We start from the raw sequence: 60,948 nt of genomic DNA, 5'->3' as shown, positions 1-60,948 counted from the left end.
TCGTTATGAGACATTTGAGGTCCACCGAAATTGTTTGGATGCCAGTCCATTATATCTTAATGAATTAATCCGTGGTTAAAATTTCAAAATTTGTTGATTCATAGCCATGTTAACTATAAAAGTTTAAAACAAGCTACGTTTACCAACAATGCTAGTTCAACTTGAATTAGTGTAATTTTTATAGCATGACAATATTATAATAAATGTTAATATTAATCTTGTTTGTCCTAGATTGAATCATTTTTTCTATTACTTTTTAGGTACAGACACAAAAAACAAACAAAATAAATACATTCATCGCTCAGAATCTAAAATATAACAAATTAATACAATATTTTCTAAAACTTTTAAAATGTGTGATCTTCAATTTTAGGCCACTTAATTGTATACTTAGCCGAGCCCCAAAAGTCCTGAGATTGGATCTGGTATATTGTATATGCCAGTGTCATACACTTTACAGAAATACAGTCATACAGAATACAAAATATAGTCACAAATAGTCGAGTTATCATAATCTATACGCTATAACAATAAACATTCAACAAACTAAATACAAACTAAACATGTGTTGGTAGTAAAGGAATTGTTATGTAATAACATAAAAACAATAAATATTATAAAGCCAAGAAGAAATTTAATTGAAAAAAAATCAATAAAACTTTAAAAAAAAAAAAAAGGGTAACAATAGTATATAATAGAAGTAAAACAATTAACAATTATTATAATTTAAATACTTCTAGTTTCTACATAAAAATTATTTTTACCCACAGCAAGTTGAATGACATATTATAAGAAAAAAGTACCTATATTAAAGAAAGTATAACAACTCATCCAATCCAATGTTGGGTGAACGTCTGAGACTTTGCCCAGTGAGGAATGCCAACTTGTGAGCCAATTGACATGGAGCAGGAACTCGAACCGTACCCTAGGAATGATTTAAACAAAATGCATAAGTATAAGCACTAAAAAAATAGCACACCAAAAGGTATACTAACCGACCAATTGTAGTACATATGAGTCAACTTGAATGTAAGTCTTTGCATTATATCAGGAGGAAGTCCAAGTGTATCTTCAATAACTTGATAATGTGTAGGAGTTACAGTACCCTGTCTTACATGTTGTGAAACCAAAAAGAAATCGTACCTGTAATTAATAATGTTTAAGCATTATATTTTTTTTGAGTATTTTCTACTACTACTGCTTTACTGTATGAAAAATAAAAGTAATATAAAAAATAACTATAAAATACCAATACAATTAAATCAAGTTACTTTGATCCCATTTTAATAAAATGTACACATTTAGGTTAAATGTATGGCTTACTTAGTTGGGTCTGTAACAACGCTATCAATAATTGTTCCGGGTCGAGGATTTTCAGGCCCTCTATTACCAGAAGCAAAAAATCTTGCACTAATTCGTTTTGTGACTATAACAAATGCAAATGGAACAGAACTTGTGCCATAAAATTGTTCACAAGCAGTCTATAAAAAAAATAAAAAAATTACCACAATATACAATTTAAAATAATTTAAACAAGCCTACCTGCATAAGTCTAACTTCTGTCTTCTGGACATGCGATATTTGGCCTTCTCCAACACCATCTCTATATACAATTATGGAAGTAGGTAATGTACCATTTTTAGTCCTATACTTGGCCAATGCCTCTGAAAAATAATAAAATCAATTGTTCATAACTATTTTGCTTGTATACCTACGGCCAAGGACATATAAAATACCTAGGTACACATAATGATGAATAATAATAATAATTTCATTTCTACAATTATAAAACAATAATAAAGAGGATAACCTAGTTAAATGACTTCCAAATATTAAAAAAAAACCCCCAAATTATATCAAATTTTAGTATTTTATGGTTAAATAATTATTTGATTATTTAACACTTATTCCTCATTCTTTCAAATAGAGGAACTGATGATATTTATTCTTCGTCCTATACAGTTTAGTAGTGTTAACTTCAGGAACTAACAATAATAATAATACCTTGCGTTAGAAAATTAACTTTTATTAGGATATTTAATTTTATAACAGATCACGACGACGCAACTCAGTCCAGTACAAGTCACCGCCTGAGCCGCTCTACACCAACTGGTTTACCCTCACTAGGTAACGATATTAGAAGCATTGAGATAACAGTAGTACCGCTCCTAGTGAGAGTTTACAGTAGTAGTTGATTGGTGAATCCTACTCACCCAAGTAATACTGTTTTTGAGGGAAGGTAGTATTTTAAGTTCACGGCTCACAGGTGAAATTGAGTTAATGTTAAACCAGGAGTTCGGTATTATTTTTAATATTTAATCAACTATAAATGAGATCTAAAAGTTAGATAAGTGGTACATTGTTTCTGCATTGCTAATGAAATGTTACTAAAATTGGTTGTAGTACTTTAGTAGGTAGCTTTAAACGGATTTGTCGATGAAGCCTACTGGTAAATTATTACAGTTGTGACTGAGAAATGGAATATAATTTTAACTTAATATAATATTATAGTAAGTTATTAGCTTAATAGTATTATGTGTACTAAAAAATCAGGAATATCAATATAAAAATTTGGTAAAATATATAAAAGTTAACTAATAAAATCCACAATAATTTGACGAACTAACAAATACTTACTGCTTATGCCTGTAGCAAAATGAACAGATAGTTCCTCTCCACTTTCATGTGGTTCAACACAACTGAAGTAACTAGTATGAGCATCATTCATGGTTGATACTAAAGCTCCAAATGATATGTTTTTCCGCTGGCTGTCATGACACACATCAAAACCAACTATCATCATCCCCTAAAAAAGAAATTGAATAAAAGTAATTACAATTTAATTTGTATATTCTATTTTATTCAAGTTACTTTTTTAGGAATAGTAACTAGCCAAGGGGCACCTCCAAGTTTACAATTTATTTGTATAGCAATTTTCGTACAAACAGACAAATTGTTCTTTTGCACATTTTTTAACAGTACTACTTGGGATGGTACTGAAAATAAATATTCATTATAAATACATTTAATTTTATAAAATCAATATTATCTTATATATTAGAAATATACCTGCTCTATCAATACATAGTTTTCTTTTAATCATACTATAAATATCACCACGTGCTGACGGAATAACACATAAAATCAATGACGGATTCGATTCATTAATTACTTTTTCCAGATTGATCAAAAATGTATTTGATTTCCCATCAACCATAGGGAATCTAAAGATTATATTTGTGAGCTTTCAAAAAATAAATAAATTAAAAAAATATTTACATAACAGGCCTGGGTAGTACAAATGTCATTCCTTGTGCTGCTTTTGAAAGACTTTGAGCAAATGCTTCTACTTCACGGCAACAGTCTTTAGGAGCTAATATGGTCCAATTCTTTACAGTGGCAGAGGTGAACATTGGTAAAGAGCGTAAATGCTTTGTCCAATCAGCTTCTTCGCCGCCATTATAGCCTTTAGAACGACTTTGAATTGGCTCTGGTTGTAATGTACGACCAGTAAGTTCAACCAATTTGTTACTTAATGTCAGATTCCATCTTTTCAATTCAGTTACAGACTTAAATAAAAATGAACTCAAAATTAAAAAAATTAAAAAAACTAGCTATGAAAATAATTAATTACATCCGGTGTAGAAAGAAGTCTATTTGCAAAGTTTGTTAATCTTTCCATGCGTTCTTTGGGATTCACACGGGTATGTATGGCCATATCTTTCATAAGTGTAAAATTATTTCTATAATTTAAAACAAGATAATGCACATCAATTAAAAAAAGTTTTGAATTAAAATACCAATTTATCTACCTCATGGCATCAGTTATACCAGTCATAATGCATAGTTCTGGAACAAGATACACTAACGTATCTTCAGCTCCAAATCGTCTTACAGATTTTTTATTTTTCGAAATCAACATTGGTTGTCTACCACCACGAATTGTTATGTTCCATTTCTAATACAGTAATCAATATTATATTAATTTAGGTCTACAATAGTTATAATAAATCATTATAGTTATATACTTCTTTGTAATATTGGATGTAAGTCATTTTAGACCCATCTTTTTTACTAAATTCAGAATTAGGGTCAGAATTTTCATCTATATCGTCAATTCTGTAAGTTTCATTATTGTATTTTGTCATAACTGTGGTACCAACGACACCACTTTTAAAGTTTATCTAAATAATAAAATATATTTATCATTTAATTATTCATTTAAGGTATTATAAACTGAAATCCTCCAAAATCATAACAAACACACCATCCAATCTTTGTTTCTATTTCTATCAGCAGCGCACTGATTTAAAAAGTCCAATACGGTCTCTTGACGCATTACTTTTGTTGAAATTTCTGCACACAGTAAAATGTTATCTTCATACCTGCCAATAGTTGTTTCATAACCTGGCCAAAGTTGAAGCTTATGTTGAGCCATATCAATCTAAAACCAATTATAAGGGGTCGAATAAACAACAAATAAAATACTTATGGAATTACAAATTTACTTTGGCATCTGGATCATAAAAGTTTCTTCCAATCAATGTCAATTTAAGATGTCGAAGACAATTACGCAAAAGTAAGTTAAAAACTTGAATGTTGGCATAATCACCGGTTTCTATTACATTTGTGAATTTCACTGTAATTATTACAATTTGATCATCCTGGCGACGTGAAGATGTAAGTTCAAAAGTCTAAACCAAAATATTACAATTGACTTCTAACTTTCTAATTAATTGATAATCACTAAACGTTTAATGAACCAATTGATGATAGTGAGCTAGCGGTCCTTAAACTTTATTTAGTGGTCATCATTTATATACATTTTCAATGCAGCTCTTGGCAAAATAATTCTTGATTATCCTTGGTTATTGTTGTGATAGCATTATTACAATAATAACCAATAAAATAAAAACATTTGATTAATCATTAACCTTTTCACTGCTTCACTATTTATGCTCTGCAACCTGTGTATGCAACGTACAATGAAATATGTTTTTTTTAATTTTATTTTGAGGTTTCTATGATCTAATTATTTAAATTTAAAATAATGTGATTCAGGGTTTTTTTTTTACAGTTATTGGAAAATTATAATATAAAATACAGGAATTATAATAATACGTCTGGAGCAGTGAAAGGGTTTACTTTATACAACAACTTACAGGTGGATCAAATCGAGTGCCAGAAAATAACATGGTTCCATCAAACAAATATCCTCCTAAAAGTTCTCGATGCTGAGCTAATAATCCTCTTTTAGTACTAATTCTATCCTCTTCAGGATTGAAGTCAACTCGATATTGATACAAACACCAATTTGTATATGAGGTAATGGGAAAATAATTTGCCAACAATTTTACTGGCTGTCCAGAAGTTCCTGAAATACATAATATTGTACATATTATTATACACATTGTTTATATTATATTATTATGTACATAATAAGTACATAATCACAATGTAAATAAGTACTATTAATGTTTTCAATTTTACTTTAAAACATTTTATTAAAATCAATTTGGTGCAATCGTCAATTTTACCATAGTACTTATATAATAATGAAAGTAATTTTAGTGAATTATTCCATTTAATCAAATAACAAATAATAAGTATTATTGGTTTATGTATACTATACATCTACCCTAAGGCTCAGATTTCAATGCATTTGCATTTTGTTTATGGAATGCTTGACATGATGCTTCCCAACTATAACTACATAGTACATAAACCACATTTGTTAGGTTATTTTTATTAGATTTATTAGTTTATTACCTTGTATAGCATTTTAAACATATTTAGTAAATTTTTTCAGGTTATTTTTAGATGATCACAAGAAATGATAAAGATAAAGTTAAACCATAAAAATACTGAAAAATAAATAAACCTAAATAATAAAAAAAAAAGATTAAGTCAAATATTAGAAATAAGAAAGAGTTAATTTTTGGTCAATAAAAACTTATTGGAAGTCAAACATAGGTAATTTTAATTTCTAATTATTAGAGAAACACTTATTGTACAGTGTAATAAATTTAAATGTCTATTTCACAGTAAATATTTTCATTTGTTTTTTTCAGTTATAAAATTTTGACAAAATGGACATGTTAAAAACATCTATAGGTACTTATAATTTTTTTTACATTTTTAATATTTATTAATATCAACATCAAATTTATTAAAAATATTCAAAGTGAATTAATTAATCTAAAAATTATTATTAGAGCATTGAAATTTGAGTCCTGATCATTTAATATAATTTAAATAATTCAAAATTTATTTTTTCAAAGCCCTTATACACAAGCCAGATAGTATTTTAAAATATTTTTTTCTATAAATTATAATATGTAGGACGTAGGTATACTATGTAATATAATATAAATTGTATATATTACGAAGACTGACCAGAAAGTAACGTTACAATGTCAATGAGATCAATGTTGTGAAAATGTGGCTTAGAGGGCAGAACAAAAGGTATATTAGCACATACTAAAAGCTGGTACCGAGCCTTCAAAAATGTAGTGAGAATTTTCAGGATAATAATCACATATTTTGGCATATCATATACAGCAAATTTAATTGAAATATATGCATTTTTCGAATTTTTAGAGTGTTATTGTAACTTTACATTCTAGACAATTCTCTTATAAATGTATAATATATTTTCTAGATATTACAAAAAATAAAATACACATTTTATTAAAATATTTAACCTTACCTTGTTTTCCAATAACGCCTAATGAAGATTGAGGTCTTGGTGTTCTAAAATGTTCATCAATCTGTCTTCGCCCTCGTATTGCTCCGCGTCCTAACGGTACTAGTGCATCTTCTAAGGAAGTTTTTATAAAAATAAAATAGTATAGGTAGGTACTTAACTAAAAGAAAAAATATTTTTTTTATGAATTTATCTATAATAATAGCACTAACTAGGTATGTTATGTATAATAATAACAACTTAGCTAAGGTTTTATCATAACTAACAATATTGTCAATATGAACTTGAATTTATAAGACATGAGTTGGTTATGTCATTTAGATATTATTAATTTAACCTTTTCACTGCTAAGTTTTTTTCTCTAAATTACCATTCTCTGGTGAATTAATTTCAATTTTTACTGTTTTTCATGTTCTTAAATTTTAAATTAAGTTGTATTAAATCATATTATGTTAAAAAATAAATATATTTATTGGCTTGGATTTTAAGTTTTAAATTTATACAACCAGGGTACCCAATAGAGCCACAGCACTACATACTATAATTTTAGAAGTGGTGTCATTTTGGTACCTAATGGCTAATCAGTAGAAATAAGAATGATTTAAAATGTGTATCATTCTTACAAAAATTAATATAGAAACTTTTTTTACTGTTAAATGCATTATATTTGTCAGTATTTTTTTGATATAAATTTATTGAATGCTGATGAGTGATGACCTACGTATTTATTTTATTTTATGGTGAAAGGAACATAATATTAGGTACGCCTGTAGCTAGGAATAGTACCTATATTTTCATTTGATAGAATAGTGGGTATGTCCATATAGCAGTTATAGGTTGAAATAGACTATATAAAAGATTACATTACATTACCTGCAGCCAAATTTTTAAAACTTTCAGTAATTGTTTGCACCTTGAAAAAAAATTGCGTATAAATGTATGTAAAGAACATGAAATTTCAAAGAGATTCTTACTCCTGTAACGTCCGTAAAATCACCAGTCCCAGATCTCGGTCCTAGTGGCCTAGGGGCTTTTTGCTGGGATATGCCATTAGGTGGTGGCATTGAACGAGGTGGCCATGGAATTGTACCCGTAACTGGTGTTTGCTGTGAAGAAGGTATTGGATGTGATATGGTTGGTCTAGGTCCTCTCATTCCTTGAGGAGGTAAATTCGATAAACATGATACACCTGGTTGAATGGTTGAGAATTGAGGACGTCCACGTGCTTTTCCTCTTGATGGTCTTATGGGTTCCATTTGGAATAATTCTACTAAAATCAAGTTTTAATCATCCCTATATTATGGTAATTACAATAATAATAAGAAACACAACATATTTGTTGAATATAATTTAATATTGTATAAAAAGTAACATCATAGTGTGCAATAATAACAACATTGCTGTTATTCGCAAAGTGCGAATCACGTCATAAATATTACAATAACAAGGTCAATAGGTCACTTGTATATAATATAAAGCCGACTATATTAGCATATCTACTGTACCTAGTCAAAAAGTATTTGTTACTTTAGTGGACAATGGTCCATTACAAAATTTTATGAACTGTGAGAGGGCGTTTGAAATGTGGGAAAAACTTATTAGTATTTACGAACAAAAGTCAGAAGCAAGTTTACATTTGTTTCAACAAAAGTTTTTTTGTTATTCAATTGAATCGACTGATTATGTCGACTCATATTTCCAAAATAGATCATTTGGCAATGAAACTTAAGGTAGCAGGGGGTCCAGTAATATGGTTATGACGTACTTAAGTATTAATGACTTTATCTGATAGGTATGAATCATTTTTACAGTGCTTGGAACTCTATTCCAGCAGGTGATAAAAAAAATTAATAATTTAATGAGTAGATTATTAATTAAAGAACCAAGAGTACCGATAACAAAAAAGTACCTATGACAGTGATGGAAAATTAAAACTCTATAGCATTTACGGCAAATAATCCAAAGAAGAATTGGAAATTTGGAAATAAAAATAAAACTACCAGGAAACCAGGTAATTATTATTTTTGTTATTTACCAGGGCATTGGAAAAACCAATGCGGGAAATATTGAAAAATCAAAAAGTTAAAAAAACACACGGGGGAAGCAGGTAAAAGTGATGATGGCAATACATTTATAACTGGAACAGTGTTAATACAAACGATATTGAGGAAAGTTGGTTACTGTTACTTGACTTAGGAGCATCCGATCATATGTGCGGTAAAATAAATTGGTTTTATAATTATTACGTAGGTATTGTTTGACGAAACAATTCAAGTATGAATATGAATATGACAATTCAATTTTGTTAGTAGAAGGAAAAGGCCGGTAATATAAAAATATTATCATTTGCAAACAATAAATGGAATAATAATAATTTATTAGACATACTTTATGTGCCGGAATTAATGTATAATAAATTTATGTTCGTGTACAGCGTTCGATAAAGAATTACCTAACACCATCAGATAAAAATAAATGCGTGTTTTCAAGAAACGGAAATATAGTCTGTACAGGTAAGAGACATGGAAAACTATTTAAACTTAAGTTCAAAATGTGGCGCTGTTCGTACACTCAACTGCGGAAACGCTCTGAGTGAACGTATCGACTGGTATTGCAAGCCCCCGGTTGGGTGACCACCCGGGTTTTTTGCAATAAATCCTTGTCACACATACAAAACGTGTTCCAACCACAACTGTGCTCCTCCACCCTACAAACAAAAACAGTTAATGACCATAGTTGCCGTGCTTAACTCAATAAAGAAAAAAAATGTGGGTAAGTGGATGTCGCTCTGCTGTACAGTAGGTTACAAGTGGGTCACTGTAATGGATGGTGTTAAATTTGAATTCAATGATATAATATCATTGTATAAGAAAAACGATTCTGAGCGAAAACGGTCAGTCAGCCTATGATATTACTAAGTATATTTGATGATATTACTGTGAATAAAGTAATAATTTATATATAACATATTTACGTTGAGCCTTGTTTTCAATTTTCAATTCTCAGCTATAAAAGTTGAATATTTTATAAATTTTTAACTACAAAATAATTATTAAATTATACAAAATTTGAACTTTAAATGCTTATAAAAAAATTGTGCCTATGTATTTTTAATATTTTTCAACTGCTATTAGAACGATATATGAGGAGCCTTATATTCAATTTTCACGCTATTTTACCCAACAAATAAAATTGTATTAATATTTACAGAAAAAAAAACTAAAAAAATTGAAAACTGACAATGTCCGTAAACAGTTCAAAATAAGTCAAATTATTTGGAAAATGTTATGGTGTATAGAAAATGCTAATATAAACGTTCAGTCAAAATTTCATGTATCTACGGTCATTTATTTTAGAGTTACACCAAAAACCAAAATCGATTTTCTCGAAAACAGATTTTGCGTAAAAATTCCCGTTTTTCTTTAATTTTTCTTTTGTTTTTCACGTCGCTTTTGAAAACTACTGGGAAATTTTTACGTTTGACCCCCCAAAAGTACTAACTAGATTTACTTTCCTATCAGAAAAGTTACTGTTGAACAAAATCCAAGCACTTTTACTCTCCTAAAAGGTGATGATAGACACAAAAATAAATTTTAAAAAAAACACACATCATTGAAAAATCAATACATTTATCGCTTAGAATCTAAAATAAAAGTTCAAAGTCATAACACTGAATAATTATAGAAGAACCACAAGCGAATTTTGTTATCTGCAAGGACACATTAAGATTATGGCATGATAGGCTGTCATCAAAATATAATGTATGTTAATAATATACTTATATATATTATAAAAACATAATATAAAATTAACAGATAACTAAATCGCTTTTTCTATGATTCGTGCGTAATCGGTAAACACCAGGTAACAAACATTTAAGTCTAGTACAACGAACACAACGGTTGTAGGAGAGGTAAGGAGTTGTATGGAAAGGGAATCTATTGGTTGGTCAAAATATTTTTTATTATTTAAAGACGATTATTCACATTATAGAAAAGTACATTTTATAAAACATAAAAGCGGAGTAAAGAATTTAATCAAAATGGTAATACATAAAATAAAAACTGATAAAGATTTTAGGTAAGATCAAAGTAATACGAACTGTAGGTTAGTTGATGTACCTACTTTTTATTATATAAACATACCTATTTTAAGTAACAGTAGATACAATTTTCAAAAACACAATTTAAATATGTATACCAATGTATACCTATATAATTCTAAATTTTAATTCAGAAAAATAATATGATTTAATTTTTAAATACTTTTTTATAATATTTTTTTTTAAACTTTTTTATAATTCCTAAAATTCTAATGTCCATCATGTTATTTAAGTAAGTAATTAGTGGGGCTAGGATTTATATGCATTTGCATGTTTTTTTCCTTAAGTCCAAATTGATTGGTTGCCGGATTTGTCCATGATTTGGCTTATTCTCATTTAAATAGAACAAATTTTTTTCTGCATATTTTTGCATATTTTGAACATAGTGCATATAATTGCATATTCATGGATTTTTGAGAATTTGATTTTTTTTTACTCAAATTTTTAAATTATTATAAGTTATTGTGAATTTTAAATGGTGTTTATTTCACGAAACCGATAGTTTTGGTTTATCCGTTGAATTGTCGTAAGTATATAGTATAAATACTACCTATCTAATCTTATTTTGATCGGATGACTGATAGAATTACTTACACATTGTTATACAGTGAGACAGCACAACATTATTTCATTAGTATGTCGTGTGTTGCGTAAATGTGCGGACATTTATACTTAATAATTTAAGTTTTATAAAATGCCAAAAGTTCAAAGTGAAAGTGCCAAGTTACGTCATTTTGTTGAAGAATTTTCCAGTGACGTTTTAAAACAGATGGTAAAATAGTAAATTAAAAACTCGTTTTTGCATATTTTTGCATTTTTCGGTAAGTAAAATGCATATTTTACAATTTTTTATTGCATATAAATCCTAGCCCTAGTAATTAGGTAACAATTTGTTGCAAAAACAGATGAATCTACTTTAGAAGATCCTATACTATAAGTTATAACTACATCTGCTCTTAAAATACCACACGAAAACTACGAATATAATAACTTTACCAATATTTGTCAAAGTATTAACAACACTGATGATTATTATTTATTGCTAAGTAAAAATATGGAAAAAATTGCATAAAAACACTTGAATCTACTTTAAAACATCCTACTACAACTACCTACAACTGTTCTTAAAATACCACACAAAAACTACAAAAAAAATAACGTTACCAATATTTTTCAAAATATATATTAACAACATTGATGATTGTGTTAAAGTGTTTAGTAAAAATATAAACACGATTTGGCAAAATGTATTGTTGTAGACAATTTTATTATTTAATAGCGACAAATAATTGTCCAGATTTATGTACAGTTTGTTTGCTTTTTTGACAATACCGGTGACGGTGGGAAATGCAGAAAGAAGTTTTTTAAAACTTAAAATAATTAAAAACTACCTTCGGAGTACGATGTATTGTAAAATATTAATTTTTCAACTATTTATAGAAGTTTAATGTTGGGTTGCATGAAAAATGTATTAAGTTAATGGATCAATAAAATTTAATGGACTAATCATTATGGGCCACTAAATCATGTTTAAGTGACAACTAGCACACTATTGATTTAATAATTGTTTAGTGATTGTTCATGCAGTCCGACATTAGTGCGTATTATGTAAATAAAAGTTAAAACTATAGGTACCTGAATGTTTTAGCGTCTTGTTAAAAATACACAAATGCACTTTTGTAAAATAGGTAGGTACACTATGCAGAATGCCAGAATGACTAATGAAAAAACATAAAACGTTCCTTCCGCTCCTTCGTCATGTACCGTTGAACCAAATTGTTAAGTATGGCTGACAACCATAGATCATACAAAATTATTAATATAGTATACTAATCAATGTCACTCATATCTCCTTATAGGTACATGGACGAGGGGGGGGGGGAGGTGTTAAAAATTTCACTCCCGGGACCAAATTTGGATGTTACGCCACTGACTTCACCCCTTTAAGTTAGGTCACAAAGACACAAAGTCGAAATTTCGATATCAGATCACTAACACACAGTTCACAGCAGTGTTATAATATGTTGAGGGCGCTGCGTACGTACCTATAGGTATATATATATATACACGCCAATACCTAGTACCCGCAGACAGATAAATACCTATATTTTATTCTATAGAGGACAATTAATAACTGACACTCGCTGTCTACTGTTTAGAATTTTAATGCCGGGTTGCACAAAAAATTTATTAAGTTTATGGATCAATAAAGTTTAATGGACTAATCATTATGGGCCACTAAATCATGTTTAAGGTACAACTAGCACATTATTGATTCAATAAATGTTTAGTGATTGTTCATGCAGTCCGACATTAGTGCGTATTATGTAAATAAAAGTTAAAACTATACCTGAATGTTTTAGCGTCTTGTTAAAAATACACAAATGCACTTTTGTAAAATAGGTAGGTACACTATGCAGAATGCCAGAATGACAAATGAAAATAATAAAATGTTCCTTCCGCTCCTCCGTCATGTACCGTTGAACCAAAAAGTATGGCTGACAACCATAGATCATATAAAAATATTAATATAATATACCTACTCATCGATGTCACTTTCGACATCGTGATCGAATATACGGGGTTCCTTCCTATGGTCTTTGTGTTAAGGATTTTCTTGGTAAGGTATACAAAATTTCATATATTTGTACTTAGACTTAAATAAGTTGTTCAATTATGTCAGTTGACGACATGTTATTTTCCAATATTTAATACTGTTAAATTAATGAAACGGTCTAGATTCGTTTGCTGTGACATTAGTACATTACAGTGACCCCTTCGGCCTTTTTAGACAATAATAATAACTGTATAGCAAAGTACCCACTTGGCACTTGCCAGCCTATTTTTTTGATAAAAATGGTTTATTAAATATAAACATGAAATTATAATTAAGATTTTAAATGTATTAATATTTTTAAATTGTTGTTTATTTTTTTTTTTGTCTTTTTTACCGATTACCTCTATGACTATATTCTGTATAATTAATATCATAAAATAGTTACGGCTTGTATGAAATTTTGTGTTTATATTAATTATTATAATTTTAAATAACGTTTTAAAATGTTTTAAGCCGCTTGGTGGCGGAATCCACTAAACTAAATGTTTAAATACAACTTACTATAATAGGTAGTTTATTAACTTTATTTAGTCCAGGACAGAATCCCACTCGAGTCAGCGAGTCAGTAAACTCTGGATAATTACATACTATATCCCCCCTCCATAAGACAAATTTTTAGATCATTAAACTATTAGAATTTTATAAAAATAAAAATATGAACATTCAGTGAAATTTTCATGTATTTACAGTTATTCGTTATTGAATTACAACAAAATAAATACCTAATTAACAAAATCGCTACATGAGAAATCAAGTGAATATCCAATCTTGTAAAAATATAAACTTCAAACGCTCGTAAAAATTTAATTCGACTTTCTTGAAGACATTTTTTATTTTGATAAAGGTAGACAAACTTATGAGGAATCTTGTATTACATTTTCAAATCTTAGATTTAAATAGAAACATTTTTATGAATTTCTAGCTCAAAATAATGTGCACATTCTCTTTTACGTATTTTGTCAATATTTGAACTTTAAATGCTTATAAAATAAAATTGTGACTATGGATTTTTAATATTTTTCAAATGTCATTGTAACAATATATTAGGAGCCTTGTATTACATTTTCCAGATATATTATTCAACAAATAAAATTTTAATGACATTTATAGAAATAAAAACTAAAAAAATTTACAACTGAAAATGTTAGTAAACAGTTTAAAACAAATCAACATTTTTTAAAAATTTTTTCGTGTATAGAATATTTTAATATAAACAACCAGTGAAAATTTCATATATCTACAGTCATCTGTTTTAGAGTTACACCAAAAACTAATATCATTTTTGTCAAAAAACGATTTTGCGTAAAAATTCCTGGTTTTCTTTAAATTTTTTTTCGGTTTCGAAAATCACTGAGAATTTCCTCCCCAATGCACCAACAATATTCACTTTCCCATCGAACAAGATATTGAAGTTGAAAATCGTAGCATTATTTCGACTACTTATCGTGTAGGTACACCCAAAATAAACACACATCATTTTAAAACCAATACATTTATCGCTCCGCTCAGAATCTAAAATTGTGTAATTATTATTTTGAAACGTATTAATTAAAATGTAACTTATTAGGTTTTAATAAGTAACTAAATCTACTTGGATAGTAGTGACTATTGACTAGCACGTTGTAAAACAGCATATGTAAATGAATCTGGTCGTCGAGTAGACCGTACGTAGTACGTTTAGAAAAGGTGGCTGTCGGTGTTCTCCGCCATTTAATGACGCCCACCTTGCAACGACGGCCACGTAAGATAACCACAGCGCTGATACGAGTATTGTTTGTTATTTTCTCTTTCGTTTTGATAACGACAATTAATTGCAGTGATAAGTGGCGGCTTGCTGGTTTATTATATTGTATTAAATTAAGTCATGCGAGTACTATAAAGTACCTATTTAGTTTAACCGTGGTGATATTATTATAATTATTTATTATTCAAATTGTATTGTTCTTTTGTTCTTGTCAAACTCGCGAATTCACTCACGATCGTTAGACCGCCCGGTTTTGATTGTCACGGTCTCACGAAATTGTTCGTTTGTCGCGAGTCTAACCGGTGGTCGTCGTCGGTGCCTGCCTGCATCTGTTAGAGTAACCTTTCACGATCTCTCGTCTCTCACAGGTAATAAAATGATTCGTGAGCGCTTTTTTGAAAACTACTAAACTTCAGGGATCCAGTGTTAGTTGAAATTGTGTTTTGTACGCCGTTCCTCGGTCGACACGTAAGTATACTGTTGTTATGTGGCTCTATTGGATACTCCACATGGGTGCCCATTCTTTCTTGACGTGTAGTACCTATTAATGCTAATTTTTTCATCTAGAAGCCACAAGTCACATCATGTCGGACACGGATTCCATCAAAACCGATAAATCGCAATCAGATCTGCAGCAGAAGTATGATAAATTGGCCATGGAGTTTGCCAAAGTAAATATATTAATGTGTTTGACACTAAAACTAAAAATTAATTAGTGTGTTTGATAGAGGTTATGTAGCAGTGGCGTGCAGTGGTATTGAAGCTTGGTAAGCGCCAAGAAAAAAAACCATACAATTATTATTTAAAAAGAAAACTTAAAACTAACCACCGGGAATAAAAAGAATTAACAATTATTAAAACTCAAATAACTATTTGTATATATTGAATAGGTAATATTCTGTGATGGAAGCTTGTGCCTTGTGTCCGTGTTCAATAATATTAACATTATTAAATTGATTAATTGTACTTAAAAAAAAAAAATTTTGGATTATCGAAAAATCTGTTTCTAAAAGTATTTATAATTGATCAATGCAGCGTCCAATTATTGCATAAAACCGTGGTCAACACGTCTAACCGCACCCGACTATGACTACTCCAATAATACAAGCTGGATAATCGAAATCCTGAATACTTTTGTCAATATATTGCTTACCTAATTAACAAAATAATTTTATTTCATGATTTCTTTTTTATAATTTTTAATATAATATAATACATATAATGGAATATATTATATCTAAAATAAACTACCTATATTATAACATGAAATATTGCCAATTGACATTATGTATAAATTTAATAAGTTAAATTTCCTTCCTTTTTAAGTGGGCAGCGGCGCTTACCTAGCTTGACCTGGCTGCACACCATTTTTATGTTGCTATGTTTTCGTTTTTTTTTTGGACTAGACTGTTTTATCAGTGTTCTATGTACATTGCTGCTAATTTATATACCTATTAACGACTATAGCGGAGAACCCACAGTGGAAAATTATACATTATTATTATGGTGAAATATTATTTTTTAAGAAATATATTTTGGTTGTATATAATATTAGAGTTATTGTTTATAAGCAATAGGTTTGTAATAAATAATAATTGATGCTAAAAACATTAGATATTAATTAAATTACGTATTTACCATCAATAAATTATCATTTTATGTACCTAAAATTATATATTTGTAGGCCAGAATGCAATTGAATGTATTGAAAAAAGCTTATACTGCAAAAACTTCAAAATTGGATCAAAGGAGTATTGAATCTCTGGACCAAGTATGCAATTTGTTTTAAATACATTTTAATATAATGGTAATTTATTTATCAATTTTTCTTATTATAATTAGTTTGAAAGCTGTAAATATGATACAATGTCAACAAGTAGTTCGGAAATTCAAGAGAATTTTAACAAAACAAGTCAAGGAAATTCTAAAGTAAGTTATTTTTAATATTTATTATAAATGTTATTACATTATTATAATCGTTGTAATTTTGTACTACATTTTTTGAGTAAAGGAGCATTCACAATTTACTGTGTTATAATGTTATACAGTGTAATTTATTCAACTTAAAGATATACCTATTAAATATAAACAGTTTGATACGACACAGTACCTTGTAAAAGCATTTTTATTCATAAGTACTACATTCACAGTATTTTATATTATTACCATCTTACATTGAACAATCATCAATTAGGAATGATTAATTTTAATAGGCCTTAAACCACTTGCTTATCATTGGTTAATTGTGATCAATTTTTGGTTCCTAAAATGGTATGAATGTTTTAATAATACCTGTAGAAATTTCTAGATAAAAGTTTTTTTTTTTTTATATAAATGGCGTTTATTGAAAATTTACAATCTGTACATTACATTATACAATAAGTAAATATGATATGGCAAAATAAATAATATAAAGAGAATAAAGGCTTTGAGTAACGTGTAGGAAGACTCGCAGTCGAGTCACCTTTTACAATGAAATAAAATTTATATGAGTACTATAAATGTATTTTACAGGTTAAGAAGATCTCTGCACCAGTTGCGATTGAGACGTCGTGGAGGGTTGTCGGGAAGAGTTTTTGAGGCCAATTGAGTGATGAGGTGGTTGCGGTTCTTAAGAAGTTTCCCGTGAAACCTTTTGTAAAAATTGGTGGCTGTATCATGGATGGTTTTGATTTGAAGGTCGTCGTAAAGTAATTTGTTCGTAACGTACCAGGGAGCTTTGGCAATGATACGGAGACAAATTGATTGAAAAGCTTGAATCGTTTGAGTATTGGATTTTTTCGCTGGGCCCCAGAGTACGATGCCGTATGTCCAGATGGGACGGAGGAGACATTTGTAAATGAGAATTTTGTTTTGAATGCTGATGTTGGATCTTAGTAAGGGTCTGAGTAGGTGAAGTCTGCTGTTTAATTTTTTGCGTTTGTCCTTGAGATGAGGACCCCAAGTAAGTCTTCTGTCGAGTGTAAGACCGAGATATTTAACTTGGGTGCAATGCGGAATAGTAGAGTTGTTCAAGATGATCGGAGGGCAGTCTTGTGGTCTAAGAGAAAAAGTAATATGTGATGATTTGGTTTCATTGATTTTGATCCCCCATTTGTTGAACCAAGACATAACAGTGCTTAGGTGGGTTTGGATTTGTTGACTGGCAATGTCAGGGTCAGCATTTGAGGCAAGTATGGCTGTGTCGTCTGCGTAAGTTCCGATGAGAGTGTGTTGATTAACTGGAATATCTGCAGTATAGAAAATGTAAAGAAATGGGGCAATATCGCTGCCTTGAGGGACGCCTGCTAGAACACTATGGCAGGTTGATAGTTTGGTGTTAATTCTGACTTTGAACGATCTGTTTGCAAGGTAAGATTTTAGAAGTAGATAGTAAGGGGCTGGAAATATTTTTTTAAGTTTGAACAGTAATCCTTGATGCCAGACAGTGTCGAAAGCCTTCGCAACGTCTAGAAAAACTCCCGAACAGTATTTTTTAGTTTCAAGTGCCGAGGAGATGTAATCGGTTACGCGGTGTAGTTGATGGGTGGTTGAATGACTGGAACGGAATCCGAACTGAATGTCAGGCAGGATATTTTCATTTTGTGCTATTGGCATTAGCCTTTTTAGAATTATTTTTTCAAACATTTTGCCAAATGACGGCAGGAGACTGATTGGTCTGTACGAGGTAGGGTTGTTAGAAGGTTTTCCTGGTTTCAATATTGTTATAATAATGGAATGCTTCCAAGTGGAAGGGAAATATGAGAGGCGAAGTAGGGCGTTGAATATGTAAGTCAGCCACATAATTGATTTAGGTGGGAGGTTTTTGATAATTTTATTTGAGATTTTATCATGACCGGGTGACTTGTTGTTTTTCAGGTTTTTAATGATGTTGGAGACTTCAGCCGGAGTTGTATGTTTAGCTGGTAGGGCCATTGGTAGCGCAGAGAGTAGAGATGTTTTAACTAAGTCGATGTGATTTAGACTGGGGAGTGAGGAGTGTGGCTTGAAAGAGTCAGCGAGGTGAGTGGCTAATAATTCAGCTTTATCTTGATCGTCGACTGCTAGCGAGTTGTCTTCTCGGAGTAGTGGTGGGAGAGTTTCCTTGTGTCGAAGTAGAGATTTGGTTTTTTTCCAAAGTGTGCCCTTATTTGGGGACAGAGAAGCAAGGTGAGATTTATAAAGTTCATTTTTGTGGGTCTGGAGGATAGACTTAAGTTTATTAGAAAGGGAATTGTATTTTTGCCTGTCCGCCGGATAGTGAGAGTTTTGCCAGCGGTTTCGAGCTCTGCGTTTTTCAGTTATGAGTTGTCTAATTTCAGGTGTGATAAGATGACCTACCAAATTATTATATTAACAAAAAATAAAATAATACCAGTAGGTATTTTACATTAATTACAATCCATTTAGATGGATCATATTTGTGTATGGAATATTTAATGTATTATGTTATAAAAAAAATATAGATTATCATTTGGAAGGTTATAAAGTTACATCAGTAGGTTATTCACATTATTTATAATATATTATATATAATATAATCACATTATTTATGCTTCTATTAAATTCTTAATGCTGTAAAAATAAAAATAAATTGTGGTTTTGTATTTAACATTTAAATATTATTTGCATTATACCTACATTTATTTTTGCGATTTATATTTATAATTGCTTAATTTAAAGGTAAAAGAAGCAGATGATTTTAAATCCAAAGATGTACAGTTCTTGAGACAAGATATCAACTCAATGCACCAATATATACAACGTGTATTAGATTCCACAAATTCAAATCAACTTGATTACAACGTTTGTACATTTTTTATCTAACTTAATCTAATCTAATTTAATAGTATCTGTAACCATATTTTTATATTTATGTATAGCTCATTATGTCAGAAATTGAGCACTGTAAAGGCATACAAAATAGTTGTCCGAATAATTTTTGTGAAGTACTTAATGAAGAATTAACGACATTAAAATGTTCTGTTACTGCTTGCTTGTACAACATATTATATAATAAACTCGAGTGTAGAACTAAAATAAGCACTGAAGACTCTCGCCTCATTTATCCTAATCATTGTAAGTATATTTACAGTTAAAAGTATTATAAGAATAATTAGAAAAAATTAAATTAAATATATCTAATTTTTATTTTGTTTAAAAAAATTATTAATACAGTGGCAAAGCTAACTATGAGACAAAGAGATATTTTCTGTACATGTTATTGCATTTATACATTATTTAAAATGTATATCCAGCGCAACGGTAGTGGCGCGAAGCTAAGTAAAAAAAAAAAAGCGAAGCGGTCACTACTGTAGTACATAACACGAGCCAAAGTTTGCCCATTGAATGTGTGTAAATTTGCCCGTTTTCTTTAGCCAGGGCTACAGACCTAATGAATGAACGGATTGGTCTGTTTGTAGTATCAATAGATCGGGCATGATTTGTAGATTATACCTTTGTCAATTTTGAAAAAATTGGTTGAATAGCGCCGAATATATTAGCAAAAAAGTCAAGTATTTTTGAAGCAAAAAGATATTGTGCTCGACAAAATATTGACTTATGTACTAGCCAGGCACGACAGAGCTATAAACTTGGGCACACTTTGTCTTGTTACATTGATTTCAACTGTTCTTCAATTTTATTATTTTTAAATAGTTTAGGACCTCCAAGTATTAGGAAAATTGTTTCATGTATATACAAAATGCAAAGTGCACAAAAAAATATTATAAAAATTAATAATGCTATTTATAGTTAAAACATAAATATTTTAACTGAAATGGAAAAAAAATCAAAAAATCAAGGAAAATGTTATTATTTAGGTACTTTTAAATTTAGCAATGAAGATGAGATACTTGAAACGTATTCTCAGTCATTCGATTGTTATAATAAAAGAATATTAGATTTATCTATAAATATTTGCATATCATGTCACAAAATGTGTTACAGACAGTATGTAACATGTCTTAATAAAATTAAAAAAAATCCTATTAATGAATATTGGAATAATCTTGTTGAATATGTTCAAGTAAATAATTTGCCAAATGAATATGTGTGTAACTACTGTTCGAAAATATTTCGAACAAATTGTTTACCTCCGACTTGTATACTTAATAGTTTACATTCTCGAAATACACCCCATGTACTTTCTAATTTAAATGACTATGATACAATTTTAATACAACGAGCTAAAGTGTTTCAAGTTGTTATGAAAATGGCTCCTGTATCTGGTAGAAAACAGACTAAAAGCTCAATGATAGAGAAATCTGTAGGAAGGGCTTTTCACTTACCTTTACCTATCGAAGAAACGATTAAAAAGTTGAAAGTATATTAAATAAAAACATAATAATAAAATAAATGAATAAAAACATAAAACATTACATATTAGATGCCAGTACATAAAAATATGTTATAAAAACCTACTGATATCCCAACAAAAACACTTCGTCGAACTCCGTGTATAAAATAGCTAAGTAAAAAAAAACTAGTCATCTATAAGACTTCAGCATTATAAAGATGTGATATCATTAATAAATGCTGAGTTAACTTAAATTTAAAAAAACTAGTAATTTATAAGACTTAAACATTATAAAGATGTGATATCAAGAATAAATGCTAAGTAAATTAAATTTTAAATTAATTGATTCTATCTCATCATTTATTTACTTTGCTAGAATTTATATTTTTCGACAAATAAACATGTCTGTTCATAACTGGACTATTTAACAAATTTCCATGACAAATGTTACTAAATTTGTTTTAGAAAAAAGTCTTAATTATTAATCTATAAAGAAATTAAATTCTAGCAAAGTAAATAAATGATTGAGATAGAATCAATTAATTTAAAATTTAATTTACTTAGCATTTATTAATGATATCACATCTTTATAATGCTGGAGTCTAATAGATGACTAGTTTTTTTTTACTTAGCAATTTTTTACATGGAGTTCGACGAAGTGTTTTTGTTGGGATACAATATACCCGTTATATATTATATATGATTTACACTAATGTTACTTTATTAATAATATTATATATTTATATGTATAATACAAATAAACAGATTATCAGTCTGGCTGAATTGTGACAAGCCATAACCAAGAAAGATGTTGCTAGCTGAGACAATACATGTAGTCTCATACTATTAGCCATAGGGTATGTGGTGTGTGTGACGAGTGCCTGAAAATGGGGGTACTTGTGCAAGGATGTAAAAGATATATGTATAACAAACATTTAATTATGATAAGTACGTTTATATTTATAGAAGATTGACTTTCTTCATGGAACCTGTATAATGTTATATGCACTCTCCTAACTCCTTATCAGTAAAAATGTGAACAATATATAATGTATATAGTATATAGTATAATATAATACGTATAATTTATTGTATGTATTATTGTTTTTAATTATTACAAAAATTTTAACACTTATAAAAAAATAAAATGTTGATGTGTCCACCCTAATCCTAAACTCAAGCTTTGCCATAGTATTGATATCAAAAAAACAATTTTTTGTTCCGTTCACATAATATATTATATACTAATTTCTATTTTTGTAATTTGTATACATTTTGTATTTCTAGATTGTTTGGACAATAACTATAAATCTGACGAAGACAGATTACAAAAAGTTTTTGTTGCATTGGTTCTCCATTTTTTTCTTTCTTTTATTATAAATCTAAATGATGTCTTAGAAGATTTGCTCAAAAATATTAACCCAAAAGATGTTTGTATTTACATTTATTTTTGATTGTCGGAGATAATAGTATTATTATATAGTTTTGAACTATTATAATATTGATCATAATATAAAAATTTTTAATTTGTTTAAATACATTTTTCAGGCTTTCCGTGTCTTACAAAAAAGTATTAAACCATTGACAAATAAATTACATAGTAATTCTCTGGTATTGGAAAAAATTCTAATTTACAGTGCTGATTTAAAAACATTTAAGTAAGCATAAATTATTGATACATTATTACTCTTAGTGTTTCATAAAATTTTGAATTTTGTCAATATTAAAACTGATGACATTGTGTTGTTATCGACTATAATATAAATAAAATAAAATGTGACACATTGTGCTGAATATTTTCCCATGTTTTTGAGATTGGAAGGCAAATGTGATCAGAATAAATATTAATTAAAATATATACATCAATGCTAATACTATCATACAAATAATAAATAAAATATTATTGTAAATAAAATGTAAATACAATTCAAACTATGAATTGGCCTTAGCTGCCGATATTATTCGAATCAATAAAAAAAAAATAATAATAATAAGTATATACTCATTTGTACATAAATTTGTTAATGATTAATTTTTTAGTACACGGATTCAACATAAGTGGTCCACTAACAACTAAAATTACTAAATTACATCTAATAATAGACTAAAATAATAAATCAATGTGCAATACTGCAATGTAATAATTGTATCATATTTTTTTAGATTTGATTCTCAACACATTGTTATGGAAAATATTTTGCATTTCATTTCAAATAAATATATTGAATGTGTTAATTCTATTAAAGAATTCATAAAATCAGGTAATGTTTGAATTTTTATTTTAAGTTTACATTAACAATTTTTTGTATTGTTCCTATGATTAATTGTATATTAATTGTTTATGTTTTTTATAGATAATACTGTTAACATAGATTGTTCAGCTTTGCGTCAAAACATAATATCGTTTATGGCACTAAAGTTTCCTATTGGAGGTATTTAAAAATTTATAAAATATATAACTTGATATTATATGTGGTTTTAATTTAATTTATTTAATTTACAGAGTTGGTGAACTCTGGTGAATATTTGGATTCTACCAATATAACCAAGAAATTGGATGGTGCTTATGATACGGTACATACTGTAAGTAAAACAATATTACTAATATGTAGATAAATCAAATATAAAATGTTCTTTCCATTATATACATTTTCTTCAATGTACAATTTAATTATTATTTTTACTCTCAAATTTCTATTCAGTCTGTGTATATTTTATAGCTGTTACGGGCCATAAATATATTGGAGTTTGAATATTTATATAAATATAGCCAAGTGGATATGCACTGGCATATGAGAAATCCACTGTTACACATAAAACATTCAAAACAAGTAACAGTTACAATTAGATTTAGTTTTTAAGTTGTTTTTAAGTTTTTATTGTTTTCACAATCATCAAACTATTTTCAGGCTAAAGAGGAATTAAATTCAGCATCAATTTCTCAAAATAGCTACAAAAGTATTATTCACGTTTATAACGAAAAATTAAATGAAGAGATGAACAGGTCATTATCATTAGAACAAGAAAAAATCCATTGGGAAAATGAGTATAAACTTTTATGTAAAAAAAAGGAAAGTGTAAGTATACTTAACAATTTGTTAGAAAGTAAAATAAAATAAAATTTTGATTATATTGTACTAATTTCCTAAATCTTGTGATAGATACCGTATAAAGACAAATATTCTGCAAGTTCGGGGGTATTTGCAGTGGAAAATGAAGTAAGTAATACAGTTATAATAATATATGTAAATATGTAATTATATACTTAAGAGTAATTTTTCAACCTGTAACTAAAGTTATATATTATTATATATGTAACCTATTTTTGGAGGCTTTTCATAGTTAAGCCTCACGTTTTCTGAAAACTACGTCAATCATTTAAATTTAAACAAATTCAAAAAATAGATGTTTATGTTTTTTATGTATTTTTCTTATATCTACAGCCGATGAGATGTGCGACCTGTTGGCTATTGTTAAATTTTTTATCGATTGGTATAAATAATGACAAAATGATCATTAATTTGATATAGATTTTGAATATCATTAAAAGAAATTTTGATATTATTACTTTTGATTTCTTAGAAGATTTTTAAATGTTTTATATATATTTGAAGTCAATTTATATCCCTGATACCGTAAGACACACTGATGATCACTTACTATGCACCCATATACACAACATACACTTAGAAAAATGCCTAAATTTAACTCCTTATATGATCCTCTTAACTTTTAAGCTATTTATACCATGAACTTATTCTTACCATATACGGTATATTGGTGTTGAGAAGTAAATAATAATCTATGATTTAGTATTCTATTAAACAATATATGTGATGTCTTAACAAAAATTAGTTCAACCTATCAATCCTAATTTTAATTACTAACAGCGATATAATTATGTATAAATATGGCTGAAATTGAGTCCATCTAGATCCATTTTTGGTGTGAAATGATTTATCATTGAATTTTAAATTTAACTTATTTATTAATGTGACAAGGTACACATTCGAGGTATCGGATCATTGAGTTTTAGGATTTTAACACCGGCCCAGTTAATAACCCATTTTTCAGTAAGACATAATAATATTTATTATTTATTATTATTATTATTCATAGTTCATTGTTCAGGGTTCAGGATATTCTAATATTTTCAGCCGGGCCTACTAGCAATTATCCTGGTTTTGTAAATACTTTTTTATTTAAGTACATTGGTGATTTTATATTAATAATAATTATCATAAGTTGTAAAAGTATAGTAAATATTTCAGTGTTTTGGTCATAGACCATGGCTTAAATATACAAGGTACTATATTGCTATATTGCACATAGCCTATATTGTTATCAAACAAAATTAAAAGGACAGCGTAAGGGTATATAGTACAGTCCATATCTTTGTATATATCAAGGACGGGCAACTCAATGCTACTTGAGGGCCAATATTGAATCTACGAAAATCCAGCTGGCCAGAGAACATAGAAAGCAAAAAAAAAAACCTAATGTAAACTATACCTCTATAAATAATATAATTTTATTTGCATTTAATAGTTTAATATTAGATAAGAATAAATATCTACGTTTTACGATAAACATATCAATTTTAATAATTTTATAAATATATTAAAATAAAATACAGAAAAATCTTAACATTTTATATTTTTCAAACTAAATTAAAATGTAACACGGGCCAGTGAAGAATGGTACGCGGGCCGCCAGTGGTCCATCCTTAGTATATCATAGTATAGCCAGTATTGATTGTCCTCTTATGCTGCCATTTCAATTCCTTAATATGATAAAATATTGCAATAACCTTGTATATTTAAGCCATGTCATAGACCTTATACCTAATTAGTCCAGGGTTGTGGTAGAAAATATCACATTTATTGATGATATGAAACTTTTAGTATTTACTCATTATGATATATTTTAATCAATTATATATCGTTGGTTCGCAGTTGGGAAAATGCGAGTCGGGTTTTCAGTTTAATGATGGAGTAATGGAGAGAGAAAAAGAACTCAAATGTTATTTTGAAAAGAAAATTAACAATTTGATTTCCACGAATAAAGAATTATCCAGCCAAAGCAATGCTTACGCTATGGAGGTTAGCTCACGTATATTATTATTCTGTTTTGTATCCCAATCATTCTTTGTTGACTAAAATTTGATGTATTTTTGATATATTTCAAATTATATAGATCACCGCATTGAAAACGCGACTGGACCATAGCATATTTGTGCGTAACGATCTGGAAATAAAGCTACATGAGGCATCGGAACACATTGATGATCTGAAAGAGGAATTTCACTTAACATCTACCAATTATGAGTCACAACTCAGAGCAATGACCGAACATTTGGCTAGTTTAAACGAGACGGTTGTGTTAGAGCGGCGGCATATAGACGATCTTAACAGTCAATTGAAAATGAAAGCAGTGAGTTAAATTCAAAATCGTTGATATAATTACTAGGGTTTTGGGGCTTTACATACTTGCAAAATTATAATGAATATATATACGAAAAATTTGATTTGATGCCAATTTGTTTCATAATTCTGGATTTAAAATATAATTTTTTTGTAACTTTTAGATTCTGAGCGATGTATGTATTAATTTTAGAATGTGTTTTTTTTGTGTTTGTCATAACCATTTGGCGAAGTAAAAATGCTTTAATCTTTTACAGTAGCAATGCGAATTTAGTTGGTACTTTGGGGACGTCTGAAGTAAATGGCATACGAATAACCTTAGATACCTACTTGAAATTTTCACCAAATGTCTATGGTTTTTTTTTATACAAGTATTTGAAATTTTAATTTTGACAAAATGCATCAAAATGTATAAAATGTTCTTAAGCTATTACCTATTTATACCATAAATAGTGGTATTGACTCAAAAGTTATGAACAATAATATAATTTGATAGAATATACATTATTAATAATATAATAATTAAATCTTAATAAATATAATTGATGCAATGTTTTTGCAAAAATTAAATCAACCTACTGTTATACTAATAGTAAAGTAAGTCAAGTACTTAAACAACAACATCAAAAAACAGATCTTGAAATATACTTGATATAGGCTAAGAAACCATCTCTGATCAAAATTGTTTTTTTGTTTTCAATGATATTATATCACATTGCATTCAAATTTAACACATACATTACAGTGACCCACTCAATACCTACTGTACAGCAGACTGACATCCACTTGCAAACCTTTTTAATAACTATTTTAATAAAAAAGTTGATCTAAATGAAAAACAATTTTTTTTGGTAAGACTGTAAAATTAGACCTCTGCTAGCCTATTAATCGATTGAAATTGAAAACACGGGTAGACATTTTTGGATATATTCAACTTGTAAATGAGAAAAAGAAGATAAAATCAAACCAAAATCTTGATGATTTTGAGAAAAACTATTGTTTACTTGTAGGCTTGAGTTCTAAATATTTTAACGAGTAGACTTAAATGTTTAATCAACAAATGTACACAATTTTGTAAAACTTCATTCAAATAAATAAAACATTTTTTTTTCTAGGGTAAAAAGAAGTCTTCCAAGTGAACATAACATCATCAGTATTAAATATATATATATTAACCATTTTATTTTATAAAATAATATAATATAATAATTTATTGATAGTTTTCTATGTTATTAATTATTCTCTTATAATAGTAATTTGTACAAATGATTATTTGAATCGTATTTATCATAATCTTACCTATCAACGTTAACATATTGTGATATATCAGTAATTTATAATCTTTAATAGTGCTGTATCCTATTGAATAATTTCCATATTTATTTATTATTGTCAAGTATAATTATTATATTATATAAACTATGTAAACATATTTATATTAAGTTTCATGTGTATTGAGTGGATACAAAATGTATCAAATAACCTATGTATAATATTATATGTCATATACTGTACCTATATAATATATAAGTATAACTATTATAGTTAATAATATTTCCATATTTATCTATGAATCAACATTATTCAGCTCCTTTTCGATTTATATACATTTTTTAAAAAAAATAATTCTTAAATACCTACCTATTTAAATATATAATAAATATCTACCTTAAGTATATGTTCTAATGTCTTTATTATAATGTATTCAAACTTAAAGATGCTGTGTGTGTATGACTCACTATAATATTCAAAGCTGGACAAGTTACTAAGTAGACAATTTTTTTAAACTAGTTTCAGTTGTCATCCTAAAAAAAGTTAACTTTTTTATTTAAATGTTATTCAAAAATATAAATGGAATTAGTAATTAAGTTAAGTTACACATTCTTATGGAAATATTAATTAAGTTTACTTAAGAAGCCCGGTGCTGGTTTTTCTAATTTTCCACAATTTTATAAAGTTCAAAAATTAAATTTTAGTTGCCCCTTTAGTTATAATACTCTTCCACTGATCTACTAATTAATTACCTAATTAAGGGGGGGGGGGAGGTTGATAGGGTGTATTATAAAAAAATGACTTCACAGGAATAATTCTCAGGTCTTGTAGAATTGTCGGATCTTGATAACTTTTTTTTTTATCTGAAAAAAAGTGACTTCCTATAAACCGCATCAATTTCCATTTTTCTTATTTTATTTTAATATAATAATGGTATAATATAGTTTGTAAAAAAACACTTAAAATTGTATTATTTTTGAGAACATATTTTAAAGTTTGAGATTAAAATATCAAAAAACAGAGTTTGATGCGACCTTTAAAATATTACCCTCTATTGGTTAAAAAAAAATATCAAATTTGGTTGATTGATTCTACAGAACAGGATCATTATTCCTGTAGAGCGTATTTTTGTGTACAATATTACATCGGCACCGGGCGCCTCAAGGTTGAAAGTTACTTTTGGAACTAATACTCAAGAATCAGGATACAAATAAAAAAAACTATTCATGTATTTCTTTTGAAGAATTTTCAAATTTATGTCTTTTTTGGTTAGTACAATGTGTTGGATCAAATCTATCAAATATAAAACATGATAAGTTATATTTACATAATTACTTATTATTATTATTATGCTGTAAAAAAAACTAAATAAACTTAAAAATATAGAAATATATTAATACATAAATTATATTTTTTTCTCAGACTTGCCTCATCATGCCTTGGAAAACTAAAATAAATTATGCAATATGCATATACTCACATTTATAGTGATTTATGCCCTAAATGGATTTAGTCATTACAACTTCATTCATTTATAGGTATATTGCAATTTAGATGGGTATTGATTACTATTTGGAGGTCGACAAAATGTTTAAGCGATTTATAGTTTTAATGAGTATTTATTGTGTATAAATGTATAATTATAGTGAAAGAGAATTTAAATTTTTTAGAAGTAGCAATCACAACTGTCATTGCTATAATAGCCCTAAAGGTACTCAAAAAATAATGGTGCAAATAGCAAAGACTGCTAACTAATTACTATTTACCAATAATATTAAATTACATACATTTTGGTAACTGCTACCTTATTGCATCAACTGTTATATTTGAAGAAAAAGAAAAATTAAAAAATTAAAAACAGAAAGTAAAGAATATAAAATTTTTTAGTTAAAATTTCCACAAAATGAGATAAAATAGAAAAATAAAAATTATTCACAAACAATTTTTGTTATTCTGTTATAGGTAGGTAATTCATTAAATACATTGAAACAAAATGTATGTCTCAATGCCTGAATGCTCTTAAATACTAAATTGTTATTTTTTATAGCGCCATGCCAGGATTGGCTTAACTGCCTAAACCGCATGGAATTGAAAGTTTCCATGTTCTTCTGCTATCCTGCTGTGCCGTAAGGTTGTACCTATATTTTAGTTACTTAGTGGATAGTATTTTGAACAACTATCTTTTTCATATATATTAATAGTTATTAAAATGCCTAAAGTTATCTTAATCATAACGTATTATAGGAAGAATAGAAGTAAAATGAGTTTCTTGAAATAATTAAGTAGGTATAGAAATATTCAACTATTACCTATTATTTATCTAAAACGTCTTCGCTGAGAATTGTTTTTCATCAAATACATTTTAAGTTTAACACGTCATCCAATGACCAATAATACCTGTACCAATATCCTGCACTACTGCAGTGACCTACATTCAATGACTGAAGTACCTACGTCCATCAAGAACGTTATAAGAGGACGCTACACAGATATTTGTTGTCTCCGTCTTACAATAGTGCATAACATAGCAAATCTAGGCTCAATCAACCTATTATGAAACTTGATGGTAAGAATAACATTATCTGTGTTAGGTGGTTTTTTTTACAATAATTCAGTTTTTAAATGAGTTATGAGCATTCTTAATTTACGTTATATTATAAACGCATAACTTACTAAAAAATTGAACTATCGTAAAAAACTCACATATGAACACAGATAATGTACTTACCATCAAGTTTCATAATAGGTCGATTTACTCTAATTTTTAAACTAGATAATTTAATTAATTGTCTGTATTTGTTTACCTAATAATGGTCCACAACTAAATTAAAATAATCACATCATCATTATTAGAATATAACTAATTACCTACACATTATATAATATCAAATATTATTCAATTCTGCAGATATTCTATGAATGAATAAAAATATAATAATAAGTACCTACCTATAATAACAGTAGGTGCCTACCTAAGTATTAATAAATAATGCATCTTCATATCATAATAATGCTATCATTATACTATCATTATGTTAGAACACGGCTTAGTAGGTATCTTTTTTAAATATCTATATTCTATAGTATCTTTAATCGTGGGTTGGAATCAAAAAAGGTATTTTTAGCAAGAACAACAGTTCTGGTTGAATAAAAATAAAAACACGGCCGAATAGTTATATCTTGTTAGTCGTTTGTATTTTAGTAAACAACGACCGTCCTGTTGAAATATTTGTATTATGAACGCGAAAAACACTGCAAGTGAAACAATAATAATTATAAAAAAAAAAACTATTAAGTATCTCCATTACTACCTATATTATTTTCATAATATTACAAAATTATATTATTTTACTTATATTTAAATGTTGTATCCGTTTTCATCACTATAAAACGCGATTTCTATGACTCACAAATTGTTCTGCGGTTAACAATTATTAATAATTAACATAACATAGGTACACACACACACACACACATTATTGATACCTACTGTAAATAGTAGACTACATGACAAATTATATTTATTTATGAAAACTGAAAGGGGAAAAAAATATTTGATGAACCCTATATACACCCATCTATTTTCACTAAAACGTTATAGTTAATTAATGAGCTGGTTAGATAGATCGAGTTGGCTTTGAGGAGTTTAGTTGCCTTATGAAGACGCCTCGTCGTCGTCGCCCGACAGCATATGATGAGCGTACCTCTGCAGACTGCCCTCGATGTATTCCGATTTGGTTTTGAACCCGGGAAACAGCAAAATCGCCAAAACTTAAAAATACAAACACAAACGGTTATCTGTTACTATGCCTACATAATTATATATTATTTAATTTAAATTAATAATTTATCACAGGTATAATATGGACGTATGGTATCGGTGTGCCTACGGATTTGTCTTACGGAAAGTCAAGTTTTAAAAATATGAAATTTATTTAGAAAATGTATACTATAGAATTAACAGGTTTTAGAAAATACATGTTATAGAATAGAATAGTATTAGAAAACGAATGTTATAGAACAGCAGTCGTCACTAGGAAAGAGCTGATATGTGCTATGAAGATAAATTTTCAGATAGCATAACAAAATTTATCGGTTGTTAGGTATAACCACCATCTTAATGTTCATAGACTTATTACAACTACAATAATACAAGTCGGATACAACAGGGTCATCACAAAACTGAAGTCGAATCATTGGTATTTTATACAGAAATACAAATGTCCTTCGTATAATATAACATTGTGTACGATGCAGGGCCGTGTTAAGCTTTTTGGCACCCAGGGGTACTCATTTTTAAGCACCCCAGTCCCCCTCTCATCTTTATATCATCCTCTTATTGACTACCTCGCACGTTATTTAGTATTTCGAGTATGCGAAGGAGTATAGGATGACTTTTTTTGGAGACTCCAAAAGATTATCATCTATATTTTTAATTGTCTGATGATCCTGATCCCTGATGTTGTGTTGACATAAGACAATTAGAATTGGCTAATTTGGTCAATTTTAAATGTGCATTACAATACCTTAACATAAATTTAGTCGGTAATAAGTTTATTAAGCTATCATATAGTTATAATGTCATAATGATGACAACTTTATCTAAATTTAATTTAGTTTTATTCAATAAAATTGCATTACATAAACAAATTATAACAATTTATTTCTCGCTTTCCCTTTAGAAAATTTACTAACTATTATGGTTGGAGGGCCACAACTCAGCAGTCACTCATCGGAAAACCTGTGCGAGTATAAATAACGAGTATAAGAATTTGTGACCAGTTCACCAGTTTATTATATCATTATTTTTAGTACCTTAGTACCTACATAAAATTGAATTCGATTAATTTTTATTTTATTATCGGTACGACAAAAATATATTTCTAAATATATAACTAAAGAAGTAATCATCGTAATTTTTTCATTAAAACTTTTATTAAATAGAAATTGAGGAGTCACGAACAGGCAACTGGCAACAGCGGTTTCTCAAGCTCGAGGCGCCCCTTGATTTTACTAAGCTGTGGCGCCCGGGGGAAAATGACCCCCCCTTAACACGGCCCTGGTACGATATAACTGTGTCAGAGAGTTTTTCCTGTAAAACGTGTTTCATGTAAAAAATCAGACTTTTCATTTTTTGTAGGGGGTGCCGGGGCCGTTGCCATGTAGGCGAGTGCATTGATAGCTTGGTGCCCACATACACACCCACACTAATTATCATTGACGACTAACACAAAAGCCTAAATATTGCCCCTTATTAAAGAGACACGAGCAGGCCCCTTAATTCAAAAACGCGTGCATTGTAATTTTTACGAAAAACACGTAGGTATGCGACAATGCGCAAACGATATAAACGACATTTCCTGTCATTTAAATATTAAAAAAATTATTTAAATATTGTCATTAAATAAAGGTATGAATACAAACAAACTTTACACGTTTTTCATTTTAAAAATGTTTCATAGTAAACCCTATTAAAGTGAGTAGCTGCGTTATCCATCAAAAACACCTCAATTAATTTGTAAAAATTTAACATTAGGGGTCTACGAAAATTAAAAAATAGGCACGTGGTCTGCATGGAAAACATTTTTGGGAACATCTAGTATATATTATTATAAGAAGTATGTTACTAGATATTTTTCTCTGTACGGAAAGTTGAGGAATTATAAATATGTTTTTGGGTATAGTGCAGTGGAAAAATATCTAGTAGCATGCTACATTTTGTTAAGAATTATTGAAAATTGATTACAAAAAAAAATTGTACCTACTTCCCCAGCCCAAAAACATATTATGTTATATTACACTTAAAACCATGTTAAAAAATAAAGAAAATTTGTAAATGTATAGTTGACAATCTCAATGTGAACTTTTTTTTTTTAGAGTGGTTGCCAGTCCTAATTTTAAATATTAAAAAAATATATTTAGAAAATGTATTAGGTATTATTTATTATTAAACTTAAAATATTATTATTATAAAATATTTATTGATTTGTTAAAAATCTATTTTAATTTTAGTGTATTGTAATTGTATTTGTATTCGTTTTATGAAATATATTTGAATATAAACTATAGGTTATTATATAATATTAAAATTGTATAAATAACTAATAAGACATTTCTAAAACTCACAATTTTAAAGCTTGACTTCTACTATACCTACACAGTGGCCCCATATATGATTTTTTAACATGCACAGTTCAATTATTAAAAATATAATTTATGGTTATCAGATATTGAACATTGAAAAAAAGGTCACGGGGGGGAATATATTCCCTCTCATCCCCCCCCCCCCCAACTGTTTGACCACCAACCACTGTACCTACATTCTACAATATTACGTCTTATAAGTTATAGCACGCACAGAAATATTATCATGGTGACATATAAATATTATATTATATCAAATACACAACATACACCATTGTGTATCTATCTACCTAGGTGTATACCTATTAGTTTATACGGTATTACTGTATCAGGTACGAGTTATTTATGCGTCGATAAAAAAGATCGAATATAAATAATAACTATCAGCGAATATAGGTATATCGTAAATGTATAGTAATGTTGAAACTCCAAACCATATTATAATATCTAATAATCAGATTCAGTTATACATATTATTATGATTTCCAATTCAGCATACATTTATTTGGTATCGGGTCATTTTTTTACGTTACGTGTCATAGAATAATTATGTATTAGAAAATAATGTGTTGTAATAGGTATATATTTTACACTTTGGCATTTACCTATATTATAGTTTAACATAAAAGAGTCAATAGGCCTATACAAATATTGTAAAACTTTATTACTGGTGTGGTTTCTGAGTCGACAGATAAATACTTAAAAAATGCTGGCGTTGGTGTACGCGACGAAGGATTTTGAAATGGTGTTTATAAATTTGTACATTTTAATTTTGGATATAAGTTATAACAATAAATTAGGGTCCTATACACTGAACAATATGTATACAATTAACTTATCATCAAACCTATCATAATTGGTCTGTTGTCAAACACAGGTATAGGTACCACACATGGATTAATTTGTTTTTATTTAAAGAGATTTTAACTGAAACTATTTGGAGAGAGGATTGATTTATTTGTCGATATTTTAACAGTACCTATTTAAAATGGTGTTTATAATATATATTTTCTGAGCTTAAAGTATTTTAAAATACAAATATTTTTATAAAGTTTGTGTTTCCAAGACACATGTTTTTTTAAAGTTATAGATATTCTAAAAAATGCACAAAAAATATTCAAATTGATATTGTATACGGTCATAATACTGATTCAATCATCTGATGAAGATATTTTTATGAATCTTATGATTTTTAAGGTTTGTTAGTAACTAGGTACTTGCATTTACGATTCATTCACTTTACATATAAAATATGATATACTTCGTATTTCCAGATTATTTAAAAATGTCTTATTCCATAGGTATAAAATCCCGATAAACTTAAAACTGGTAAGTACCAACGCGGGATATTCTGGTACGGTCTCAGTAGGTACCTACTCTATTGGTAACCGCTAGTACACTGCACTTAAATGAAACTATACCGAATACATACAATAAATATAGTGGAAACTTTTGAAAGTCGATGAGGCAGTGAGTTTATAATAAATATTCTAGTGAAAAAAATAATAAAAATACTACAAAACAGGAATTTAATAAAATACAGTATTAAAAAATGTTCGTGGAAAAAAACAACTAATTCGATTAAACCTGTAAGTTTTAATATTATTTTATCATAGTATATGTTTATTTATATTTACTAAGGTAAATTAACATTAGGTATTTCATAGCATAAATTATTCAAATGAAACTACGCTTCATAACCACACAGTAGGTATACAATACAATAAAATTGAGATAATTATTGTTAACACCAGAAACTACGAATCAAATATTGTCATCTATCGTGCACAGGTTAGTTAAAAATAATTATTTATTTTAAAATATATTGAAAGCTGATTTTATTATTACAATATATTTTAATAGTGTTTACAGAAGATACAGCTAGCTGTGACTGTTAAAGAAGTACCTATATTTCAAAATACCCAGGATAGACATTTAGTTAGTAAACCAGGCAAAGAACGGAAATAAATCCTTTTATCCATGAAAAAATAATATTTTCTATTCGTTCGGAATTGTACTGTTAAGCCAGGTTTTAACTTTTTAACTATACACCGTGTCGTGTCGTTTTCCGTATATTCAATATGTAGGTAACAAAATGTCGGCCACACATTACGTATTTTAAGTTTAATATATTCAACCCTACACGACAACGGTTTAGTGAAAATCCAGTATTATTGTAATAAAATAATTTCCAGGGTCAGAGCTTATGCCTTATGTGTACCTAAATTTGATCTTCCCGTGAGTGCAGAGTCTGCAGACTACAGGGACTTAACATAAAACGTAAAACCCATAGTTAGTATAGAAATAATTAATTCATCGCGGTAAGTATATCATAACAATCAAGAATAGGAGTTTCAAATATTAAAAAATATCATATTAATTTACACAAAACTAGTAAGTAGGTACAATGTACATAATAACAATTAATGATGATGAGAAAATTTACATTTCTTACTCTCTCAGTTATTTTAATAATTTAATACATATATGTATATTAAATTTAGAAATAAGAGAGGAACTTGTATAAATGAAAAACAACGAATTCCTTAAAAACAAAATAATAAGGAACGGAACGAATTCCTTTTTTATTTGTTTAAAGAATGATCGTTTTTTGAGGAACGGAATTAGTTCCTTTTGTTATGGCTCATACCAAAGACCTGACGGATTGAAAGAAAACTTTTGCATCAGTTAGGTATACAATAACTTTTAACGCTTAGAAGTATAAAAAAAATATATAACACATCCATAAGACCAACTAAAGGCTTACATAAAGAAATAACAATAATATGCCAATTTTGAAATAATATATAAAAATGTATAAAATAATTATTGCTACAATTTTTTTATTTTAAACATACTTGCATTTAACTAGTTGATAAATGATCAGTAATTTAAAATTGTATATAAATAGTGTAAATATTTTAGAGCCACCAGAAAATTAATTTTCGATCCATTATTCCGACCACTGAAAATCCCAACTACACGACATAAGAAAATCAGCACGATATATTTTTTATGTATTTTTAAAATTATTTAATTATATTTAAAAGACAGAAATGCTATTAGCACGTCTGCCGAATATTTAAATCACGTTCTATGGTTGTGGGATGACATACTTGTAATATATGATATGAACAAATTGTTGAATGTGGTTCCGATGTACAAAAGGCTGAAGAACGATACCGATAAGACAGAATGAAACTGAAAAAAAAAATAAAATAAAATAAACAAGGAGGTACTGTTTAACTGCATATATAGTGCATAATATTATTTTTTAATAATTTTGAATTATTAAAGTTGACACACGAGCACTTGGCGGATTTTCTTTTCCCCACATTCATCGAGTATTTGTGTGTATTGTATGTATGTGTGTAATATGTTGTGGTGAGCAAAATTAGATTAACTAAATGGATTTAAAAGTGTAAGAAAATAAATAATATTATGCCTAAAGCCCAATTAAATATTAAATTAGTCCATATATTTTTAAAGAGAGTGTAGGAAACCTACTACAAATATTCGAATAATGTTTCTTTGTCACAATTTAGTTGATATAAACGACATTTTGTTTCCGATAAAACCGACTTTATCACAACACATTTTTACTGAAGGTACCTATATCATTTTATGCAAATGAATGATGCAGTATACCTCCCTAAGTCCCAACACCTGAATACTGCGACTCATATTTTGAAACATGATGTTTTTATAATAACTGTAGAAAAATTTACAACGGTTATTACAACAATGTTGTTTCAAAGCTTGTCTATTCGAAATGCTTTGTATAAAAACTCTAACCGACAAATTTTACATATACACATATTGGAAGTGCACATGTACATTTTTCAATTGTTTTTTTTTGCACTGCACGTCCGCACGCTTTTGTGTACAAGCGAAAATAAGGATTTATATAGATCAATAAATAATAATAATAATACTCCACAAGGTGGATGAGATATCAGTGGCGCACCCAAGGGGGGGGGGCTTAAGCCCCAAAGACCCCCCAAAAATATTTTTTCATTAAATTATACATAATTATAGCCCCCCCTAAATATAAATTCTAGGTGCGCTCCTGTGAGATATATTGACAAAGTTTATAGAAAGTATAAATCTCTGACGGATTGCTACAGAGATATTATAGTGCTGGAATAATAATATTGTACATGCACTGTTGCGTACCACTTCATCACAAAGATCAGCATAAAAGACAAACATTTTACGCATGCGCGTAAAAATAACACTAGGGCGGGCGAGTATTAAATTCTAAATCAATTTTTATGGCATTGCGATTATGACTTGAGGAATTTACAGATAAAATGTAAGTCGCAAAAGCATGGTAAATGGATAAAGACAGGTAGGTAGGTACTGTAACAGTGTTACGTCAGGTATGTACAGTTTTTGTTTTTACAAACGTTTATAATAATTTAATAACATTTAAACTGTATTAAGCGAATAAAGGAATTTATTTTCAAATGTAAATTGCATAACTGTTACTGCGCTGCAATAGTTTATTTTAAGAATTATGCACATAAAAATAGTAATATTATATACAGTAGGTACCTCACCCACTTATCCCACCTACGGATTAAGGTAATTAAAAAAAATATATATAGTTAGTAATTATACACTATAATATAAGAACGTGATATTTAACATTTTTAAGAGAACTACAATGTATATAGAAGGCAGCAGCTGTAGTAGGTTATCTCCGTTTAACACACGCGAACAATATAACCGAGATCGCATTTTTTGTTCTATACGCCAAGGGCGAGAGGAGCTAAGTTTGATTTAAGGGTGTGCTGATCCGTCATAAAAATCCAAAAGCTCAATACCATGTGTGATAATAGCTGCAGGTAGGTACTTTGTTGAACAAACTAATTTTGAAGTTGATTATATAAGCGTTTTAATTATTTTTTATTTTTATTACATGCGTATTATATTGGTAGTTGCGTAAACAACACTAAACATATACACATGTGTTATAGTATATGTCTGTGTTAATTGAACCGTTAGATCACCGTTAATCAAGTTTTATACATCGAAATTCTTAAAAAATTTCTATACTTTTTGGAATATGGCTCGAAAGTTTATGATGTCATATAAAACAGTAAAACACTTTAAACTCCAAAGATAAAATCTACATTTTTAAAAATGTTGTAATGACTTTAAAAAACAATAATTTCTAAAACAAATAAATTAACGAAAAAATTAGTATTAAGTGATAAAATAATCATTCTGTTATAACATGATATACAGGGTGTGTCTCTTAGCGTTTATCCTTTTGTGGTCCCATTCATAAACCCACTTACATACATACATACATACATATGTATTATTATATATTATTATACGTCTACCTCCTGCATTCGAAACTTTTACACTTTCCCAACCATAAAAATATATAATAGGTATGCGAGTACTTAACAGAAACTAAAAAAGCTTAACATTATGAAAATGAGCATAAATCATTAGCCCGGCTCAGACGAGTTTTATATAATGTGGGTTATGTGAAAACCAAAATATTAATTATAATTTTGCTATCCATTCAGAGTTATATGAACGGTCTGATAAAATGAAAAACATCAACAATTATTGTCACCAAAGTAGGTACCTAATTTGTGCTAAACAATTTTACGGTGAAATTCGGACCATTCCTAGTGTTTAAATATCAACCATCGACATATCACTTGTACAACTTTCACATAGATCTTTTGATTCAGCTATCCACGCCCTCCGCGCCCAACATTAATCAAGTTATTGAATTGTTTTCTTTACGCAGCGCCTAACATTAGTTTTATTTCTGAACTGGGAGATTGCCCTTATAATGATGTTTTTTTTCTGTCATAACATTGTTGGCAGCACTTCTTTTATATTAAAATCTTCAACTTTGAGGGTGGTTTCTGGTATACAATTAGATCTAGTTGGTAGTTTGGTATCTTTGAAAGTTCAAAAGTAGACAATAGTCTCTACTAATAATCGATATAATTTGGAATAAAAAACAAATAACAGCGGAAAATGGAATACACAACACAAGAATTCGATCAAATCGAGTTTAGTAATTTTGTTGATTTTTAGAATTAGAAAAGAATAATTGTAGGGACTTTAAATGTTTACATACTATTTATAAAAGCATTTTCTATACTTGAAATAACTTTCAAAATACTGTGGATATTTTTGAGTTTTTTTTTACAGATATTTAAAATTTTCAATTTTTTTATAGTTAGTCTAGATGTCGATAAATTGTTGTTGTGTAAAATGCTTGAAAATGTAATACAAGGTTTCTTATTAGTTGTCATTATAGGATATAAAAAATATTAAATATATATTTTCACGATTTCGTTTTTTAAGCATTTGAAGTTTAAATGTTGACAAAATTCGTCAAAATCGAGATAATATTAAGACTATTATTTTAAGGTTTTAATCTATTTATACAACGGACTTTTTTACGCTGTTCTACACGGGTTTGTCAGTAATGATTAATGACTTAAAACAAAAATATTTCAACCTACCAAATTAAGAAAATAATTATAATAATAGGTAATAATATAATATAAGCTATAGATGCTGATGAAAACTAACTCAAAACCTACAATACAGCAGAGTGATATCCGTTTGTTTTTTTAAAATGAATTATTATAATTAATTATACAGAGATTAAAAACAACCTTAACCTTAACTCCCAAGGAATGGTCTCATACTATCGCCTCCCCTCAAATACGTCAAATATATACATTTTTAATATAAGAAATATTTACCAGTTTGGTATGTGTTTGCCTGAGGTTGAAAAATCGGCTCGTGTACAGCTTCGTCGTCACCCAGCAATCTGCCACCCATTCAGAGATATCTGTGAACGTGCGCTCCTTGTCCTGGTCCCAGCTGCTAGGTGGCAGGATCCTTTGAAACGGACCACATACGATGCAATCCAACAGGGCGGCGCATAGGCCGGTCAGCCAGATCATGTTTAGTATCGAACAGTTGACCAACCACACGTATCTAAAACCCCAGTGATATAATGGTAATATAATAAATTATATTTATGATATAATATCTATTTGTTTGAATCGTTAAAAAATAATATATTGAAATTGAATCCAAAATGAAAAAAGAGTCCACGAAGAAAATATTTCCAATATTTCCCATTATTTTAACCCATTCCACAGATAAAATTACCCGATTTGAATCTATATAGATATAATAAAAACTGTGGGAATTCAATTAAAAATAATATAAATATTTAATTTTTTTTTAAAAATATAATTTATCTTTAAGTTTAGTCTAAATATATAGTGTGATTTATAAAAATCCATATAATGTCCTAACGGGGTCTTCCCACTAAACAAATTAAACAGTCTGTGTCTGTACAAACGCTACTGTTTCACATTTGAGACAATATATTATATTCTAGTACAAGTACTAACTAATAAGCAATAATAAAGTACACGAAAAAACCAATTTTTGATTACCTGCAGTACCTAGGTATAATATCTTGCACAGGCATTAGTGACGAGGTATGATAAAATCGGGGATATTTAACATTTTGGCATTTAACGGCACTTATAAGATTCTACCCCATTATTAGGACCCCCCTCTGCCCATTGTTAAGCAAACTAAGATATAAATATATAAATAAATAAATAAACAAAACCTTGATATATTTTGTATACATTTTATACCAAGCTAGCTCACACCCCTTTTTTCTTATATAATACATTTATTCATATTCTATTCTTTCAAGTATACTCAATAAGGATTAAGGGCCATATTTCAAACACTAAGTTTTTATACCATTTAAAAAGTGTCTAATGGTAAATTGAACATTTTCATGTTTAAAATTCAAAATTCGAGCGTGTAGTTTTTGAGTTATTTATAAGTTATAACCATGTCTTATAAGGATAATAATTTCATGATAATAAGTTTTAAAGGTATGGGAGCTAAGATGATTTTTATTATTTAGTATTTTAATATTTACTATTAATATTATTAATTTTAGATTCTGAGCGAAGCGATGAATGTATTGATTTTATAATGATGTGTGGTTTTTTTTTTGTTTAACAATTTTGTTAAAAATGTTTATTATTTTACATATTATTTGTTTAAGTAAAAACAAATTTATGTAATAAATTATGTCTGATGATAGAATGACAGTGTTGAGAAAAGAAAGTGGGTCAGGTGACCCCCACACCCACTTTTAGATCCGCTTCTGACTAGTTATTTACTATAGATACTAAATACTGTATCTAAGATACAAAGTACTATATATTTTTTTAAATAATTATTTCTGAAAATCAAATTGCTAAAATATAAGATATTCCAACATAAGTGTTAAAAACCGTTTTCTTTAATATAATTTCATAAATTCTTCCACCCTCCACATGACTACTCGACTCATCGCTCGGTCATTCCTACCATTTCTTCTCATCATGTTGTCATGTCAACTAATATTTGTATTGTACACTAATCAAAAAGTTAGTATAGTCATGATTTTAAGAACAAAGGCAGCGTATCGCATATGATATAATGAAATATCTCATATTTTAGCAATCAAACTAACTAAAATAATTATTCAAATATATATATATATATATATATATATATATATATTATCTTGTATCTAATATCTAGTATATTATCTTTATGCTAATGTTCAATGTATCTAGAGGTAAAAATTGATGTAATGATGTATCTATTATAATATCTTGTATCTATATTCTATAGTAACTTGTTTTTAAAGTATCTTCTTCATTCCCGATATATTATATTTTATAATTAATCTTGGATCGAGAATGCCCACGCCGCTGTAGTATTTTGCATGTGGGTAATATTGCGATGGCTTTACCCGTTTTCTATAATTGATTCCTCGTAAGTCAGTCGGCGCAGATTATTTTACACCAATGAGTACATTTCTAGGAATTTATGTAGGTACACTCGTATTATGTGTGGGTATATAATAATTAATAATACACAGACACCTCTCTTAAAAAGTATGGAATAACATTTGAACGAGAATGACAATTATTACAATTATATATTTTGTTATTTGTATACACTAAGGTACACATAATAATAATATTATGTATCTAGTACCTACAACAATATTAGTTCGGTACGTGTACCTAATAATATTATTTGGTCGGTTTATATACAGAAACATGACGTAGGTCAGACTTTAACAACTTTTATTAGATAGTTTAGTGTATGAAAAATGACAAGTCATGTTTACGTTCGTATTATTACTACCTATTAGTTATTATAGTAAAGATCGGATACATATGCGTTTAAAATGTTGAAATATGCACTTAAAACACAAAATATGCAAAATAATTTTAGATTCCAAGCGAAGCGATGAATGTATTGATTTTACAATGATGTGTGGTTTTTTTTTTTTTTGTGTCTGTCATCACCTTATAGGACAGTAAAAGTGCTTGGATTTTCTTCAACAGTAACTTTTCTGATAGGAAAGTGAATCTAGTTGGTACTTTGGGGGGGGGGGGGGTCAAAAGTAAACATTTCCCAGTAGTTTTCAAAAGCGGCGTGAAAAACAAAAGAAAAATTAAGGAAAAACGGGAATTTTTACGCAAAATCTGTTTTTGAGAAAATTGATTTTGGATTCTCTTTTTGAGCTGTTTACGGAAATTGTCAGTTTTCAATTTTTTTAGTTTTTTTTTCTTAAAATATCAATAAAATTTTATTTGTTGGGTAAAAAAGCGTGAAAATTTAATGCAAGGCTCCTGATATATTGTTACAATAGTAGTTGAAAAATATTAAAAATAAATAGGCACAATTTTTTTTTTATAAGCATTTAAAGTTCAAATTTTGAAAAAATGTATCAAATTTATAATTTTATAATTATTTTGTAGTTAAAAATTTATAAAATGTTCAACTTTTATAGCTAAGGATTGAAAATTGAAAACAAGGCTCCACGTAAATAGGTTATATTAGGTTAAATTAATTTATTCACAATAATATCATCAAAAAAACTTGGTAATATCATAGGCTGACTGACCGTTTTCGCTCAGAATCGTTTTTCTTATACAATGATATTATATCATTGAATTAAAATTTAACACCATCCATTACAGTGACCCACTTGTAACCTAATGTACAGCAAAGCGACATCCACTTACCCACCTTTTTGAATATTGCAACTATTTATTTATTTTAAAGTTATACAATCAAAACATTAATGATGAAAAAACAATTATATAAATAAACTACAAAATTATATAAAATATATTTAATGACTGTGATGAAAAAATATACAATTTAATCATTATTAGAAAAACAATAAGTAACGATAATATTTTCGATATTGATCTCGGTTAAATGATTACGAATAAGGTGTGTAACAATGTGTTTGTACGCAGAAAAACTCTGTTCCATACCGTACAAATTTTGATTTTGATATGTCAACAATTTCAGAAAAAGTATCCACTGTATAATTTACATTACAAAAAGTGTGTTATCATTTGAAGAACAGACGTTTGTATCTCCACAGGACACTCCTTAAGTAGTACAAAAGAATCTCAAGAATTTTAAAATAGGTAGATGTTCTTAAAGTATATTTAAAAATTGAAAAAATCAGATTTTAAATAATTGCATTATAGAAGAATAAAAGTGGATGAGAATGCTTGGCGAATCACTTTGTATAATAAATATTGTTATTTATTATTAACAATCCAATCTAATATTAGGTATATATTTATAATAATAATTTACAACGTCGCAGAATGTTGACCCGCAACAACTATTATAAAATGGCCAGTTAGTTTATTGTATTGTTAAATAGTTATAATATCGTGCTAAATTCAAATCCTTTAAAAGTATACAATATAATTTATACAATTTTATTCTTCAATATAAAAAGTACAATGACTATAAATAATAATTTTTATTGTGTCAGACGTCAGTTGATTATGTCAAGTTTATACCTTGTGTTCCAGTCAGTAGGTAATAATTGGTTATTGATTTTAAGCAGACTATAATAGGTACTGACGTACTGTCGTCCTAATGAAATATTCTATGCACACAATAACAAGTCAAAAGTAATTGATTTCATGCATAAAACATAATAATATACTAACTCAAAACTATAACTTATTAACTTTTGGGTAAAAATGATTTAAAAATATTTATAAAAATGTATAATACCTACTTGAAAAGAAAAAATAATTGAAACATTTTATTCGTCTCTCGAAAATCGAAAATGTTTACCATAGTCATTTTTCATAGTGACCGACTTCGTACATTTTACAATTATTTTATTCTGTTCAGTTACGTTACTATATTATTATATTGCAGGTGCGTATAAAAAAAATAGACGGACCTCAGTCATTTGAGAGTGTTGACGGACTACCGAAACTCAAATTTTCTATTGGGTTAAAATAATAATGTTTATAAATGTTAATGTGTATAATAAGAATAACTGATCGAGTGAATTTATACATAATATAGCGAACCCTGGACATAATTTATTATTTAAAATCCGTCCACGTTCCGGGTAAGATAAATGGACATTAATATAACGTTATAATCATGCCACGAGAAATATATATTATGAGCTTTCAGAATATTAATAATGTCCCTCTGCCGTGTATCAAAGTTTAGCGGTAATATACAACACCGGTGCAGTAATTCGGTAAGACTTTGAGTAAGTATAAATTGTTTTATTATTTTTGCATGATAGATGCGTAGCTGGTATTATATTATTACACATCAAAAGAAATCAGCGGAAATGGCTATCTATACCTTCGATCAGACAGATTACACCGGTCATTCGTGTAATGTTAATCGGCCAAGTCAAATGACACTCGTGATTAAGCCTAGGTAATATTAGTTTTAGATCTCACTTCTAAACTATATCTAACTTATGGGCACCTAAATGGATAAATAGCGGTATTTACATCGTGCGGTATCCCTACCTCTATTTTAATTTGCAACAATTATTTATCATTATATTATGCGCTGTGTTAACTGTTTGTGTTTCAAAGAACATACATAATACACAATTATTTATAGGAAAAGCTCTGACGGGATTTTTTTTTTGAAAAGGTAAGAGCTGGTGCACGAATTGTGCACACGAATGAGTATGGGTAGGTTGTGTAATGTGTATAAATGTGTAATATAATAGGTATACTTACAGGTATAAACTCGTTACACATATAACCGTAATCGCGGGAAACCAATTTTTTTGCCACGACATTATTGCGTTTAACAATACTATAATTTCTCTCCATTCGTTCATGCTAACTCTAAGTTCTTTTGAAATCCTTTCCTGTAACAAAACCAATAAATAATTAAAAATGTATATTGCGGTATACTATTATTTGTTGAGTCCGACATTATACCGGTACAATTTTTCTTTGATGTTGTTCAGAACAATTTTCTAATTTAAATGTAATATTCGTCGTATTATAATATGTAGGTGCAGGTACCTAGTTAAGAATAAAAATGATCTTGTATTTGCAATTACACGGGAGTACATATATTATTAAAGCTAATAATATCATTATATTATATACTTATTTACGTGGAACCCTGTTTTAAATTTTCAATCCTTAGCTATACAATTTGAACATTTTATACATTTTTAAATTTTAAATTTGATCAGTTTTTTTTTCAAAATCCAAACTTTAAATTCTTATTAAACTTTTTCAAACGACATTGTAAAAATATATTAGGAGCCTTGTATTACATTTTCAAGCTTTTTTAGCCAACAAATACAATTTTACTGACATTCATTGAAAAAAAAAAAACTAAAAAATACTGATAATGTCCATAAATAGTTCAAAACAAATCGAAATATTTTGAAAATTGCATGTGTATAGAAAATGCTAATATAAACAACCAGTAAAAATGTCATGTATCTACGGACATTTTTTTAGAATTACACCAAAAACCAAAATCGATTTTGTCGAAAACCAATTTTGCGTAAAAATTACTGTTTTTCCTTAATTTTTTTTTTGTTTTTCCCGACGCTTTTGATAACTATTGAGAATTTTGACAAACTAGATTCACTTTCCCATCGAATAAGATACTTTCGAAGAAAATCAAAGCAGTGTTAGCGCTCCAAACGGTGATGACACACACAAAAAAAAAAACACAGATCATTGTATAATCAATACATTCATAGGTCCCGCTCAGAAATCAGAATCTAAAGTTACAGTGGATAAATCATAAAATTGGGGCATCAATAAACAATATTTTTTATCAATACTAATTTTTTTTCTACAGATGACAATAAAATATATAAAACAAAGTGACAATATTATTATTTATTACTATAATATTTGTAAAATTTGAATGGCCTAAAATTCTGGAGGAAGGGACATATGCACAAAAATGTTACTGACAACATGGAGGCAATTAAATATACAATTATTCACGTGACTTATGAAAAATGTTACCGTGCCAATGCCACGGTTATTAAATTACCCAAATAAAGGCTAAACGTATTCAAAATTTCAACCAAGTTGCCTACTTGACAAGACGTGTTATTTTTTAAATCCTTTGTATTATACATGAGTATATTGGATGTATAACACTTAAACTTTTGCAGCAGTTTAAAATTTGTTAAAACAACTACTCGATGAATATATATACCTACCATGTTACCGAATTTCTGTGAACTACATAAAACGTAAAATAATAAGCTTTAAATAGTATTATAATGGAATTAAATTTTTGTTTTCAACTTATAAAAAGTTGCCTGATAAATCTCCCGATCATGTTTTGAGTAGTAAATCTAAAATGTCTACGAAGAAATTATAAATTCAAAGTACCAAACTTTGTTAATAATTTATTATAAACGTACACTACGGGTATTACGGATCATAATATTTTCATTTTGTGTACCTATTATTATTATTATATATTTTATTTTTTACGAAAAGTTTGTGTGTCATAATGTCCTAATTACATTTCAAAACAGCGGCGGCCTCGAAGTTTTATCCGTCCCGAAATCCAAATCACTATTTAGTACATTGTGCATTCACAACTTTTTCAATCTTCAGAAAAAAAATGTCCACACATTGATGGTTTCCAATCAATCTTTACTAAACAAAAACGTTCAGAGTGGTACGGAATGATCGGAATTCATTTTTTTTGAAATTGATTTAGTTTTATCTAAAATTATTCATTAGTAGGTAATTAAATTAACTTGGTAGATTTTGGTCAAACTTGGTCGATCGCTCGGTAAAATATTTGAAGTCTAAAACCACTATTTCAGTATTTTCTACTTTTAGATTTTGAACGGAACGATAAATGTATTGGTTTTAGTTACAATGATGTGTGTGTGTATTTTTGAATTTGAACTCTGAAGACTTTTATGCAGCAAAAAAAAAAGCTTAATATTAAAGGTGGTTTATGGTTGCAAAATACATTTCGTTTGTAATTTCGGTTTGAGGGTAAAAAGTAGAATATTCCTAGTCTCAAAATTCACTAAAATCATTATAATTTTCAAATATTTTTATGTTGTTGAAAATTCATTAGATTTTAAATGTAATATATACATCATACATGATACCATCACAAGATTTCTCAAACGCTTTCCTAATCAAAAATGAAAGTTAAGCGTGAGCCGTAAAGCTTCAAAATATTTAGACTAATTTTAGGCTATTTATATACCACAATGATCGGTATTCACATCGTTCAACAATGTATTGACTTATAATAAGTAAAATATGATATAATATTGTAATATGCGATATTTTAAGCAGAAATTAGTTTATAATGTCATATAAGTAATAAAAAAATCTAAGTAGGTATCCCAATACAATCGTTTTTTGTATGCAATGATTTTTCATTTGAATTTTATTTTTAACACAGCCATTACAGTGACCTATAATCAATGACGACCTAGTTGCACTCGACGTCTCGACATAACATGTATTATACACTTATACTGATTATACACCAGAGTGACTTCCCGTTTTTTTTTCTATGGATATTTTACCTATATGTTTTTGACGCACGTATTTTAAGTAGGTATAGTGCTTAAAAATAATTAAAACTAGTTATAAGTACGTAACTAAAAAGAATAAACATTAAAACAAAGTACATTTTTAAAAATATTTACCTTGACGTACCTAAACATAAAGAATACACATAACAACCAATTTTGGATCTGTTGGCTGTTATGTTTGAGGGAAACAAAATGTGTTACGACCTAATAATAATAATACGACCGGACGTGTTATTTTTATATCATATTTATGAAATAAGCCCTGACATTTTTTTTTTTTTTATTAGGGTTAAGGCTTTGACTACTAGGTCATTAGCCTGTGGTACTGTAGGGGAGGGTACTGTTGATTTGTTTACACGTGTGTGTTTGTTTTGGCAGAATTTTTGATTTGTGCACCCGTAGGTATCTGCCATGCCCGGGTGGGGGATGGCGGCACTTGTTCTCCGGACACCGTGACTTGCCCGAAGAAAAATGCCTCCCGCGACCGAGGTATCAAACTCGGGTCGGCTGCGTCGCAGCTAGCCGACGCCTTAATCCGCTCGGCCACTCCATCCCCCCCCCCCTGACATTTTTATTCATAACACATTGTACGTCTATATATTTTATACCGAAAAATTATCAATTTTTTTTTGAGTTCATCAAAACTTTTGTCAAAAACTATGAAGACAAAATATGTCTAAGTAGGTATTTTACCGGGTATTCTAGATTTTTTTAACGTTTAATTTTACCGAAGTATTGATTTAAATCAATTCATCTTTGACAGTATAATTAATAAAAGTTAACAAATTAGATAATTTAAAACAGCTCTCGTGGAAAAGTTGGTGTTTGTGACACACTAATTTCGACGTTCTTAACTGGTATAAAAATAATAGCAATAATTGATAGGTATGGGAAGGTTATGTTTTCACGAAGTTCATAATGAAATATGTCGATCGATAACACAATATAATGGTACTGCACAGGTTTTTCGCTTTCCATTATTTTTATTTATTATCGTTTGGCTAATATTATTGTATCGTAAATTTTTTCGACCATCGTAACCTACCTTCATATAGGTAGCTAAAACTATTTTCTCAGAAAGCTGCAGGTTTTTTCCGATTCGAGCACTGTTAAATAAATCTTTATGCACCTCCATTGAGGGGAGAAGCCAAGAGGGTAGGTACTATCAAATTGTGATAAACAAGATATATTATTGTGGATCAAGAACGCTGATACAACTATAATAACGATTGTGTAGAAATAATTATTAGACGTCAGTAGGCGCACGCACCCGATTTTTAAAGGGGATTGATTATATAAGATTATTACAATGATATATTGAGAAAAATATATGTTAAATACCTTAATACTAATTCTAAGTAACTTGCAAGTGGTCCCGTGCCGGTAGTTAACTTATCAGTTTAAAGGAAGAAAAAATGGTGAAAGAAGGTAACCGCTCATCTGCTGTACAGTAGGTTTCTAACCTTAAACTACTAGAGAAGCACTACTGGAAAGCGTAACAACATTGAGGGTGATTTTTGATTACTCGATTACTCAATATGATGGTAGTGGGGGTAATAGGCTAATATATATACTCAGAGAGCCTAGATAATTTATATATAAGGGCTCTCTATATATACATATATAGATTATTACTGGCTACATCACTGCGAAATTATGTTACGCCACTCGTAATGCTGTTGTTATACACATTTCTTATGTCTAGTAGTATAAAGTCTATAGGGTCAAGTGTACCACATTATTTAAAAGTTATTGTAATCTGTGAGTTAGATTTGAATTTAATGATAAATCAATGCATTATGTCAGCCCATATTACCAAGATTTTTTTATGATTCATTTGCATTGTCATTATAGTAACAAATAGTAATATTACTGTTTGTAATACATGGTTGGTTGAATTAACTAATACATGCGAAAACATCGCATTTATCGCATTTATCGTATTATTAATATTTAATTATCATAATAGTGTAATATGACGTATATTTATGTCATATATTATTGCTATTAACTCTTGAGTCAATATTGACTTACCGTAGGACGACGCACAGTGGGATAAAAGTAATTTTAGCGCGCCAAAAGTCCGAATTTAAATGGTTTATAACGTAAATTCTTATGACACAATTATACAGTATAGTTGTTCGATATTTTATTTTCATATCAACACTATCTCTAATTGTTCCCATTATCGTTATAATGAGCTCGTTAACCAAGTCAAATAATGAAACGATTTTTCGTTATGTGTGTTTATTTGAACAACCAAGTGCGATCGTGTAACATATGTGTCTATACGTACTTTAAATTATCAATATTGAGCAAAATAATTCAAAACCAAGTATGGAAGATCACAATGAAATAGGTAAGTTTCATTATTACACGATTTTAAAACATTTGTAGCTGTATAATTTAGCAGTACCAAAAACACTAATTTATTAATATTTATAAATTCAAGAACAGATATAACTTTTTTGTAACTCGTAGTAACTTTACAGTTTGATATTTTAATTATAGTATGAATACGTATCTTTTTATTTGTATATATATGGTATTCCGAAAATGTGCGATGTATCCTAATTTTCATTTTCTTCTTAGCTGGTCCAAGTCATGAAGAATCAAATACCAACTATACGTATATGGAATTGTTTTGTAAATTGAGGGAAAATAATATTTTAATTACTTAAGCGAGTTCAAATGATAGTAGAGATTTTTTAATGAACATATTAAAAAAAAAAATATGAACGACATTCATGGTCAGAGAGTTACGAAAATAATATAAAATCATTAATACGAACTTTTAGTGTTATATTGGTAAGAAAATGGAGAGCTAGCAATAGTACATTTAATGTGTTTACAAAAAAAGATGTTTTATGGTTGCAAAAACAGTTTGAAATTCCAAATCAATATAATAAAGAAATTAAAGAAAAAGTAGGGAGACCAAGAAAATTGTTTACAGAAAGTTAAATTCGAGGTAAGCAGCGTAAATCAGCGGAAATAGGTAAAATATGCACAACGCCAGAAATAACATTTGTAGCCAATTCAAAATTGTATAAGAGTGGAAAGAGAACGTTAGATAATCTATTAGAAGAAGGTGCATCTACTCCAAAAAGAGCACTGAAAATGAAGAAAGTTTTAAAAACTAAAAAAGTTATTCCTTTTTCACCACAGGAAGCTTTTTAGACAATAAACTAACAAAACAAGTAACAACAATATATAAATATTAGATGCGATGCAATTAAACGAAATGCCAATATATATCCTGCTTATGAACATATTAAAAAAGCAAAAACAGAATGTTACCCGGAAAACTGTGTTTATACTGAACAAAGTTGTCATGTACCACTTCAAGATATTCTTGACCACACTACAAAACGAATTGTATCAAGTATAGAAATATTACATAATAATGAATGTAAAGATTTTGAAATGTTGTATAAATGGGGCTGTGATGGTTCTAGTAATCACTCGCAGTATAAACAGTCATTTCAAACTACAGACATAAGTGATACAAGTATGTTTACAGTTTCGCTAGTTCCTCTCCAACTTCAATGTGTGAACAACAACGAAAAAATTGTACTTTGGTCTAATCCTAGATATTCTTCCACTCGTTTTTGTCGGCCATTAAAATTTATTTTTATGAAAGAAAATAATGATAGAACAATCGAAATGTATACAGAAATTGAAGATGAAGTATCTAGATTAACTAATACAATAATTTATAATAATGATATATCAATTATAAGCATAAAGCATACTCTATTTTTTTCAATGATTGATGGCAAGGTAATGTTAATTAATTTTATTAATGTAGCCTATTTTAAAATAATATTTGTATCCTCAGGTTTGTAGTGCAGTAACAAATACATCATGCCAAACATGTTATATATGTGTATGTAAACCGTCACAAATGAATAATTTAGATCAAGTTTTCGAGTGACAGATTAATACGGAAAACTTTAAATTTGGATTATCTGTGATACATGCTCATATACGATTTTTAAAATGCGTTTTACACGTGGCTTATCGTATAGAAATAAAAACGTGGCGAGTATGTATATAAAAGTATTTAATTATTTATATTATATAATAATATATAGAATAATGAAATTGTATTTTTAAAGGTTAGTTCATTAGTACATAAACAACAAGTAGTAGCAAAAAAAAAGCATATCCAAGAAAAGTTTCGATCGGAAATGGGGTTACTAATAGGTATGGTGTTACAAGGTGTTAGATATCTTTAAAAAAATCAGTTCAAATCAAGTTTTTAATATCAGTAGCTAATTTATTTTATTTTTGTCATTTAGGATCTGGCACAACTAATGACGGAAATACTGCTAGAAAATTTTTTCAGGAGCCTAGTAAATCTGCAAAAATCACTGGAGTCGATGAAAATCTTATCACTAGATTTAGTTGTATTTTGACTACCATATCTTGTGGTTATAAAATAAATCATCAAGAATTTGATGATTACGCTAAAGAAACGGCAAGATTGTTTGTGCATCTATATCCGTGGTTTTATTTACCAGCAAGTGTACACAAGGAGGAGATATTATTCGTGCTGCTCTGTTACCAATAGGTGGATAATTTCAAAATTTTACTAAAAAATATAATTATACTAAAATTTAAAAATTTAAATACATTATAATCTATTTTTTCAGATTAAGCATGTAACAAAGAATATAAAAGAATAAGACTTCATCACACTCGAAAATCATCCCGCATAAATAGTAATACTGATCTTTTCCAAATGAGTGTCATCTGACCCACTAATTTTATCCCTTCGGAAGACATGTAAAAAGAAAATATATGAGCTTTCTCCAGAAGTAAAATCTTTGTTAGATTTTGAATCCGAAGATGAGGTAAATTGTTCGAACAGTGATACCGATGAAACCGGTAAAAATAATGATTTAGAGTTAGATATAAGCAGTCTAAGCATGTAGATAGTTTGTATTTGAATTTTTGTTAAAATAATGAATAATAATAATAAAATGTGTATTAAAATAATTTTGTCGTGCTAAAATTACTTTTATCCCACTGTGGGACGGGATGGTGTAGATAGGTTCATGGAATAAATAGAGATTAGCTTAAAACGAGGTTTAAAATTAGTTTAAAATTTATTATCATTGAAAATGTTATTGTATATGTAAGTAATAAGATAACTTCATGTTTAATAATACAAGCAACTCAAAACAAAAGTATCAAAAAAAACCGTCAACTAAAAAGAAATCATCTATACCAACAAATGTGTTTAAGAGGACGCCACATGGACATTTGTTGTCTCCGTCTTACATACATTTTATTGATATTATTATTATTAACTAAGTTGTGATAATTTTAAAATATACAAAAATCTACGGTTTAAAAATAACTTTGTTTTTAATAAAATTATCAATAAAAGCCTCCGAGATGCCCTACATAATAATCTTACCTCTACATTTTATAAGAGGTAAATTCATTTTATTTTTTGAAATTACAGAGTAAAATGTATTAATGTGAACGTACAATTTGCCATATTGTACGTTTGCAAGAGGCTTACAACAAATGCCCGAGTAAGGGGATTCAAACCTGGCAGGATATTCTACCAAAATAAATCTTGGTACCTATATTATGCCAAATGTTTTAACCAACTGTGACTATCCTAGTAATCAGATAAGATTTCTAAAAACATAATTAAATTAAAAAAATAAACTTTAAATTGTTGGTTTAATGTTAAAACTGAAAAAAATTATTACAACACAGCAAATATTGCTCGAATATCCGCTTGGTGTATAAATTTAGTTTTATAACTATGATCGCTTAAATGAAGTGGTTATTTTTAGTGCGTTAAACGGTTTTTACGATCAATTTATACGTTGGCTGAGTCCTCCCCCTTTGTGACTAGGATATTATGGACTTAAGAGTTAAGGTAATAGTATTATTATTGTGTCACCGAATAAATCGCTACGGGTTATATAGTGCATTCAAGAAAAAATTAAATTATAAAAAAAAAGGGTTCACCCAAAAATCGTAAAAGCTTACGCGCCGTCAAATCGGATTTTTCGTAGACGAAGGTAAAGCTGATTTCGTTATTGTATGATTATACATTAGTTGTAGGTATATGCAGTATGCACTAAAATACTTATCACACAGCCGTAATACAATATATATAGGCTTAAATTTTCTTTTTTTTCCAACGTTGGGAAGTTAATTAAGCCGGTTACGTTACAAACATTAAATAGTATACATTAAGACTTATGATTTTAAAATCCAGAGGTCCTATAAAAGGATAAAAATCTGCTGTCCAGTTGTTTCTCCGTGGCCGGTGGAGAAGGAAGAGCAAGGATGGAAAAGACGGTATTAGTCGTTGAAGAAATTTGTGGGAGGTCGGTAATTACTAATTAATAATCAAAAATATAATATGATCGTGGGACTCAAAATTTGTGGTTGGTAGGAACGCGAAGTGTGTGGGTGGAACTTTCTCACCCTGACGCGCGTATACAAGACAAAATATAAATTATATCCATAATAGTACAAACGGCTGAACCTACCCTAGACCGAACGTTGCACAGTTAGAAACGGAAAGAGTCAAGTGCCATAAATACGAGTAAATAGGACAAATTTTTTGTGGGGACTTAAGTTGCCTTTAATATTATTGATTTAAAAAAAGTGGGGTGTAGCTACCACCTCAACTATAGTTATTGACTTACAAAAAAAAATTATTAGTTACATCAATTACATTATTATTCATTTACATTCAATAATAATTTTACTAACGGAGTAGTTGACAAACACACTGCATTATACTATTATACTTAAAATAGGTACCTATTAAGGTATCGGTGGTAAATATTACACGGTCGGATCATATTATAGGTACATATAATATGGTTATAAACTTATAACTTATAACGTATATATATATATATACATAAATGTATTATTATCTTAGATTCTTAGGTATGACCTACCACATTTTCTACGGAAGAAACAAGACTACAACAATTCTTATCGTCTGTGTTTAAACACTGTTTATTTATTAATTCCTACACGATTGCTGGTTTATTTTGTCACGGGCCACGGCATCTGTGTGAAAACGGATACCTAGGTATTTTAGCGACCGCTTCGGTGATGGGTAAAAATAATATTTAAAAAAAGCTCATAGAATCGTTTACAAAATCGTAGGTATCAACCCTTAACACTGACAACTGACAACTGCAGAGAGCGGGCTAAAATATATTTGCGTGCTTGCGCTCGTTGTACAGGTTGCTATAGTGGTTGACAGCCTGCCGTATAGACCGTATTTATTTTATCTGTCAGTGTCAGACCGCAGGTAATAAAATAAAAGACAAAAATAGTCTAAATATTTCCAAACGATCGTGGGACGCAGACGTTTAGTTTAAATTTTTTGATTGTAACAGATTAGAGATGACTGATTAGTAGGTTAAGTACCTATAGGTTGCACAAAATCCGTAACACCAATATTTTATACCTCTTTAAACATAATAATATTATACTTCCAGTTTATACATCTTATAATACAGCCTAAACCCGGAAAATGCTTCGTTAAAATTACTATATTTCGTGCAAATAATAATATTATCTTGTAAGTTCAAAGTTGTAAGTACTTACTTGAAACGATAACTATGGAAATCAAGGCGATGGTCAAATGCATCACACTGCAGTGTTCCCCAATTCCCAAACACCGCGGGCAATAAGTTCAATTCTCGTATGTCGGTGATGTCAATACGTCATTAAAGTACGAGTAACTATTTTTTTTGGTCACTATAATAGTTATGATTTCTGACATTACGTATATTAGCAGTCGATGTATCGAAGCCGTTTGTTAGGTTTGTTTTTTTGTTTATCGAGTTTATTATATTAAACGCTTCATTAAAATATATTTTATTGATAGTTAAAATGAAATAAACAAATAACGCAAAAACCACATGTTCATTACGAATAAAAACCATATAATTTTATTATTATTTTATTGTGGTATGCCATAAAAGTATATCTAAAGAATGTAGGAACAAGGGGCGATAATATAATATTGTTATGAGCTTTATTTTAGTAGGCATTACGAAGTTGTGATCTGTTATACAACATATTTTACCGTCAAACAGATGAACTATCTATAGTGGATCGCACCATGGCATATTTTTCGTCAGTAATATACGCCACACCGTGTATAATGCGAGAAATTTACTATGAGTAGTTGTGTAGTGTGAAATTGTGTAATACACTTACAAAATTATAGAGGGTAAAATGAATACTGACTAAATTACAGTAAAATGTTTTATTTAAATAAAAAGTGCGAAGCCACACGTGTTTAGACTATGCTTTAGCATGTAGGTATCCTACTTAAAAGTGTGTAGACACAAAAAATGACGAACAATCTGTTCTAACTAACTAACTAATTCGTTTTCACGACAACAATATTAAAATAATAATAATAATAATAATGATATGTAATATATTGCTACAACTGCACGTACCTTTTCCTGGAAATCGATGCTTCCATCGACGGCCATGTTCGTCCGAAATCGTCGTGTCAAGTAAATTATTATATTATTATGCTCGCCGAATCGCTGGCGGGCGGATGACCACGAAGTGCAACACGTTGACGATTGTTGTGGTTTACTGTGTAGGTGCGCGAATAATAAATTATGATATTGTGTGGTATTATCACAGAATAAGACAAAATTATTATTATTATTATTATTATTAGATTGAATTATATTACACTGGTTTTACTATGGTTATTATATCGACGCTAGAAAAACGCGGAATGACGAATCGTTTTGAGATCAGTGCGCGACAACTACATAGGAGGTACTGTAACAACGTATCGCAATAATATTATTATCGAATAATATTGTTATAATTGTTAATAATACAATGAATATGACAGGTGGTTGATCGACGAGCGGAAATGAGGCCAATGACAGAAACGGATCGAAACGTCGACGGCGGCGGCCGTGTTTTACCTACCTATCGCGCAATATTCCTGAGAGGGACGACGACGACGGGCAACAGTCGTGGTTATTAATAATAATACATAATAATATTATCTTAACAATAATAATATAGTACGGTTTGCTCGGGAGTTGGGGTGAACGAGACGAGCGATATCGTCGTAATCTGTGTAGATAACGCGATGGACGCGATTTATATATTATATAACAATATTATTATAACTATGGGCTATTAACCTATACCTGCAATATTTTATATTTTATGGTGTATGTTGGTGCGCCGACGCGACAATGCATTTTTAGATAAAGCTTTCGCGTTTTAGACAAAAACCTTGTCATACAATAAATTAATAATATTATATAATATAATAATACTATACAACAATATAGGGCTTTTGGTTTTTTCATAATATTTCCCTCACGGAATAAAAAGATTAATTAAGTAGTAGCTACCTACTAGTGCAGTAGTACCTACCGTAAAATGAGGTGAATTGCAACGTGTTTTGTAATTAACTGAATTTTCACATTCTGAAATTTGGTAAATATCATCATAAGGTTAGGAATCTTGAGGCTGTTGGACCATTTTTAAGGGGTTAGATTTAGGCAATATTTTTTATCCATCGTGAGTGATGAGTGACTTTGTGTGTAGTGACTGATCATTATAGAGCGCGTGAGTTCCCCTAACGCTTTATGTAATTAAAGATGGACTACGGTCTACGGCTAAGATTATTGAAAATCCTTAATGTTCATACGTCACTATATTTTGCGATCAAAATAGTTTCAACATGAAAGTACCAAAAAGCGGGAGAAAGATTCACCCAGTACCAACCTAACCCCGATTTTAATTTTGAATACATATTATTTGAATTCTTTATTATCTTTTCCAGGTTATATAAGAAATGGATTTTTGATTTTTTGTATTGCTTAATTATTGATATATAGACAATATATTGTAGGAACAAATACTATTAATTTTCTTTAAATAAAATATTATAAAAATAAAATACGTTTGTCTAGTCAAAAACAAAGAACCTATTTGTATAGATATAATATTGATACCGCCACGACTCACGAATGTCGTCGACGATAGGTAATCGTTTCCTGTAAAAAATACGTATACGGTTATCTAGTTTCATTAAAAATAATATACCTAAACCAATTATACCATTTCAAAGAAGATATTCATTGAATAACCACGCATAAAAATGAAAGCATTACCTTGGTCCTTGATACCCAAGTAAATTATAAAGCCGGAAAAATACCTATAGAATTTTTCAACTACCCATCGACGTGTGTTCTTTGAATGCTTATGAAATAAAAAATGTGACTTCCTATATGTATTTGAAATATTTTTATTTTCAGTAAAAACAACAATTTACAATGAACCTTGTATTCAAATATGTTATAATGAGGTGTTTTTCTTCCAGACAACATTTTTCTCAAACATAAATTAAAATAAATCTGTGAATTTCAAGTGTCTATAATATATTGCACAAAAGGAAACCAAATATTTTGAAACTTATATCATGTTTAGAAAATGTTAATATAAATATTTGGTAAGAAAATCAACTCCTTAAAACTATTTATTTTTGTATTACAAAAAATAACTAAACCAATTTAGTTAAATTCTGGTTTTGAAGATAAAATTTTCGTTTTTTGAAAACTTTTGACCCTTTCATAAAATCATAAAGTACCAAATAGATAAAATGTTCACCAAATACCACCCTTGAAGTTGAAAATCGAAATCGAAGTATTTTTTCTACTATAAAACGTAGGTAACTATACAAAAGCACAAAAAAAAAATGTAAAACCCACATCATTGTAAAATCAATAAGTAGTTCAATGCTAAACTCAGGATCAGCTCAGAATCTAAAATTGAATTTCGAATGAGTGGTTAATACTTAATCAGTTATAACTTATAAGTATTTAAAGTTTTGATGAGTAGCCCGAAAAATGTTGTTAGGTACACTCGTAGATTAAAGTATTAAGCACACTTTGTACACTATTCCATTCATCTAAACTTTAATAGGTACTTATAAGTTTGACCTAAATAATTAACTACTTTTAGATTCTGAGTGGAGCGAAGAATGTATTGATTTTACAATGATGTGTTTTTTTTTATCATTACTTATGGCTGTGTGCCTGTGTACACTGTACACGATAAGTAGTCTTAAAATAATACTTCGATTTTCAACTTCAGTATTCTCTCCTGTGGGAAAGTGAATCTAGTTGGTGCGTTGGGTAGGTAAAAATTTTTAAACTATCTACCCAATAGTTTTCAAAAGCGCCAAGAAAATCGAAAAAAAATTAAGGAAAACGGAAATTAACACAAAATTAGTTTTTGACAAAATCGATTTTGGTTTTTGGAGTAACTCTAAAAAAATGTCGTAGATATATGACATTTTTACTGAATGTTTCTATCAGCATTTTATATACGTCATAAAATTTTCAAAATATTTTGTGTTGGTTTGAACTGTTTACGGAAATTTTCAATTTTCATTTTTTGTTTGTTTGTTGTGTCTAAAAGCGTGAAAATGTAATACAAGGTTTGTTACAATAGCTGTTGAAAATTATTAAAAATTTATAGGAACAATTTTTTTTTATAAGCATTTAAAGTTTGAATTTTTATAAAATTTAAAAATTATTTTGTAGTTAAAAATGTATAAAATGTTCAACTTTTATAGCTAAGGATTGAAAATTTAAAACAAGGTTCCGCGTAAATAGGTTATTCTGTAACCAAATAATCTAAAAAAATA

At 28.8% G+C, this 60,948-nt stretch overlaps 3 protein-coding genes and 1 pseudogene across 3 annotated transcripts; 2 read left to right on the top strand and 2 right to left on the bottom strand.

Moving 5' to 3' along the window:
• Positions 1-741: 741 nt before the first annotated feature.
• Positions 742-7,963, bottom strand: LOC132934819 (piwi-like protein Siwi). Its single transcript, XM_061001195.1, has 17 exons — positions 7,681-7,963; positions 7,580-7,619; positions 6,710-6,820; positions 5,163-5,374; positions 4,509-4,694; positions 4,268-4,444; positions 4,029-4,184; positions 3,813-3,958; positions 3,635-3,743; positions 3,280-3,569; positions 3,070-3,224; positions 2,872-2,996; positions 2,638-2,806; positions 1,543-1,664; positions 1,324-1,481; positions 996-1,143; positions 742-925 (listed from the first exon to the last, which is right to left on the bottom strand). The coding sequence occupies exons 1-17, from the start codon at positions 7,960-7,962 to the stop codon at positions 809-811; spliced, it is 2,703 nt and encodes a 900-aa protein (XP_060857178.1). The 5' UTR covers position 7,963; the 3' UTR covers positions 742-808.
• A 7,272-nt stretch (positions 7,964-15,235) lies between these two features.
• LOC132935394 (uncharacterized) lies at positions 15,236-28,737 on the top strand. The gene is made up of 17 exons (XM_061001941.1): positions 15,236-15,637; positions 15,737-15,840; positions 16,854-16,940; positions 17,012-17,098; positions 19,832-19,954; positions 20,032-20,227; positions 22,734-22,876; positions 22,995-23,104; positions 23,610-23,707; positions 23,801-23,878; positions 23,950-24,029; positions 24,167-24,277; positions 24,356-24,523; positions 24,608-24,664; positions 26,402-26,548; positions 26,643-26,879; positions 27,985-28,737. Exons 2-17 carry the CDS (start codon positions 15,754-15,756, stop codon positions 28,006-28,008), a joined length of 1,833 nt encoding a protein of 610 aa, XP_060857924.1. The 5' UTR covers positions 15,236-15,637; positions 15,737-15,753; the 3' UTR covers positions 28,009-28,737.
• Positions 28,738-31,343: 2,606 nt separating this feature from the next.
• LOC132935088 (ADP-ribosylation factor-like protein 6-interacting protein 1) lies at positions 31,344-58,197 on the bottom strand. The gene is made up of 5 exons (XM_061001538.1): positions 57,713-58,197; positions 46,420-46,553; positions 41,038-41,275; positions 37,402-37,486; positions 31,344-31,912 (listed from the first exon to the last, which is right to left on the bottom strand). Exons 1-5 carry the CDS (start codon positions 57,746-57,748, stop codon positions 31,797-31,799), a joined length of 609 nt encoding a protein of 202 aa, XP_060857521.1. The 5' UTR covers positions 57,749-58,197; the 3' UTR covers positions 31,344-31,796.
• On the top strand, positions 53,450-53,929 carry LOC132934024 (uncharacterized; annotated as a pseudogene).
• Positions 58,198-60,948: the final 2,751 nt, after the last annotated feature.

This window comes from Metopolophium dirhodum, chromosome 1, assembly GCF_019925205.1.
Source record: "Metopolophium dirhodum isolate CAU chromosome 1, ASM1992520v1, whole genome shotgun sequence".
Taxonomy (NCBI): domain Eukaryota; kingdom Metazoa; phylum Arthropoda; class Insecta; order Hemiptera; family Aphididae; genus Metopolophium; species Metopolophium dirhodum.
Note: the sequence above shows the minus strand (reverse complement) of the source record. Positions and strands in the feature narration are given on the sequence as shown.

Excerpts from the sequence above, each read along its gene's own strand:
- LOC132934819 (XM_061001195.1), bottom strand. The coding sequence starts at position 7,962 with ATGGAACCCATAAGACCATCAAGAGGAAAAGCACGTGGACGTCCTCAA. Across the intron at positions 3,744-3,812 it reads GGTATAACTGATGCCATGAG|AAATAATTTTACACTTATGA; the intron begins GTAGATAAATTG and ends TTTAAATTATAG. Across the intron at positions 1,482-1,542 it reads CAGAAGTTAGACTTATGCAG|ACTGCTTGTGAACAATTTTA; the intron begins GTAGGCTTGTTT and ends TTTTTTTTATAG.
- LOC132935394 (XM_061001941.1), top strand. The coding sequence starts at position 15,754 with ATGTCGGACACGGATTCCATCAAAACCGATAAATCGCAATCAGATCTG. Across the intron at positions 23,879-23,949 it reads ACTAAAGTTTCCTATTGGAG|AGTTGGTGAACTCTGGTGAA; the intron begins GTATTTAAAAAT and ends TTTAATTTACAG. Across the intron at positions 24,665-26,401 it reads TATTTGCAGTGGAAAATGAA|TTGGGAAAATGCGAGTCGGG; the intron begins GTAAGTAATACA and ends GTTGGTTCGCAG.
- LOC132935088 (XM_061001538.1), bottom strand. The coding sequence starts at position 57,748 with ATGGCCGTCGATGGAAGCATCGATTTCCAGGAAAAG. Across the intron at positions 46,554-57,712 it reads GCATCGATTTCCAGGAAAAG|GAAAGGATTTCAAAAGAACT; the intron begins GTACGTGCAGTT and ends GTTTTGTTACAG. Across the intron at positions 41,276-46,419 it reads TGTGTAACGAGTTTATACCT|ATACGTGTGGTTGGTCAACT; the intron begins GTAAGTATACCT and ends CTGGGGTTTTAG.